The 72,089-nt window shown below is 39.4% G+C and overlaps 1 long non-coding RNA gene across 1 annotated transcript; it reads left to right on the top strand.

Annotated features, from left to right (window-relative positions):
* The first annotated feature begins 4,002 nt into the window (after window positions 1–4,002).
* Window positions 4,003–35,367, top strand: LOC130679817 (uncharacterized). The gene is made up of 3 exons (XR_008992770.1): window positions 4,003–4,128; window positions 7,516–7,597; window positions 35,159–35,367. It is a non-coding gene; the product is annotated as an uncharacterized LOC130679817 (long non-coding RNA).
* The last annotated feature ends 36,722 nt before the right edge of the window (window positions 35,368–72,089 follow it).

Consider the following 72,089-nt stretch of genomic DNA (forward strand, 5'->3'; position numbering starts at 1 on the left):
TTTAAAAATTTTTGATTCATCCTGGTTAGAGTACTGTATTAGGTTTTTTTTTTTTTCTGAGAGAGGTACTTGTGTAAACTTTTTGGGCTCCTGGGCATTTTCATATCTGAGAATGTCTTCGTGGATATTCTTGCATCATAATACTTCCCTTATAAATTCCACAGACACTGCCCCAGTGCCCTTTGCCAATTGGTGTTGTCAGGGAGACATCTAAAGTCAGTCTGTTTTGTGCATTTGTAAACAATTGGTAATTTCTGTTTGGTTTCTACAGAATTTTTTCCCCTTTATTTTTCAGTCTTGGCTCATTAACTCTATTTTGGATTTTGATACTGACACAAAGAACTGGCTTGTTTAAGTCCCAAAAAGTTCATTAGGGATTTATATACAAGACTATATGTGCAACAAGAATATTACCCAGCGGCACATTAGGCACATGAGCTGTCATGTTCAGGTGTGATGGCCTCACCAATGCTCAGCTGAACAGGTCCAACATGGTGCTTCAGGTAGGCATTGCTTCTGCAGTTGGCCTCTGGCTGGGGTGGTTTTCTGAGTCATGGTGAAACTGAAGTTTAAATTGAATCATTTTTCTAGAAAATGTTAACAGTCTTGGATTGGTCTTTTTGACTGCAATATTTCATTGAGTGATTGATAGAATTAATGCCAAGATTGAGAAGAGTAGTTTGCAGTGAAGTCTTGACTAATCAGAGAAGGAGGAACATCTGGCTTGGAATCCCTCCCTGTTCAAAATGAATACTTGAACGTTACAAGCAAAGAAACAGTTGAATATATGTGGCCAATATTGACAGTCGCAAAGTTTGGTCTAATTGCATGGCAGTAACTGAAAATTTTACTTTGAATATAACACTATTGTTTAATTGGTTTAGCTTGTATCTCAGGAAACTCCTTTAAAATCTTCATTCTAAAGTATTTCGTCAATTTCAAAAGAAATTTTTTAATTGTGCCTTTATTGTTTTTAATAGTTATCTCCTTGTTTCCCTCTCAGAAACACAAATATAATCCTTAAGAAATATCTTATTTGTATATTTCAAGTAATTACTGTCCTCTAATTAAAAAAAAAATCTCTCTTTCTCTTTCCCTTGCAATCTGGAGAATTCAAGTTTCTAATCCATATCACGGATTCCTTTTGTTGCTGTGTGTATTTTGCTTTTTATTGCCGAAAAGGCACATTTTAGTTCTGTCTTAGCCCTTTTGCGTTGCTATAACAAAATACACAGACCAGGTGGCTTATCAACAACAGAAATTTATTCTGAAGGATTGAAGTCCGAGATGAGCGTGCCAGCATCATTGAGTGATGACGGTCCTCCTCTGGATCAAAGACTTCCTATTGAATCCTCATTTGGCAAAAGAGGCACAGGAACTCTGTGGCATCTTCTAAGTGCTCATCCCATTCATGAGGGCTCCATCCTCAGGACCAAATCACCTCCCAAAGGTCCCATCTCCAAATACTATCATCTTTGGGGGTCAGGAATTCAACATGAATTTTGGGGGCAAACACAAGCATTCAAACCATAGCAGTTCTAATTTAATTTTGTTTCCCTATAGTTCCTGACTATCCCAAGCAATCTCTTTTTTTCACTTTTAATTTTCTTTTAATCTCAATTGGTTTTCATTGATTTTGGCTCCTTTTCCACAGAGGCAATGTATTTTGGCAATCTGCCAACAAAATAGGTTGGATATTTTGGATACCAAACAAGTCTGGAAATGATTGGTTCATGCATTATATGGTTTTAAAAGTTTAATCTTACTCTGAATCTTGAGGTAAAAGCTCTACGCAGGCTTTTAAATTCATACTTGAAACAAGAGAGAACTCTAGATTCAGGGCCCATCTGAATGGACTAGGATGAGTGGATTTCCTAGGTGTGAATCATAGTTTTCTTGGATGCTGGTGGGACTCCCCTCCGAGATCCACAGCTGGGGATCATGTGTATATCTTCCAACCACATTTCCAAGCTTTGGCATATGCATCTAGTTCCAGGGTGGCTCTGTGGGGCTGAGATGTGATTTTTTTCCCCCGTGGGTCTACTATCTTTCAACTTGATAGTCTGAGCAAATAAAATACATGAAAATGTGAAATATACTAATAACAAAATTTCTGTTTCTGTCTGAACTACAGCAGTTACAGAAAACTACTCCTCTAAGTGTCTCTCCCTTCTTTGTACCCTATTGAATCAAGGAGCAGCAGTTTCTGAATGGATGTAGAAGTAAATCCCGGTGGGCTGCATGTGGCCACCTCCTTTGGAAGAGGCTACTGCCTGGTGCTGTTGCTCATTTCAGAACTAATGGCTTAATAAAGTACTGAATTTTTTTCCCTGTCCATTAAGATATCTGTTCTACTAGTCCTTCAAATACAAGAAGGCTGTATTTACAACATTAAAAGTAGATAAATGCCATAAATGAAATCCAGTTTTTAGTATTCAGGGTGATTTTATTATTCCTGAGCTACCTTTTGGGTGATAATACTGTGTAAAGGCAATTTGTAACAATTACTAAATGATTTGATATAAGATTTGTTACCTGTGGAATGTGTTGTGTTTCCCCAATTCTTGCCTTCTCAAAGGAAAGAATTCAATCAAGAGAGTAGAGATTAAGAAAAGCAGTGAAGAATTTATTGGGTTAAAGAGAAACTACCCTCTTGAGACAGGAGAGGGGCTGTCTAAAGACTGAAGCAGCCCTGCTATTAGGATTAGGTTGGCTTTTATTTTTTCTTAAGGTGGCAGGAAGTGCTGCCCTGTATCTTAGGTCCTTTGATTGACAGGTTGGTTGACAACTCTTGGTTATATAAACTTTTTCTCTGTGCACAGGTACCTTAACCATTAAGTACCTTAAGCAAAGCCCACAGAGTGGTCAAAAAACACAATGCTAATTAGATTTGATGTTATTTTAATGAGGTGGGTTACTTTCAGACAAGGTATTCAGGCCTTGCACATGCCCTGTAATCAGGGAAGCCCCTGTGGCCCTGGGCGTCCTGATAAACTAGGTGTCCTTGACTGTGGAACTGGGAGCTGAGGAGGGCTTGGGGTTGGTCAAAGAGGAGTCTTCCTGGGTGATAGGCTGGCCGCTTTCTCCTGCTTATGTCTGACTACCTACCTGCTCTTAACAGATTCATTACTAGTAAGTTCATATTGCATTTCTAGACATTAAAAAATGGTGTAAGTTTTCATTTTCTAAGGCCCTGCCTTATGCTAAAGATCACAGTGTAAAATACTTTACCATTGTGGAAATTATAGTTTGTAAAGGATGTGAGGCTAAGAAATTCTTACACATAATGCACAGGAATTATAAACCCTGTTGGTAATTCTTATTGTGATCTAGACCCAACATTTGACTCTAGTATTTCAGGGGAGCTTAGAAAGCTGAAGGCAAAAAGATGACACATTAAGTGTATATTGTTTCTGCTTCTGTTGATACTCATATTGAATATCGTGTGATTTCAGTTTAATTGTAGTGATTGTGATGATAGCTATAATAGCTAACAATCAAATACAGTGTTTTTTCAAACCAGTTTTCATTTCTCATCCTAAATTTTCATCTCTGAGTTTAAAGCATCTATGTTGATTTTTGGTTTCAAAAAGAATTTAAAAAATTCCTCTCAGCTGTTTTAAACCATTAAAAATATCCTTTCCATGTTTTTTAAGAAAGACCTAAAACCATTCTGAGCTCAGAATAGGTCACGTGTTTAAGGCAGTAAATGAAGAACACATATCTGCATTAACCCTGCAGTAGTCATTATGTTTTAATAGAATCCATTACAGTTGCATATCTTTTTTTGTGTTTTCAACCATGAATATAATGTTTTACTGTTTGTTTGCAATCCAGTCTTCTTTTTGATATCAATAATCTACAATTACATGAGCAATATTATGTTTACTAGACTCCCCCCATCATCATGCAATCCAGTTTTGCATGTAAAATTATGTGTGCCAATTAATGGCAGGAATGTGGGCAAGAAGAAGTATGATGATAATCTGCGCCTGCCACCATCACTGCCGCCACATACTGAAGACCGTGCGAATCCTTCTTCCCCAGAAGCCTGCCTGCCTTCTCAAGGAACGAAGGAACAACAGATTTGCAGAATGGTCCCAGAGGGATGTACAGCCTGAGAAGCTGGTTTGTGGTTGTGCCTGTAATTGTATGATTGTATGTGGACAGCCACACACATTTGCCCTCCACTCAGACCCCTTTTAGTTCTTTTTAGCTCTGAGCTATTATGGCCATTATGGTCTTTACACACCTCCTTTGGATTCCACAATATTGTTTTGCATTATTATTTAACTGTTGGTGAGACAGGGCAGGGAAATGGGGCAAGAGTCATTTCATTGTATAATCTAGTTAACCTATGAAAAAGGCCGAATTTATTCTTTGACTTCATCTTTATGCTGTTCTTCCTCTTCTTCCAGCCCCTTAATCAAGCAACTTTGTAACCAGGACAGAAGATAGACCTCTGAGTGTAAATGAACTTACATGGATACAGAATGCCAAGATACAGACCCACACAGTCACCTAACCAACCCTATTCTTAAAACTTCAAAGGAATTATGAATCACCTGTAGGCCTCATGCCTTATGCTGACCCCTACCCATATGGTCCTATAAAACCCCAAACCCTAAACCCTTAAGTGCACCTCCTCTCTGAGGTCACCCACACTCCCATCTGAGTGTGTACTCTTACATCAAATAAACTTTCTTGTTTATTTATCAGTTTCACTTATCTTTAAACTCTTCCATTATAAAGACAAGAACTCTCCAACCTCTGCCTCTGGTGGTGGTAAATGTCTTTGTCATTTTGCTATTTTATTTGGCTTTCTAGTTTGTATGGAAAAGGAAAGCTTTTGGCCAGGATTCTCACCTCCCCTGATTCTAATATCACCCATTGTATACACATTGAGCCTATTTCCATGCCCTTTAGCAGTGAGCTGTTTATTGGCCTATAGAGCTGCCCTGAGTGAACTGTCAGTTATGGAAATATCAGCCAGGAAAAAGGCAGAGGGGAGCAGGAAGCAGAGGTGGCAGAGCGCCATGTGGGGAAGAGGGGAGGAAAGCCACAGAGTCCTGAATGGGGAGCAGGAGGCAGCAGAGACGGAGTCATAACTGGAGGCAGCACCTGAGAGCAGAGCTGAGCCTGGAGCCAGGCCAGAGGCTAAGAAGGGTAGATGAGTGTCTATGGCTCAACCTACTGCCAAGAGAATAAAGCTTGGTATGAGCCCCTTTTTACCCCCAACATGCCATTGTCATTACTCAGTCTCACCAAATTCATAGTGAACTTGCCTGGAGAGGGGAGCATAGTCTTAACCCGATCCTTTTCTCTCTACCTGTTTTAGTTTTAGACCAGTAGGGAACTGGAAATTGTCAGAACATAGACTCACTCCATTCAGTGCTCTGTGGCTCCCCCAAATCTTGGGGTGATAGGGTCTTAGTTCCCATGCCATGCAGATTCAAGCAGACACTGGATGCCACGTGACCATGGCTTGAGGAGTTGGCAAGGGGCTTGCCCTATGTCAAGCAGCAATTCAATGAAATTCCCTTTCCTCCCTCTGTTCTTCCTTGCTCTCTACTGTCTGCATAGACATTCACTTATACCCTCACTTTAATAAATTCCTTCCTCTACACTCGTCTGACCCGCTTGAGAATTCTTTCTCTATCAGAGTCAAGAATCCTCTCCCATCCATGTTTGAGGTTTCTCCTAATGCACAGGGAGAGACCTCCCCAGCTGCAGCTGCCGGGCAACATTTGGTGTATTACATTTTTGTCTTTTCAACTAGATTCCAGTTTCTTGAGGTCAGGGGCAGCATCTTATAAACTCTTTGCTTATTTCTCATATATCGGGCATTCAATACACATTTGTTCACTTAAACAGAACTGAATGCAGTTGACTGCATATAAAAGTGTTCATGCTTTCTCTGGGAATTAGAGTATTCAAATTCACTTTATTTTCTGGCTAAATGAGTATAAATCAAGGAATTATTTTGTTTCAAGCCTCATTAACTTTCCTGATTTAGTAACATATATCTAAAGAGTTCTTAATGAACAGAGAAACATTTGCTTTGATGTTAATCAGGATGCACATTTGAATGTACTAGTATAGGGAAAAGATAGAAGCATCTACCTCTGGATAATTATATGAATTTTCCCTTTTTTTCTTTTTTGACTTTTTGAACTTAAATTTTGGGCCTTCAAAACTTGTGCTTTTGTAATCAGAAGGAAAGTTAAAAGAAAAAATCTTTGCATGTCTGTATGTTCATTTGTAGGTAGGTGTGTGTTAGAAAAAGAATCAGACTTTTAAAACTAATATAGGGCAATAACAATGTCTCTGAATAAGGTTGTCATGGTTAATTGCTATTTTACTGAAACATGTACAGTAACTTGATACAATAATAAGTCAGTTTGTTCAACACTTAATTAACCAGAACCTTAATTGTATATTTATCATATGCATAATGCCCTTCTATATTTGTAACATTTTTCTCCAATCTCTATTTTGATATGTAGCAAGCTCCAACTTACATGATAAGTGAAGAGATGTGTTCTAGTGAATCAAATATCAGGGTTCAAAGAGATAATAGTAATTTTCAGTTGGTAAAAATCTAGAAAACAATATATTTTTATTGTTTGTGTACATACTGATGAACAATCAATCATCCAGAAAAATTCAAGTTCTGTACTTAAATACATATTAGTATTTAGCCTTTTCCCCCTTCTTCAAAAGCACAGTAGGATATTTGAGGAGTTATAAAGTGATAATATAGAAAGTCAATGGCAACAAAACTATTTTGATAACTATAATTCCAACTGTGCTGGGTGCCAGGGGAAAAGAGCTAAACAGGAGTCAAGCTCTGCTCTTGAGGACCTTGTCTGATTGGGGGACGGACACACACACACTGGGTTACAAATGTGGTCACTGCCCTGATCCAGAATGTAACCGTTAGCTGAGAAGCACCAGCTAGTCTTCCTCTATGTTTATACAAGGTCACTTTTATTGGACTCCACCTTCAGCCTTCAGAAGTTCTCATGAATGAGTGCTACATATTTAATAAGCATTTAGTATGCTTCCATTCTCTTTCTCATTTTGTTAAGTCCCTGTCCTTGGAGTCGAGGTCAGGTTTGAATCCTGGTTCCGCCTCTTACCAGCTGTATGAATTTGGGTAAGTCACTCAATTCAGGTAACCTCAGAGCCTGGTTAAGCCTGTTGCTTCATCTGGGAGGGACTGCAGTGAAGAGCAGCCGAGGTCATTCCCTCGGAGGAACTAGCGCCACCCCTGGCCAGGACCCAGTACTATGGGAGTGTACTTGTTGGGTCTCAGTTAGGACTCAAGGGTGAAGGAAGTACTTTTACATTTTCTATGACTCAGTCTCTGACTCCAGGCTCCCGTTTTTATGGGCCACCTATCCCCAGCAAAAAATTATTTTTATATGGGGACGAGAGGGGGCAGTCATCAGAGGAGTGTTCTTGGTCACTTTTCACACATGTGACTGCTCTTGTCTGTTTGATCTTTTTCAGGTCTGGAGGCTCTTTCAGCCTTCTCTGCCACACCAGCCCTGTGGGGGGTCTTTTGTGAGGTGACCCACTTCCCATCTTCCAGGTAAACCACATCTCTCTCTGACATCTCAGGGCCTATGAGGTGGGTCAGCAAGCTTGGTGCAGGTTCCAATGTTTCTCAGACCTCCCTAGAGCCTTCCTTTCCTTTTTCTCCCTCTAAATATTTTGTTTGCACCCATGGTAACTCTCTCCTTTTTTATTGTCTATGGATACTTCTTTATTCTAAGGGGTTAAGCTTTTGCAAAGCAAAGGCCAGTTCTGCTTTTCCCAAGCCAGTAAGTCCCTGGAGGTAATGAGGAGTCAACCAGTTACCTACTGAACAGTGGAAAGAGAAACGGAAGACACAAGGGAACAACAAAACCAAATAAATGTCTCAAAGTATTATCTAGCCACAGTAGTTTGGTAAAAGCATCAGAAAAGTAATACAAGTTAACACTTTACATAGCTCTGATGTGGTGGTTTTAAAAATATGTGCACAAATTCATTGATACTTCTACTTTTGAGAGGTAGAACTCAATTTCCCTCTAGAATACTCTCTCTGTTTTTCTCTTTCTGTCTGTTTCTTTCTTCTCTCTCTCTCTCTCTCCTTTGTATCTCATGCTCTGGGGGAAACCAGCTTCCACATTGTGAGCTGTCCTGTGGAGAGGCCCCCTGGAGAGGAACTGAGGGAGTCCTTGGGCCAGTAGTCCACGAGGAACCTGGGGCCTGTCAGTAATGATGGAAGTGAGGTTAGAAGAAGATCCTTCAGCTGCATTGGAGCTGTAAGATGGCTGGAACCCTGTCTGACTACAAACTCATGAGAGATCACCCAATTACATGTCTTTACAAGCAAGTTGGAACCATATGTGACAATTTAACCACAATACAATTTTAATGAATAATTTACAATAATAGTAGAAAGGAAGTTATTTCCATCTCAGTTGTATCAAAGAGGCCATTTTCATGGCAACATACTGAAAAAAAATCCCAGTATGAAAATATGTTTAAGTGGAAGGAAAGAACATTGTGGACAGTTTTAACTTTCTATAAACCTGGTTTAAATGAGACACCTGCATTACTCTGCCTAGGATCAATAGCAGAGTGTGTGGTATGTGAGGAGCCCTATCCATTAAAACCGTATCTTTTTGTAGTTAACATTATTGTAATACTGGTCTAGAGTTACTAAATTTGCTTTTCTCTCTATTCTGATGTTTATAATGTACAACATAATTGCTGTAACTTTGAAGCAATTTAAACAATGCTTTGTTAGAAAAATTACCCTTCTAAGTGTGGTTTACAGAGGAATGTACTGGTAAAAGTAGTCATGGCGATCTCTGTTGTCATAGCAACTTGCAGTTTAAGCATAACCCAGCATGCTGAAGTAATGGGATACTAGAGAAATGTTGGCAATGTTGGAATACAGAAAGAAATATGCTACCATTGACATGCAGTAACCCTGACATAGCATTTATAATAAGCATTTATTTATTTATTTATTTATTCCCTATCTTTTTTTCTTTTTTCATTTTTTATTTAGGTATTATTGATATACACTCTTATGAAGATTTCACATGAAAACACAATGTGGTTACTACACTTACCCATATAATCAAGTCCCCACCAGTACCCCAATGCAGTCACTGTCCATCAGTGTAGTAAGATGCCACAGATTCACTGTTTGCCTTCTCTGGGCTACACTGTTTTCCCTGTGATCCCCCACACCATGTGTACTAAACATAATACCCCTCAATCCCCTTCTCCCTCCCTCCCTCCCCACCCGCCCTCCCACACTCCTCCCCTTTGGTAACCACTAGTTCCTTCTTGGAGTCTCTGAGTCTGCTGCTATTTTGTTCCTTCAGTTTTGCTTCATTGTTATACTTCACAAATAAGGGAAATCATTTGGCACTTGTCTTTCTCTGACTGGCTTATTTCACTGAGCATAATGTCCTCCAGCTCCATCCATGTTGTTGCAAATGGTAGGATTTGTTTCTTATGGCTGAATAGTATTCCATTGTGTATACGTACTACATCTTTATCCATTCATCTACTGGTGGACACTTAGGTTGCTTCTGTATCTTGGCTATTGTAAATAGTGCTGCAATAAACATAGGGGTGCATATGCCTTTTTGAGTCTGAGAAGTTGTGTTCTTTGGGTAAATTCCAAGGAGCGGGATTTCTGGGTCAAATGGTATTTCTATTTTTAGTTTTTTGAGGAACCTCCATATTGCTTTCCACAATGGTTGAAGTAGCTTACATTCCCACCAGCAGTGTAGGAGGGTTCTGCTTTCTTTGCATCCTCACCAGCATTTACTGTTCTTGGTCTTCTCGATGCTGGCCATCCTTACTGGTGTGAGGTGATATCTCATTTTGGTTTTAATTTGCATTTCCCTGATGATTAGTGATGTGGAGCATCTTTTCATGTGTCTGTTGACCATCTGAATTTCTTCTTCAGAGAACTGTCTCTTCTTATTTTCTGCCTATTTTTTAATTGGGTTATTTTCTTTTTAGGTGTTGAGGTGTGTGAGTTCTTTATATATTTTGGGTGTTAACTCCTTGTCTGATATGTCATTTACAAATATATTCTCCCATACTGTAGGATGCCTTTTTGTTCTGTTGATGATGTCCTTTGCCGTACAGAAACTTTTTAGTTTGATGTAGTCCCATGTGTTCATTTTTGCTTTTGTTTCCCTTTCTTGAGGAGATGGACTCAAGAAGAAGTTGCTTATGCTTATATTCAGGAGATTTTTGCCTATGTCGTCTTCTAAGACTTTTATGGTTTCATGACTTACATTCATGTCTTTGATCCATTTTGAGTTTACTTTTGTGTATGGGGTTAAACAATAATCCAGTTTCATTCTCTTGTATGTAGCTGTCCAGTTTTGCCAACACCAGCTGTTGAAGAGGCTATTATTTCCCCATTGTATGTCCATGGCTCCTTTATCGTATATTAATTGACCATATATGGTTGGGTTTATATCAGGGCTCTCTAGTCTGCTCCATTGGTCTGTGGTTCTGTTCTTGTGCCAGTACCATATTGTCTTGATTACTGTAGCTTTGTAGTAGAGTTTGAAGTTGGGGAGCATAATTCCCCCAACTTTATTCTTCCTTCTCAGGATTGTTTTGGCTATTTGGGGTCTTTTGTGGTTCCATATGAATTTTAGAATGATTTTCTCTAGTTCATTGAAGAATGCTGTTGATATTTTGATAGGAATTGCATTGAATCTGTAGATTGCTTTAAGCAGGATGGCCACTTGGACAATATTAATTCTTCCTATCCATGAGCATGGATGTGTTTCCATTTATTGGTATCTTCTTTAATTTCTCTCATGAGTGTCTTGTAGTTTTCAGAGTATAGGTCTTTCACTTCCTTGGTTAGGTTTATTCCTAGGTATTTTACTCTTTTTGATGCAACTGTGAATGGAATTGTTTTCCTGATTTCTCTTTCTGCTAGTTCATCTTTAGTGTATAGGAATGCAACAGATTTCTGTGTATCAATTTTGTATCCTGCAACTTTGCTGAATTCAGATATTAGATCTAGTAGTTTTGGAATGGATTCTTTCAGGTTTTTATGTACAATATTGTGTCATCTGCAAAAAGGGACAGTTTAATTTCTTCCTTGCCAATCTGGATGCCTTTTATTTCTTTGTGTTGTCTGATTGCCATGGCTAGGGCCTCCTGTACTATGTTGAATAGAAGTGAGGAGAGTGGACATCCTTGTTCCCAATCTTAAAGGAAAAGCTTTCAACTTCTCTCTGTTAAGCATAATGTTGGCTGTGGTTTTGTCATATATGGCCCTTATTATTTTGAAGTACTTGCCCTCTATAGTCATTTTGTTGAGAGTTTTTATCATGAATGGATGTTGAATTTTTTCAAATGCTTTTTCAGCATCTCTGGAGAAGATCCTGTGGTTTTTGTCCTTCTTTTTGTTGATGTGGTGGATGATGTTGATGGATTTTTGAATGTCATACCTCCTTGCATCCCTGTAATAAATCCTACTTGATCATGATGGCTGATCTTTTTGATGTATTTTTGAATTCAGTTTGCTAATATTTTGTTGAGTGTTTTTGCATCTATGTTCATCAGGGATATTGGTCTGTAATTTTCTTTTTTTGTGATGTCTTTTCCTGATTTTGGTATTAGGGTGATGCTGGCCTCATAGAATGAGTTTGGAAGTATCCCCTCTTCTTCTTCTACTCTTTGGAAAACTTTAAGGAGAATAGGTATTAGGTCTTCCCTAAATGTTTGATAAAATTCAGCAGTGAAGCCATCTGCTCCAGGGGTTTTGTTCTTAGGTAGGTTTTTGATTACCAGTTCAATTCATTGCTGGTAATTGGTCTGTTCAGACTTGCTGTTTCTTTCAGAGTCAGCATTGGAAGGTTGTATTTTTCTAGAAAGTTGTCCATTTCTTCTAGGTTTTCCAGCTTGTTGGCATATAATTTTTCATAGTATTCTCTAATAATTCTTTGTATTTCTATGGTGTCCTTAGTGATGTTTCCTTTCTCATTTCTGATTCTGTTTATGTGTGTAGACTCTCTTTTTTTCTTGATAAGTCTGGCTAGGAGTTTATCTATTTTGTTTATTTTCTCAAAGAACCAGCACAGGCTTTCATTGATTCTTTCTATTGTTTTATTCTTCTTGACTTTATTTATTTCTGCTCTAATCTTTGTTATGTCCCTCTTTCTACTGACTTTGGGCCTCATTTGTTCTTTTTCTAGTTCCATTAATTGGGAGTTTAGAGTATTCATATGGGATTGTTCTTCTTTCCTGAGGTAGGCCTGTATTGCAATATACTTTCCTCTCAGCATTGCCTTCACTGCATCTCACAGATTTTGTGGTGTTGAATTATTGTTGTCATTTGTCTCCATATATTGCTTGATCTCTGTTTTTATTTAGTCATTGATCCATTGGTTATTTAGGAGAATGTTGTGAAGCCTCCATGTGTTTGTGGGATTTTTCATTTTCTTTGCATAATTTATTTCTAGTTTCATACCTTTGTGGTCTGAGAAACTGGTTGGTACAATTTCAATCTTTTTGAATTTACTGAGGCTCTTTTTGTGGTCTAGTATGTGATCTATTCTTGAAAATGTTCCATGTGCACTTGAGAAGAATATGTATTCTGCTGCTTTTGGGTGTAGAATTCTGTAGATGTCTGTTAGGTCCATCTGTTCTAATGTGTTGTTCAGTGCCTCTGTGTCTTTTCTTATTTTCTGTCTGGTGGATCTGTCCTTCACAGTAGGTGGAGTGTTGAAGTCTCCTAGAATGAATGCATTGCATTCTATTTCCCCTTTTAATTCAGTTAGTATTTGTTTCACATATGTAGGTGCTCCTGTGTTGGGAGCATAGATATTTATAATGGTTATATCTTCTTTTGGACTGAGCCCTTTATCATTATATAATGTTCTTCTTTGTCTCTTGTGACTTTCTTAGTTTTGAAGTCTATTTTGTCTGATACAAGTACTGCAACTCCTTCTTTTTTCTCCATATTAGTTGCATGAAATATCTTTTCCATTCCTTCACTTTTAGTCTGTGTATGTCTTTGAGTTTAAAGTGAGTCTCTTGTAGGTAGTATATAGATGGGTCTTGTTTTTTTTATTCATTCATTTACTCTATGTCTTTTGATTGGTGTGTTCAGTCCACTTACATTTAGTGTGATTATCAATAGGTATGTACTTATTGCCATTGCAGGCTTTAGATTCGTGGTTACCAAAATTTCAAGGTTAACTTCCTTTCTATCCAAGAGTCTAACTTAACTCACTTAATACACTATTTCAAACATAATCTAAAGGTTCTTTTTTTCTCTTCCTCCATTCTTTATATATATATCATATTCTGTGCTCTTTGTCTATCCCTTGATTGATTTTGGGGATAGTTGATTTAATATTTCATTTGCCTAGTAATTAACTGTTCTGCTTTCTTTACTGTGGTTTTATTACCTCTGATGACAGCTATTAAACCTTAGGAACACTTGCATCTATAGCAGTCCCTCCAAAATACACTGTAGAGATGGTTTGTGGAAGGTAAATTCTCTCAGCTTTTGCTTATCTGGAAATTGTTTAATCCCTCCTTTAAATTTAAATGATAATCTTGTCAGATAAAGTAATCTTGGTTCAATGTCATTCTGATTTATTACATTAAATACATCATGCCACTCCCTTCTGGCCTGTAAGGTTTCTGCTGAGAAGTCTGATGATAGCCTGATGTATGTGATCTTATTTCTCTCTTTGGCTGCTTTTAATAGTGTGTCCTTATCCTTGATCTTTGTCATTTTTATTACTATATGTCTTGGTATTGTCATCCTTGGGTCCCTTGTGTTGGGAGATCTGTGCACCTCCATGGCCTGAGAGACTATCTCCTCCCCAGATTGGGGAAGTTTTCAACAATTACTTCCTCAAAGACACTTTCTATCCCTTTTCTCTCTTCTTCTTCTTCTTCTGGCACCCCTATAATGCAAATATTTTTCCGTTTGGATTGGTCACCCAGTTCTCTCAATATTCTTTCATTCTTAGAGATCCTTTTTTCTCTCTGTGCATCAGCTTCTTTGTATTCCTCTTGTATAAAGTCTATTTCATTTATTGTCTCCTCCACCATATCTAATTTGCTTTTAATAGCCTCCATTGTGCTCTTCAATGGTTGGATCTCTGACCAGAATTAATTCCTGAGTTCTTGAATATTTTTCTGTACCTCTATTAGAGTGTTAATGATTTTTATTTTGAAATCCCTTTCAGGAAGATTCATGAGGTTGATTTCATTTGAATCTTTCTCAGGTGTTGTATTCATAATTTTACTTTGAACCAGGTTTCTTTGGCATTTCATATTTGTATATGTTGCCCTCTAGTGCCCAGAGGCTCTACTCTCTGGAACTGCTCAGCCCCTGAAGCAATGTTAGGGGTCACAGGGGAGTGGTATTGGTGACTGGGGGGAGGAAAGAGCTGTTTCCTGCTTCCTGGCTGCTCTGCCTGCCTCCCCTGCCAGAACCAGTGGGCCGAGCATACAGGTATAAGCCTCTATGCTTTGCATTTGTCATTGCTGTAGATGGGGCTTCCCTCTGGGTGGCATAATGCCAGGGTAGGGCTTGCCGGTTTGTGAGCCAGGTGGCGCTGGCTGGGAGAAAGCCTCAGTAGGCTGCGTATCACAGACGGGGACCTTCGAGCTGTGTAGCCAGCCAGGGACCTGGAGTGCCTGAAGATCGAGAAAGTTCCCAACCTGCTGGGCAGAGTGCACCTAGACAATTGTGTCTACCTGTCCTTTCTCCTGAGCAGTAAGCTCTGTGCAATCCTTGCCCCTTTAGCAGCCTTCTTGCTGTTAGGAAGTCTCTCAGACTTCCCACCTTTCTTTTGTCCTAGAACAACCATATATAGATCCCTGCTTTCCAGAAACAACTAGAGTCTCAGTCTCTCCAGGTATTCTGCATGTCTTAGCTTTCCAACCCCTTAATCATGAGAGTGCCATGAAAGCACCATGAAATGTAGGTTTGTGCTCCCAGAGCAGATCTCTGAAGTTAGGTATTCAGCAGCCCCAGGCCTCCACTCCCTCCCCACTCCATTTCTCTTCCTCCTGCTGCTGAACTGGGGTGTGGGGAAGGGCTTGGGTCCCGTTGGGCCACAGCTTTGGTACATTACCCTTTTCTCTCTGTGTATGCAGTTTGGCGCAGCCCTCTTTCCTGTTGCTCTTTCAGGATCAGTTGTATTAATTATGTTTTTGTATTATATGTTATTTTAGGAGGAAGCCTCTGTCTCACCTCTCATGCTGCCATCTTTAATCCTCTCTATATTAAGCATTTAAAATAGCAAAAAGCACTTTGTTTTGAAAATATAGCACTGTCACTTGAGCCAAAATTTACTGTGAATTTACATGTGGTGTTTTTATCATAAGATATGTTGGTTTCTCCCTTTCTTGGGGAGAATTTAGGAATGGGGTGATAATTTCCAGAGGTTATATTTGATGCCTATACTGATGATTTGTCTTTCTGCATCAGGAGTATCCTTAAATAAATAAACTTGAGATTATGGATCCATTAAGATCCTCCTGATCCTGAATCCCTGGCCCTGGGTATGTGGTCTTTCCTGAGGGCAGACCTAGGAGGAAGTCACAGGAGGCGCTTCCTAGGTTCTCCCACTCTCCTATTCTCTTTCCAAGAAGGAAACACATTAATGTTTATTTTCATTTATTTAGAATTCAAATATAATCTGTCCTTCAAACCTGATCGTGTATAGAGCAGGAGTTTCCTGGTTGCTGTCTTCAGTGTATTCTCTTTATTAACATCAGCAAGAAAAACAGCAGCAGAGGTAGAGTAACATCAGCCACCAGCCATGATCCTCATTTAATGAATGTCGATTAAGTGCCAAATATTGCCATAGGCATTTTATAGGCATGTATCTGACATAGTTCTCTCAATAAACCCACAGAATAATCATTATTATCCCTATTTGTTGGATAAGATATCCAGGCCTGATGAAACTAAGCAATCATCAACACAGCTTCTCTGTTTTCTGAATTGATTTTGTAAACTAGTTCTCTTATTATCTATCTGGAATTCAAAGCCCCTGGAATGCTTATGCAGCTTTGAATTGAATTTAGTATTGAATTGCTTCATAGCTCAGTATTTTGTTACAGATACTCAATAGCTGTGTGATGATTGATTGTTATCATTTGTACATGGACATAGTTTACTTAGCCTTATTACCTCTGTAGTTGATATGGCCTGTATCTCAAGGAAAATTTCCCCTTGAGCTTTTGTGAATTGTAATAATTAATACTGGTAGGAGGGTTTTGAAGTGGGGGTGAGAAGATCTTTAAAAATGTTTATTTATTTCTTCCTAGTATTTGTACAATTTAGAACTTTAGTCTATTCTCTTTTCAATAATAAACCTTAATATTGCAATTTACAGATTTTTAATCCATCTTTACAAAGCATATTATTAAGAGAGATGAGACACTTTAGAAGGAACATCCACTGCAAAGCAGACACTTGGACTTTGCTGAATTTTATAAGTGATTTGAAAAAATGATCTTCCCATTTCAGTTATTTTAGATGGTGAGTTCATAATCCAGGTTCTGGAGTTCAGAATGTTTGCATTTATCAAGATGCTGCAAAGGAAAAAGAAACTAGAAACCTCATAACCAGGCCCTGACTATTTGGGGGCTCTGTTACAATCACTTGGGTATCTCCATTACTCGTAAGCTTATTGAAGGGTCAGAAATTGCTCCAGACACATAATAGCTGCTCCTCTTGAATATGACAGTCTGTCACTTAGGGTATGCCATGTGATCAAAAGTTTAGACTCAAAATCCATGATCAGAATATTTATTATATTTTAGGAATGCATATCCTCTCCAGCATTACCAAAATAACTCAACATGAGAACTTTTGCTTTGACTAAAGAGATATTTTTTGTTGTCATTTTCAGTTTAAAGGTTTACAAGGTCATCATAAAAGATACAAAAAAGTCAATCTCTAATCTTGCTTTATATGATATGGAATTCTGTATTTTGGCTAATTGAATAGCTAATTGCTACTTTAATGAAAACTGGAAGTTCATGAGTAAATGAAGATACACATAAATGTAATCTAAAATGATATTATCTAAAAACACAAAAGTAGCTATATTTGGCATCATCACAATTGCGCTGAAACTGTTCAAGTTTTTCAGATGAGTCAATTGATGGATGGTGTCAACTGCTAATACAAACATTCAAATGGAAATACCACACTCGTTCTTAAACAGCATACCTTTGTCCTTAAAAATGTAATTTTAAGCCTTCTTAATTAGGCTTAAACCAATATTGTCTTGAAACAGAAAATAGTGATGGGTAACCAATACATTAAGAGACTAGGAACATCGGAAGGGGTTTAGTGTTGTAATCATATACAACTTACAGTGACATGTGTCATGTTCATAGTCATGACTGACTTGCAAGTGACTTCCACATCAGTGAAAATCTGCTTGTGGAAATGACTACAACTACCGTTCTTTTACAGGACCAACACCGGGTGTCTGTAGGGTCTGCTGAATAAGGGAAAAGGTAACCTGGGAAGATGCTGAGCCTGCTCTGGGGCCATAATAAACAGTTTCAGGTGCCATGGTTTGTATACTTTTTGATTAGGTAAGCCATTGGTAGCTGACATAGGGCAGAACAGACCACAGGGCAGTGTCCCTCTGTAATGAAAGTGATCCCCTTTCACTGAGGGGCAGAAGCATTGTACTTGGGGCTATTGTAGGCTGCCCTGTAGGGGTCAGAAAGGACTGTTCCATAGCTGAGTACGCCTATCTAGTTCCTCCAGTAGAGAACCAATTCATCAGTGATCAGTTTACACAATGCACTGTGCTGGGTCCTGCTGGGAATACAAAGATGAGAATGATCCAGTTCCTACTGTAATGAAGTATTCATTTCTTTTAAACCACCTATTTAGGCCTCTTTACTCCATAATGTTGACTCTAGGGCATCCTTTCAGTTAGAGTAGTCAACTGAAGAGTAGTTTAAAGGGAATTTGATGAAACTCTAATCCATCTGATGGGAAGGGAAATTGATTTATGACCATTTTCTCTCAATTCTCTATGGTCTTTATAGACACAAGGAGGGTAGCCTAAAGGGTAGGATTTTAAATATATTTCTCTTTTCCACCATCAGCTCCTCCCTTCCTCTTCCCATTTCCTCCACACATCACAGTTTAAAATTATACCAACTGAGAATCATTTGGGTTGATAACACATTTGGGAGTTGGGTAACTTTATTTATGTATCTCCTTATTTCGTTTGTAAATATCATTTACACTCATCTTTCTATGTCATTTTACCATTCAGTAATGTTACCCTTAAAATTAAAACATTCACCTTCCCAAACCTCTCTGTGCTTCACTTTCCAATAAATTAGACATGATAATTGTACTTACTTTTGTGGGATTATTTGGGAGAATTGCAATCTGGCACATGCAAGCTACAGCAGAACCATAGCCATCCCAGAGGACAAAGGGGAGGAACACTCTTCTTTTAGAGGTAAATGGCTGAGTTAGGAGGGCTGCTTCTAAGCAAAAAAGTCCACTGCAATAAACTGGGAGTTCCACCAATGGTAACTTCTTGTTGGCAGGTTGTGATAGTCTTTCATTGACTGAACCGTTAAGTGGAAATGGAAGGTGGAAATCTTCCTGCTGGGTAGTAAGGTAGCTAAAACAGTATGGCGTCTGTCTCTTCCAGTGGGGTCTGAGATTTACAAGAGTGGTGGGCATGAGAGTGTCCTCTGTTGACTTTCCTACACCATGCCAGGGAGGTTTCCTCTAATTAAATTTCATATTATCTAACATAAATGTAAGAAATGCCAAGTCAAATGATATCTCAGTCATGAGATGTCTGACGAAATTGAATGAATGAATGAAAGTGAATGAACGAACGAATGAATGAATGAATGAATGAATGGTGTGGGTTAATGTAATTTGTTTTCCTTCTGGAGTTTTCAATGGTGGGGAGTGTAGAAAGAGTGGTAATATGATATAGTGTGTAGGAGGGTCAAAGGGCAGCCAGAGGCAGTACACCTCTCACTAGGGTATGTGGAGTTCTTTGATCTGAAAGAGAAAAAAGGAGGGGGCCCAGGTAAGAAATAGGACTGGGAAGAGTTTGCCCAGAGGCAATCTTGCCTCATTCAGGCCAATTATACTACTAATCTCTGCCCATCTCCTCAAAGCCACAGAACTAGTTTTCCTTCTGAATACTGGAGAGGCGGGATCCAGTGGGAGAGCTGGGAGGCTGCTTTATTGAGGAAGCATACTAGATTCTTAAAGCAGGGTGCATCTTTTTGCTAGAAGTCCATGGGGTACTCTTTAACAGACTTATTTGATCACGTGTCCAACTATCAGCAACTTGAGTCTTAAGTAGTATTTAAACAAAATGCACTGTCTGAAGACTCTTATTTGCTTGGATAACTTGCAGAAAAAAATGGGGTTCTTCATTAGTAAGCACCCATGCACCCTTATGTTCAAGGGCTAATCTCCACAGTGGCAACAGAGGAGATCTCAGGAGAGGACATTTTTGTTGCTAGGTCTGGTACTAAGTTTGGAAATTTCCCTCATTTGTTAAACCTAGAGGATGAGGTCTTGTGCGCATTTAAGAATCCAGCAGATTTTATTGCTTAAAAATTGTGTATATGAAAGACGTAATTGATTGATTTAGAGAATGAGGATGAAAATAATAATGTCTTCATTTTATGTTGTTACTTTGGTGTTTTATAATTAAGCGAGTCATTTAACCCCATGGAGCTCAAGTTTCTTCATTAAAGAAAAAAACATGATACTTCTATATACTAAACTCACATGGTAGCATAGCCAGGATTAGAAACTAGGTCTCTGTCTTTCTAACTCCAGTCTCTTCCCCTGACCTATAATTCAAGGCCAAAGGAAAGAGGAAGATAATAATAGCATAGCCATTAAAAAGGATAATAGAGAAAGGGATATTTGAATCATGGTAGTATAAGGGTGAAAGAAAATCACAATCACAAAGCAAAGCCTGTTGTTAAAAATCAGTATTTCCAATATTTAACATTATACAAGGTAAAGAAGAGTGTGAAATTAGTAAGGAAGTTTAGTAAGGACAGTGGATGGTCAATTGGTGGCTTTAATTGCATGTCACAGTACATAGACTAAAAACTATGATTTCAGAAAACCACTGAGAAATCAGGGGCATAAAATCTGAAGTTTTTATTATATCTTAAAATAGAAGGATTTCCTCGTGTTCATTTGAAAGAAGGATGAATTAAGGAATGAATGCATCTAAATGCATTTACTAGAGCCAAAAAGCAAGTGATAAAGGTCAACCGAGTCATCACTAGTCACTTTATCTGCCTTCTAGCTTCTGATAAACATAATTATGGTTTGGAATAAAATTCTAAAGGCTAAAATAGCATACAGAGTTATACAACTGCTTTCTGAATCACTATTTTAATACAGTGGACTTGTCCCTGGGAAACAATTGTGATTTTCTTCTTAAGGTCTTTATTTCCCTGTTAATCTGCATGCAGGAGAATCTGTGAAATTAAACAACACTTCTCTGTGAAAGTTACAGACATAAAATGCAATATTATAGATGCCTTATTCCTTGTCTCACTGATGAGTTCAGCAACCCTACACTGAGGACAGGACTGACTACCTGATTTGCAGGGCCCAGTGCAAAATGAAAATGTGGGAGGTGTCAGGGTTGGAGATGCCCAGTTGAGAGTCACCTGCATTTAGATGGTATTTAAAGCTATAAGTCTGTAGGAGAACAGCCTGGAAGAGGCTGTGGGTAGAGATGAGATGAGAGAGTCTCCAGGTATGCCAACAATTAGAGTTGGAGCCTAGCAAAGAAAAAAGAACTAGCAAAGGATGCCCCGAAGGAGAAGCTAGTGAGGTAGGAGTAACCTGTGCAGCCTGAGCAGTCACAGAGGCCGAGAGAATCAAGTGTGGAAAGGAGGGTGTGGTCCCAGCTGTGGATTCCTGCTGCGAACGTTCGTCAGATGACCACAGACAAGTGACCCCTCAGTTTGGCAGCACTGAGTCTGTCAGTGACCTTGGTAAGAATGGTGTCCATGGAGTAGGGACTGAAGCCTTACGTCAGTAAAGTGAGGAGTGAAAAAGAGCAGGGAAATGAGATGGAACTTGGGGGATTTCCTCAAGGAATGGGTTTCTTTAAAACATGAGGAAACAGAGTGTGCAAAACTTTTCCCAAGAGCTGAGCTTATGGGCCTTTGCTGGAAGACTCCACGAGTTCATGTGGGTATGAGGAGGGAGATGATGGGCACCTTTCTGAGCTGGTAATTATGGGGGCACAGGCCACCCTTCCCCAGATACATCTCTTATTACTATGATTTCAAAATGTAAATCGACTCATGTTGTTGCTGGGTAGCTGCATTTGGGGAGGTTTCTCTCTTCACACAAGGTGAAACCTCAACTTGACTCTGAACAAGAAAGAATTCTTGAGTAGGTTGTAAGAGTGTAGGTAAGGAAGGAATTCATTAAAGTTAGAGTAGCAGGGGATGGCAGCTGCCTCGTAGGCAGCTGAGAGCAAGAAAGTGCAGAGGTCATGAGGGGAAGCTCACTGAACTTCTTGGCATAGGGCAGATCTCCTTGCTGACTCTGAAAGTTAATGTCATGTGGCTTCCCATGTCCACTTGGATCTGCATGGTGCGGGGACCAGCCCCAGCATTCCAGGATTTGGGGGAGCTGTGGAGCATGGGATGGAGTGAGATTATGTTCTGAGAACTTCTCAAAGAAAGGAGATTTTCAAGCAGACTACTAAAGAGGAGATGGCATTACTGAAGTCCCGTCTGGGTCACTCAGATGACAGGAACTTGCAGGCCCAAATCAGAGCTCTCAGCAGCCCCTCCTTACTTATCAGGAGTAAAGCAGAGACAGAATGAAGATTTGGAAATAGAATGAAATAGCAAAGAGACAAAGATGCTTACCACTGGAAGAGCACAGAGACAACACGCAGTTAAGTTGAGCAGTGGGAAAGCATTATTCAAAAGTGTGCACTTAAAGGGGAGTGTGAGCAACCTTAGAGAGGAGGGGCACTAAGGCAGGGGACTCTGCCTTCTAAGGATTTTCAGGAATGTGACAAAGAGCCGGGGGCTCTAGGTTTGCAAAGTGGTCTCAAGACGGCTTATTTTTGGAGAGAGACATATGTCTCCTCTCCTCCAGTATTAGTCCTCTAGGTAATTCTACAAAATTAACTAAACACAAGAAACTGATGGGCTCCTCTCCAGGACAGCTGCTTCCCTCTGGGAACATATCAGTCAAGACGGCCTGTCCTGCCCCAAGATGGGTTGAGTTATTGACTATTTACTAAAGAATATGTTAGGAATCTGACCTCCTACGTTCTTGCTTTTTAAAGAAGAATCTTAGCCTGAAGACAGAATCTCTTCTGTTCTTACTATACTGTTTATATCTCAGCTTTTTTGAAAAATTAATCTTGATGCCTGTCTCCTGTCCCTGCCTTACATAGAATGTGACTTTCTTCCTTAAACTCTAACGATATTCTGTTATTCCCAATATACGTTCCAGCCCTTGGAGCTCATCTCTGCACACATCTCGCCCACACGGGCACTCTGATATTGTAGGGCTTTCCTGAAGGTGTTTCCCTTACTCTTTTGTCTGACACCTGTTCATCTTTCAGATCTCAGTTTAAATGCTGCTTCCTCGGGGAAGTTTTTTCTAACCCCTAGTCTAAATTATATTCTTTACCTTTTATTTTAGTGACTTACTTATTTAGTTACTTCTTTCACTATAGACTGTAAGACCAAAGAAGGCAAATACTTTGTGTGCCTTGTATATGGAGTATTTGCATTAACTTGCATCCAGTGCTTTGCACATAAAAGGCATTACCCTTCTGAATTTTTATTAAGTGTCAGTGAATCAATCTGAATGTGTAAAAAGTATATAGTAGGAGAGAAGTCAGGCAGCCTTTTGTTTTTTTCTGATTCTAGCTCCGTGGTCTAAACAAAAATTCTGGAGGCAGATTTTCTGCTTTTAAATCCTGGATCTACCACTTATTAGCCCTGTTGTTAGGAAGGAAAGGACTCGACACTTTTCATCCCACTGATTTCTGTCTTTCTGCCTAACACTGTGACCTTGGGCATCTTATTAAATCATTCTGTGCCCGTCCCTTTTCTATAAAGTGAGGGTAATCATGGCACCTAACTTATAAACTTGTGAGAAGTAGATGAGTTTAAACACGTGAAGTACTTGTTATCATTATTTTACTTATATTTTCCTATCAGAAAAATCATTCATTTTTTTTGTCTTAAAGAGAGAAAGTAATATAAAGAAATAGACTGTTAGGAACCCTCACAAAATCTCTTGGATTTATGTAGACTTAGCTGGATAAAAAAGTTCTTAGTATAAAAGTAATTAAGAAACCATATCTGCAAGGCTATTCTGTGAGGGAAGTTTAATATTGAGAAATGATTAAGATTGTGATTTCATTGTTGATGCAATTACTATGAATTATGAGTATAAAAACCATATTTACATATTGCACACAGAAGATTTGCAGAGAAGAATTTTAGAAATTGGTATCTTTTCATATTTGTTCACTCAAATCACTCCACAGCCACCAGAATAATGTCAATTTCTCTCTTATCACATATTGAACTTAAGGCACTCAGGGGAAATTGGGAAGAAATAACTCCCAGCAGCTATGGAGAAAGTAGACAACTTGGTCAAAATTGTTTGTTAGCTGAAAAAAGTCCAATCTTAGCACCTTCAATATAGAAATACTGATTTCTTCTAGGATTTAAGGGATCTCTGGTTTTCAATTTCATCCTCTTATCTGTCTCAAATCTTCAAATATTGCATAGTACTAGGATCTTTGAAGACTTCTGTAAAACTTAAGTCTCTTTAAATGTAGAGGGTCTTTACAAACTGGTGGTTCCAATATAAGAAATCTGAAGTAAACATACCCAGATTTAGGAGAAGATTTGGGAGTAGACAAAACCATCACTGAGCATAGAATTTGTGGGTCTTTGTTAGAAGACTCTCTACAAGGTAATGTGGGCTGGAAGAGAGAGGTGATGGGCAGCTGGCAGGCACCCTGGCTCGTTGTCTTGGCATTACCAGGCTCTTGATAGACTATGAGCTCTTGGACAGAGCTCTCCATCAATTCTATATACCTAAGACCTAGTTCATAGTTATGTTGGTAGTTTCATCAATGTTTCTTGCATTGAACTAATTTAGAGACTTGATAAATATTATATGATAGTGTTGATTCTTAAAGTAAGTGTTCTATGTTTATAGTTACACAATGGAAATGTTGGCTGATTTTGAAAATTACTTGTGTATCGGTCAGGAAATCCTTTGTGTTAGTAAAACTCTTAGCTTTTGAACAAGAGAAGGAATAATATTCTGTATGTATGGTTTAGCTAACTTGTGTAGCCAACCATCTTTAAAACTCAGGGGCCCATAATACATATATTGTTGTAGCTTACATGCTTGTGAGTTGACATGCTTGTGATCTTGGCTGAACCTGTGCATGTGTCTGTGGGTTTGCTGATGGCTCTGTTCTGAGCTGCGCTTGGCTGGGAAATCTTTTCTGGGGAGCTTCTACTTCGTGTGTTCTTTATGTTCCTACTGGGAATAGGGGCCAGCCTAGACATTCCCTTTCGTGGTGATGAGAGAAGCACAAGAGAGCAAGTGGAAGTATGCAAGATCTTTTGTATACTTATTGGTAAGTCACATGGTTGAACTTTGGGTCAAGGAGTCAGGAAACGGCAGAACGGCAGTCTCACAGCTGCATAGCTTTGGAGGAATGGAGAATTGAGGCAATTAATGCAACCTATACTACCTTATATTTTGTAGGCTATAGAGGAGAAATAAAATTGAATTTAGATATTACTAAACCTCTTCTCTTTAAGACACCTCCATTTTCATCCCTATCCTATAAAGAAGTGTTCTTTAAAGAATTTTATTAAAGATTAACCGTGTTTACTCTTGGTCACAAAATATGTTTCATTAGTCCAGTAGTTCCTTTAGTCTTTGTTCCCCTGCATAACCTGTTTGAAATTTGACCACAAAATTTTCAGAGTAAATGGTTACTGCAGCCACTTTTCAGTGTCTATGAGTCTATTGCTGTTTTATTCATTTTGTGCTGTTTTGTAGTTTCTATTCATGAATAGAACACAACTGTAGTTTCTATTCATGAATATTTGGGAATTAAAACCAACTTGACTCAATATCATTAGAGCTGCCACATTCTCTCCCTCTCCTGAAGAGATTCAATGACATATGAATGATGGTTTTCCATTTTTAATGCCCTCATTGAAATTAGGTCCATGGGAAAGGTCTTACTTCCCACAGCAATGTGAGCCATGAGCTCCAGAGATGTATTATGTGTCTGGAGAACAGTGAAGACCCACTAGGGTACCTGAACTCAGGTGAAGGTGACAGAGAGGTGGACAGGTGTCCCAATTTGTATTTTGACAGTGGAAAGATTTCTTTTTCTTTTTTTTAAAGTAAAAGAAAAATAAAGTTGAAAATAGTATATGAGTCTGTAGCAATGGAAAATTTTATAATGACATTTAATAAGTCTCTAGTTTCCATGGATTTGAGAAAATACCTCTTTTCTGTTTGCTCTTTTCTCTGTGTCCAGGCCTTTGTGCTTCCTGACAACCTAATGCTTAGGAAGTGGGCTGTTAACCTGCTTCTATAATGAGCAGAGGATAAGGGTTAGTGTGGGTTGGGCTGAAGTTTTTTCTGTACTGATTTCATCTTAAGAGACACCAGAAATTAGATGCATGAGTATATCTGTCTTATAAAAACAATGACAGCATAATTTACTGAGCTGCTATCCTGTGCTAGGGATTGTGTTAGGTTCTTTGAATGCATTACCTTATTTCATTAATCTTATTAGGAGGTGACAAGGGGGGAAGAAATATACATCCTTCAAAAGAGCATCTACTATGTTTTTCTTTTGGTAAAAGCAATCAGTAATTTTGAATGTGACAGAGAATTCTGAGATGCAATGAAGACAGCATCCATCAACCCTGTACATTCAGAAACTCATGTAGTATATTTTCCTATTGTTTTCTGAATGCTTGTTATATCATTTTCTGCTGATGATGGAGAGGGGTGAGCTCTGAATCAGCCTCTATTGCAAACCTCTGAGATGTATCAGGACTACAGAGGCAGGATATTTGTCTGAAAGGCTTATGGAACAAGGGCCTGACAAGCTTGTTCTGATTCAAAAGGAACTAAGAAAACAGGATTAGGAGCTCGCTGCTATGCTCACTAATTGTTAGGCAGGGTGTGTCTCCATGAACCACCATCCAACTGAGATATGCATGGGAAAGCCATTTCTTAATCTTCATTTAGTACATCCACTTCAGAGACCCCATCCCTCCCCCTTCATCAGTACTGGGGCTGCTTGTCCTCCCAAGGTCAAATCCGAATTCATGAGGCTTGATGAACTGGAAGAATTCTACCATTCAGTTACACAAGATTTCTGCTGATGTCCTCATGTCAGATCTTTGCTGCTTTCCACTTTTGGCTCTGGGCTTCTACACAAGGGATGTGGGAATCTTTGGTGCTGGGACCATGTCCACCTAGGGCTCACCATTCCTGGGAGCACCCTCTAGCATCCACCCTAAATTCTTGCCTCTTCCAGGGGGGTGGGGGGAGAAAGAGTGGGCATGAGTCTCTGCTGGTCATCAGATCTTTTGACTTCTGACCCTTTTCTCCCTCTTTCACCCCCTTTCTCTTCTTCTCCCTTCCTTCCTTCTTTTCTTCCTTTTGCCCTAGTATCTCATATCCTTTTTTCCTTCTAGGGCCCCTGCAAGGCATAATATTTTTATTGACTGAGGCTTTAGGAAAACAATAGTTGTCTATACAAGCAACATTTGCTTTGGAGTCTTTGACATAGTATAAACCTGCCCATCTTCCATGCAAAGGGACCTAAGGTGAAATACAGGGAGAAAACCATACAACATTATCAAAAAATTATCCTGCTGAGTTATTTATCTTAGTACGCTACTCACCATGATTGTAGATTCCTTTCTTCCCTTAAAAGAACAGAAAGAAAGAAAAAGACTCTTTCATACATCACATGGAGCACCGCCCTGTGTTCTCCTGCTCACACAAACACTGGGTCTCCAGGAGATATCGGTCCTCATTGGTTAGGAAGGTGAGGATCTCTGTCCAGCCTTGGGAGCCTGACTCCCCACAGCTCTCATCCGTGATGGATAGGCTGGGCGCCACACTGTCTAGGAGAATCCCACCAGGCAATCCCCAAGTTCGCCTCTTACCGTTGGTACGATGGTGCTGATGAAGAGGGGGCATGACAGGACAAAGGGAAGAGGCTGGGGGCAGAGGCAGGTGCCCCCTTCCAGGTATGAATGGGCCTCCTTCCCAGCTTCTCATCTTTCCCCAGCATAGTAGGTGTAGGAGAGAGAGAAGAGGGAAAGAAAAATGTGGTATTTTTCCCAGTGTCTATCCTTTTCTCCTCTTTAGACACAGTTGTGAAAGAAACAAGAAAAATGGGGATACACAAGCTATATCATTGTTATTCACTCCTCACTAGCCCAACTTCCACCCCATTTCGCCTCCAGTTTTGAGGATTGAGATTCCTCACTGTACTCTATCCCCAGGCCCAATTTTGGCTCTAACTCCAGCACCCTGTGCCTGTTGCTTACTGCTTTTTGCTCCATTCATAGCTCCTTGTACCTTTTTCTAGAATCCTTGGCGCCCAGCTGACTCCTCTGTCCCAGGTCCAAGAGTCAGTGCCAGGGTGAGCGGTATGGTCTGGAGAAAGTGAGAGTCCCAAGTGGGTGCTGGGCCTGTGCTCAGGGGAGCTGTGTTCCTGCCATCCTAGTGAGGGATGATGAAGCTTCCTTAGAAACCCCATCCCACCCTGCTCGGTGATATTCTGCATTGAAGAGTCAAGTAGAAGCTGGCGGGCAAACCTGGAAAACCCAACCTCCAGCTATAAATTCTCTCAGAGAAGATGCTATCAGAATCTAAGGCTTCCAGATATTTATGGAAAGCAGCATCTTCTCTGATTTGGGATTTCCAGGGTAGACTGGCTTTTTGTCCTTCAGCTATCACTTTATAATAAGTGATATTATATCCAAACTCAATGGACTAGAGCGAAACTGGGAATGCCACTCGTGGATTAGAGCAGTAAGCATTTGTTTACTCATGAGTATGTTCAGCTTGGCCTGGATTATATCATGGATCTGTAAATACCTGTCAGGTCATCTGGGGGCTGGCTGGTCTCAGGCGGCCTCACTTACATGTCTGCTGGTCAGCTACAGCTAAGAGGGCAGGGCGGGGAGCACTGAGTCACTTGTCTCAATTTCCAGCAGGGTGGGATGGGCTTGTTTTCATGGAAATGGCAGGTTTCCAAGAAATAGTGGGAGCTTCTTAAGGCCTGTGCACTACGTTACTATGCTATTTCTACTACATTCTTTTGGTGAAACCAAGATTCAAGCAGTGGAGAAAGAGATCCAACCTCTTAATGGGAAGAGTTGTATCAACAATTATAAAAACAAGGTCCAGAAAGGCCATGTATTGGGCCATCAATGAAATTAATTTTCCATGGATATAAAATGTATAATTCTCTAGGAGTACAAGACTAGCTCCAAGCTAGAAGTAGTTGAAATTCACCTTTGCTTTCCTGCCATTTCCCATATCTCTGATCCCTCCCTTTGTCTTTCAATAAGGTGATTAGTTTATACATCATTTAGGAAAGACTAGCTTTCTAAGATCTGTTAAAATAGTTGCTGGCTTAAGTTATTCTTTCTCCAGGAATTTTTATATTTGAAAGGAGTGTTTCTAAAATCTGTAGTGGTAGAATTTCAGGCGCTCAAGTTGGTGGTAAGAAGATAAATTCAAAAGGTAATGAATAATTGTAAAATCTTTGTATGGTGTTAGATGGTGACTACACATATCATGGTGGGCATTCAATAATGTATATAATTGATGAATCACTAAGTTGTTCATCTGAAACCGATATAATACTGTATATAAACTATATTTCTATAAAATGTTTAAAAAAAGGTAATGAATACATCCTACACATTTCAAATTACCTTAATTACTTGTAAGACTAACCCTGTTAAGAATCAAAGTGAATTACTTAACATACATTTATTCATTCAGTTTTTCATTTTGTTACTTGCTCCTCTGAGATACTGGAGCTCTTACTAAGTGCCATGGTGTATTAATTAAGTCTCCTTTTGACTTCTTGTGTAGATACAAGAAACCTAAACAAACTAGCTTAACTTTAGAAGACCACATTGCATCAGTGTGCCCCAGAAGCCAAGCACAGAAATATGGCCAGCCCTTAGGAAGGACTGAAACAGAAAACGGGGATTCTGACAGGCAACTTGCGTCCTTCCCCTCTCAACTTGATTTCTTTCTTCAGGTTGGCTTCCTCTGTCTCACTGCAGGGCTGGGGCGTACGAGGCTGAATCCTTGGGCTAGAAGTGCAGCAGTCAACCAAGCCGCCTGTGTCCCTACCCTCATGGAGGCTACACTCTTGTGAAGGAAGTCGGAGGAATAAAAGGAAGAAAGAAGTACATAAGTAATACAGTGTAGGTAGAAATATGGCTGCAAAGAATAATAACACAAGGGATCTAGAGTCATGAGAAGAGGAATTCTAGATAGGATATTGGGAAAGGTGTCAATGAGGTTATGACCTTGAATGAAATTGAAGAATTTTTCCAATTTTATTTTTCTCTTATTATCCCCCAAACTCCCAGGGAAGGAATGTTATAGGCCCAGTTTAAGTGTGTGTTCAGCACCGTGGGGAGCCTGGGAGGTGAAGTGAGGGAACAGAGACTTGTGGTCCCAGCACAGCTGCCCAGAATCTAAAACCGCGGAGGTTGGCGGGAGGCCAGTTTCCAGAGAAAGGAAGTGTATTTGTCTCCTCAGGCTGCTGTAACAAATTGGCACAACCTTGTTGGCTAAAAATGACAGAAATTTATTCTCAGGTCTGGAGACCAGAAGTCCAAAATCAAGGTGTATGCAGGGGCACATTCCCTCTGAAAACTCGGGGTTGGGGGGGGATCTCTTTTTTGCCTCTGCCCTCTTCTGGTGGTTCCTGGTGTCCCTTGGTTTGTGGCCTTTTCACTCCAATCACTGCCTCTGTATTTACATGGCCTTCGTCCCTGTGTGTCTCTCTAGTCATCCTTTTCTGTCTCTTCTGTGGAGCTGTCATGTCTTTAGGGCCCTTGGTAACCTGGTAAGATCCCATCTCAATCCTTAAGTATATCTGCAAAGACCCAATTTCCAATTTAGGTAACATTCTGAGGTTCAGGGCTACACTAATTTTTGGAGAGAGACTACTCAGTGTGCAGCAAGGAGAGGCGAGTGGTGGTTGGTCTCAAGGCTTAGAGAATGCCTGAGAAGGTGTCCACTCCCTATACACTGTTTGGGTATTGAGACAGCTGTCTGCCCTACGGAGCTTGCAGTCTGGAAGTGAAGATGAACCGTAAGTGCTGGCACAGCAGTGAGAGAACTTATGGAAGGTTAGATAATGCTACAGGAACCTAGATGAAACTATGGTGCACTTCTGCCTCTGGCGTCAGGAAAAGTCACCCAAGGAGGGGATATTGATTGTCCTAAATGAAGAGAAGAAGTGCATTTGGTGGATGCTGAGATTAGGACTGGAAACAGTCATTTGGGAAGGAAAAAGACCCCTGTATTTCACAAAATTACTATTCATGTTTTTCAAAGGGGAGAAAGGTCTGGAAACTCAAGTTCATATTCTGGGATCAGCAGAGATTTGAAGTCCTGAGTATTGTGAGGTGAGTTTTTGGCAGAGGTATATGACTTGCTCCACAGACTCATGACTATTTTTACAATGTTCCTATTGCTCCTTCCTCCTTCCCCATTAGCTACTTCATTTAGTGCAGCTGCCATTAAACAGCAAGGGCTTTAGTGACCGATCAGAAATGTCTTAGTATTCTTAAGTGTCATGCTGAGATGCCTTTAACACCGTGGCCAATAGTCATATTTTAGATATAGCAGCATCGTATCTCCTAATGGAAGGATGCAAAAGGCTTCAGCTTTCTGCTAGATCTGTTTCCCATAGAGAGTAATTAGCTTCAAGAATTGCCAAACAGATGTTTTCTGCGATTTTGCATAGCTCCATCCCTTTGCCTACAGCATGCCAAGGTGTGAGATTTTAAGAGAAATTGGAGACCTGCTCTGCATCAGAGGGCCTGGGCTGCTTGTTTAGAATATTCCCTGTTCCTTGGTTTCATTTGCTTTTAGAAAGAAGAGCCTCTGTAAGAGTATTGTTAATATGAGTGTCTGCAGACTTCAGGCTTTTAGTTGCAGCCTCAGGATAATGTTCCTTAATTCTTTAGCTTTGTTAATAATATTTGTGTGAGGAAATCTATTTATTTGAAATATACAGTCATTTTGATTCCACTTCAAAATGAGAGCATCAAAAAAGAAATTTGTTACAAGAAAATCTGTGAGATTGGCTGGCTTATTTAAGAAAATAAGGAAATGGAATAGGTATATTTAAGAGAATTCATGTAACTACAAAGTACTTTTAGTATGGAATTTAAACATAAACTTTGTTTACATCTTGATGTAAACAGGGCCAATGAAGAGATAATGTCAGTTAAGCGCTCTTAAAATATAATCGATTAAGCATTATTTTATTCATATTTAAAAGCAAACTAACACATTCTATCTTTGTGATTCTGAGTAAATTACTGTACATCTTTATATGAAACATTAAGGTTTGGAGAGAGAGATTTCTGCCCTCAGTGCCAGCCACCCTACCTCAGGGAGGGCCCGCTTGCAGAAGGTGAACCTCTAGGGAGAGACCATTGTATGGGTTTTCAAAGATCAGCACATCCCTCAAACTATCCCCCCAAAATCGGTCTGAAGTTAGCATATTAGCGATAACACTCCATGCAGGGGTAACTCTTCAAGCAGTTACTAGTGGTTTATCTTTCAAGTGACGCAAGGATCAGGGAACAGTTTGCAGACTCGTGGAGTATCTGAGGAAGCCTTGGGAAACACATGGAAGGACAATTTTGCAGTGGGGCAGTGCTTGCAGTGTGAGCTGTGAAGTGCCAGCTCTGGGCTCTCATCCCGGCTCCAGGGCTCCCTGCGTCTATCATGCTGTGAGCTGTGTGTCTTTTCTGCTTCCTCCACTCTGGGCAGGAGATACATGACCCTGTTCCAGCTTCCCTCTGATTGAATACTGAAGGCAGTTTTAGAGCACCTGGCATGTAGCAGGTACCAAATGAATGGATATTCTCTCTTCCCCAATTTCCTCTACTGCCACCCTCCTTTCACTAGGCCAATTTTTCACCTTGCCATTGTCCAGTAGTGTCCTCTCTTTCTTTATAATTCATAAATGAGGATTGCTTCATTCTCCCCATCAGTGTGAGAGAGACGTCCTGCTCTCTCCAGCACTTCCCCCACCATCAACTCTGTGCTCTGACTCCAGCTCCCTCCTGGGTTCTGGCCCTACACTTTCAGAGCTTTCTGGTGTTTCCATTTGGATGCTTTGCCATCCCATCAAATTCATCTGTTTATCTCAAATTGAATTTATCACCTTCTCCAAGAGCCAATTTTCCCTTCTATTTTTTGTGTGTCAATGCCATCATTCTTCCAGCCATCCTAAGAACTATTAGAATCATCTTTGACATCTCCTCCTTCAACTCATATATAGTAAACTCTGCATGGCACTGATTTTCTCCTTCTCCCACCAAATGCTCTTTGAACCTGTTATTTCCTTTTTCTTCTTTTCTTTCATTCATCATTCACTCATCAAATGTATTCATGGAGCACCTTATGTGTTATTGCAACAAGTTTAATTGAATTCTTATCACCCCTCTTTTATACTCTTGTAGCAATCTTGTAATTGATTATAAAAGTTGGACTCTGTAGCCAGATTAGGTGACTTCAAATGCTGGCTCTGCAAATTTCTATCTGTAGGACTTTGAGCAAGTTACTAAATGTCTTGGCCACAGATTTCTCATCTATGAAGTGGCAATCATGATAATAAATATCTCCTAGGGTTGTTAGGTGGAGTAAGTGAGTTAATATGTGTGAAGTGTTTAGAGCAGTCCCTGGCGCATAATAAGCATGGCATAGATGACAGATTAATATTCATGTTCCCTTTCTCTCTGCTTCATCTCTTTGTAGTTCATCCTTCATCCGATTTTCCAAAATTGCTTTTAACGAAGCTTTCATCAGCTCAGTGTCTAGTGTAGTAGGTTCTCATTCCCTACAGAATAAAATGGTGTTCTCTGCTTGACTTTGAAGGGCCTTATCTCTCTGGCCCCAGACTCACCTCCTGCTGTTCACAAGCTCACTCCTTTCATGGTGAATGTCAGCTCACTGCGAGAGCAGCCCTCACGTGTGCACCGTCCTTCCCAGTGCTGATGGGTTTCTCGTGGGTCAGAATTCTGGGTAGCATTTCCGTTATCATCCTTTGCTTGCTTTCCACGCCTTACCTAGAATGCCTCTTCTCCCTCACCCCACATGTATATATCCCACGGCTTCCTGCCTTTCCAGTCTCACTTTTTCTAGATTCTTCTCAAGCCACTCTGGTCTTCAGTAGTACATGGGAATTCTAACAAGCATTCATTTCATTCTCTTTATTTGCTCTAGCACATGGCGCCTCCTGCTATACTTTTCAGTCTTCCTTACCAGACTTTGGCTCCCATTATCTAAGACAGGAACTGATAAACTTTTCCTGTGAAGAGCCAACTAGGAGCTGTTTTTCAGGTTTCTGGACTGTGCTGTCTCTGTCACTCTTGTCAACTACTTAGCTCTGCTGGCGGAACGTGAAAGCAGCCGTAGACAAAACACTAAGGAATGTGACTGACTTCCAGTAAAACTTTACTGACAAACACACGTGCCAGGCTGGATTTGACCTTTGGGCTATAGTGGCCAACTCCTGATCTATGGAAGTGTCTATTCATATACTGAGATGTTAAACAAAATGTTACTGTTGAAGGGACTCCAAATGCGAGAAGATTTTGGTTGGATTCTAGTGGGTCTGTGACCATCTCTATATGTAGGCAGAGGAGAATTACTCACTGCTTATAGACATCCAACAGCACTTGGGAAAACCACAAAATGTTTGCTGTATAACCACCCCTGCTCTTTGCAGAAATCCCATCTAAACTCCTCACAGTGGAAAAAGGTGGGGGTGGGGGGAGGGGCGTCACCAGGAGGAAAGGCTCATTGCCATGGAAACAGCTTTCCACATTCCTGCCTTGGTCTACCAACACCAGGAGCATCGGAACTCACACTTTGAAGAGAAAATGGTTTTTGACAATACTCAGAAAAATGCGTTTGTCTTGGTCGCTGGTTTATGGGCTCCTGAACGATTTTTCATGGTACCTGAATATCACCATTTTCTGAACAGCCTTGAGGGATTTTTTTTTAACTGATTAAACGCAGGAAACAACAGTGTCTGAAGTTTTGGATATTCTTTCTTTCCTTTCAGTCTGCAGATTAATGCTTGACAAGCGTGGCTAATCAGATTTACCATTTCATCACACTTTATTACTTCGACAAATGGGACAGGAAGGCCTTCCTAATATTTAAAGCTCCCCAAGATTCCACGAAACCATTTAAAAGATTTATTTTTTTTTCTCCCCAGAGTTTCTTGCTTAATTTTAAATAGTAACCATTCTAATTATGGTCTTCCACATGGAAATTACTCTTCTTAAAATTCACATCCACTCTTTTTCCCATGTAATCAATTGCAGATCAAACTCTTTGAGGCAGAACATGTAATAATTACTTTAAGTTTCAGATTATGAGTTCTTTGCTTCCCTGTGAGGAGGAACACCTGAGGACTAAAGAAATCAGAGGGCTAATGCTGGGTATTAGGAAATAGTGCCGCATTAATGGAAGTCCGGTCAAAATGTAAGAATGATCAGTTTTAGCTAGAGATAATGGAGTTAGGTTCCAATTGAAGACATCAATGATAAGAATAGGGCTGAATGCTCAGAGAAATAATGTTAAAAATGTGTGGCATCTATATGACAACCTAACCCCGGGTAATTGGGAATGTAACCTTATTTGGAAATATGGTCATTTCAGATACAATTAAGTGAAGATAAGATGATACTGGATTAGTAAACTCTCATCCAGTGGCTGATGTCCTGTAATAAATTGCAACAGGGACGCAAACACGGAGAAAGGAGATGCTTGCAGGAAGATGGAGATGGAGACTGGAGCGATGCATCTATGAGCCGAGGAACGCCGAGGATTCCGACAACTATCGAAAGCTGGAAGAGTTGAGGAAGAATCCTCTTCTGGAGCCTCCAGAGGGAGCATGGCCCTCTGACACCTGGATTTGGGGCTCTGGCCCTCAGAACTGTGAAAGAATAAATGTTGTTTTGAGCAACCCAGTTTGTGGTACTTTGTTATGACATTTCTAGGAAACTAATACAACTTGCTTTATTATTTAGGTAATATTTTCTTTAAATTGATTTATTTTTATATAGAAAAGTTCATTTTAGAAAGTAAACTTAACAGCAGTACTGTGCGTAGAGAAGCAATACCGTGTTCCACATGTGAAGGAACTATAGGCGAAATATAAAATTATTGTCCGAAAACCTAATGAACTTGTCAGTGAGTTGCCTACTGGATTGCTTCAGCCGTCCCCTGGATAATCTGCTGCTTTAGCAGCTAGGTGCCCTTTGTATTGGTCTAACCTTCCCTCGTCCCAGGCTTTGAGGCAGAGAAATTCCAGCTGAAAACTTAAATTTTCTACTTAGTTGGTGTATTAGGACACTTTTGGCTGAACCTAACAGAAACCCCTTTTTGAACTGTCTTAGACAATAAGGAAGTTTATTACCTCAAGTAATAGGAAGTGTAGAGATAATGGAGGACTGGGTATAGTACAATCACGGCTCTGGTCCAGTTTCTCTGATCTTTTCTTCCCTCTGCCTTTCACCATGTGTTTAAGTGGGCTTCTCTCAAGGTTATAAGATAGTTCCTAACTGAAGGGATATGGCAGAAGGAAGGAGGATGTGTGGGGATGGGTGGGAGGAGAAAGAAACTCCTCCAAACTGTGGGTTATAAAGAAAATCCCTTCAATTGGTTGAGTCTACTTAGGACATATGTCCATCCCACAACCAACACTAACACTTGCCAGGTGAGTGCTTTGTTCTGGACTCCCGAACCAACCACTGGCAAGCTTAATATGGGTTGGCAAAGACCTATTCACAACTGTCTGAAGGAGCACTAAATGTCTGGACTAACTTGAGGCTCTTTTAGGAAATGTCTTGGGGAATTTGATGCCAAGCTGGCTTACAACAGTGTTCCCCATGCTCCCTTGGCTACTTAATACCTAGAAACCCCCTTCTCCACATGAGTATGCATTCAAAAGTGTGAATATCTGTATGAAATACACTCACCCCTTCTGAAAGGGAGCAAATTCAAAGCCTTATTCAAATTTTGCATCTGGCTCCAATTTCTCTCAGTATCTTCCAGAAATCTCTAGTTTAATCACTCATCACCCTCTCCAACATTATCTCATACACAATGGTAGACAAGAAAACAACAGTAAACACTCATTTGTAAAGAGGGGAGAAAGGAAATCGTACCATGGTCATTGGTTCAAAGCACATGTCCTACTCTGCTGGGCAGGTGCCTGCTGCATGCTCTGGCAGCCATTCCAAACCCTGGGTCTGCACTACAAAAAGTGTCCTATTGTCCTCTGTGGCACATCTGAGACAGCCATCAAGAGAGGGATGTCCTTGGTAGGAGATGCAAATTTTCTTTATATACAAATTCAGACAGCTTGTGATTGCTTTAAGGGTTGAACTATCAAAGGATGTTGTTGGCTGGAATCAAGGCATTTTTGATAACACAAAGGTGTTGGACTCTTAATAGTCATTTTGTTTACTTTTGGTTAGTTTCATGGAGTAGAAACCACAGTCAGAGATCACCTGTGTGTCTTGGCCTTTCTATCTGCTTGCTATCTGCTCTGTACTTTAACTGATTGCCCTAGAGTCCAGTGCTAAGGATATTTCAAAGCAATAACCTGATCTGTAACCCAGGCTGCTTTTATTCCAGCTGCTCCTTCACATTGAGTACTAAACTCTTAGTCCCATAGTAAGGCTTAATGGAGGCTCACAGGCAGTGAGTGTGATTAAGGCAGTGTGATCCTTAATGGAGGATCACACCCTCCTTGGTGATAGGGCTGTCTTTTGCTCCAATCTTTTTTCCTGCCTAGTCTCTTCAGGAGAACTTAAGTTTGGAGAAGAGAATCTTAAATTTTCAATCATGCAAGACAGTAAATTATCAGATTCCCAGTTGTTTTAGCTCTCAGGCCATAGATGGAAAGAACTTTTAATGGCAAAGCCATACTTTTTTTTTGTTTCTTTGCTTTAAAACAACTACTTTCAACTTAAGCTTCTCTAGTTTTTAATATATCTTCCTGAACATAGTAAGAAGTAACTAACAGTCTAACATCCTGAATTTTTCCTAACACTAGAGTCTTTATACAGAGTCCACAGCTCAAGATGCAATATGCAACAGCTAATAGATTGTTTTATAACTGCTTAACATTTCCTAATATTCCATAACATTTCCATAGCACCCATAACTCACCATTGTCCACTTGAGAATCATTCTTCAAACATAATTCCAGGGGGCACCATTCAGTTTTAATCAATCATAATCTGCATGGCTGTGCACTGTGGCCTCAGAGTAAGAGTCCTCACTACCTTACCCCCATCCCTCCACTCAGCAAATGCACATTTGGGACTCTACTATCTTCAACACTCAGGCCCTTTCACCAGTTTCTTTTTTTTTTTTTTTTCAGTGATTATTTATTTATTTATTTATTTTTGAAGAACATTATGTTTACTAGGCTCTCCCCTAACCCAAGTCCCCCACACACACCCCATTACAGTCACTGTCCATCAGCATAGTAAGATGTTGTAGAATCACTACTTGTCTTCTCTGTGTTGTACAGCCCTCCCCTTTCCCCCACCCCCCACATTATACATGCTAATCATTATACCCCCTTTCTTCTTCCCCGCCCTTATCCCTCCCTACCCTCCCATTCTCCCCAGTCTCTTTCCCTTTGGTAACTCTTAGTCCATTCTTGGATTCTGTGATTCTGCTACTGTTTTGTTCCTTCAGTTTTTCTTTTGTTCTTATATTCCACAGATGAGTGAAATCATTTGGTATTTGTCTTTCTCCGCTTGGCTTATTTCACTGAGCATAATACCCTCTAGCTCCATCCATGTTGTTGCAAATGGTAGGATTTGTTTTCTTCTTATGGCTGAATAATATTCCATTGTGTATATGTACCACCTCTTCTTTATCCATTCATCTACTGATGGACACTTAGGTTGCTTCCATTTCTTGGCTATTGTAAATAGTGCTGCGATAAACATAGGGGTGCATCTGTCTTTTTCAAACTGGAGTGTTGCATCCTTAGGGTAAATTCCTAGAAGTGGAATTCCTGGGTCAATGGTAAGTCTATTTTGAGCATTTTGAGGAACCTCCATACTGCTTTCCACAATGGTTGAACTAATTTACATTCCCACCAACAGTGTAGGAGGGTTCGCCTTTCTCTGCAACCTCGCCAACATTTGTTGTTGTTTGTCTTTTGGATGGTGGCCATCCTTACTGGTGTGAGGTGATATCTCATTGTGGTTTTAATTTGCATTTCTCTGATAACTAGCGATGTGGAGCATCTTTTCATGTGTCTGTTGGCCACCTGAGTTTCTTTGGAAAACTGTTCAGCTCCTCTGCCCATTTTTTAATTGGATTATTTGCTTTTTGTTTGTTGAGGTGCGTGAGCTCTTCATATATTTTGGATGTCAATCCTTTATCGGATCTGTCATTTATGAAAATATTCTCCCATATGTAGGGTTCCTTTTTGTTCTATTGATGGTGTCCTTTGCTGTACAGAAGTTTTCAGCTCGATATAGTCCCACTTGTTCATTTTTGCTTTTGTTTTCCTTGCCCGGGGAGATACATTCATGAAGAAGTCACTAATGTTCAGGTCCAAAAGATTTTTGCCTATGTTTTTTTCTAAGAGTTTTATGGTTTCATGACTCACATTCAGGTCTTTAATCCATTTTGAATTTACTTTTATGTATGGGGTTAGACAGTGATCCAGTTTCATTCTCTTACATGTAGCTGTCCAGTGTTGCCAGCACCATCTGTTGAAGAGACTGTCATTTCCCCATTGTATGTCCATGGCTCCTTTATCGAATATTAATTGACCATATATGTTTGGGTTAATGTCTGGAGTCTCTAATCTGTTCCACTGGTCTGTGGCTCTGTTCTTGTGCCAGTACCAAATTGTCTTGATTACTATGGCTTTGTAGTAGAGCTTGATGTTGGGGAGTGCAATCCCCGCCACTTTATTCTTCTTTCTCAGGATTGCTTTGGCTATTCGGGGTCTTTGGTGTTTCCATATGAATTTTTGAACTATTTGTTCCAGTTTGTTGAAGAATGTTGTTGGTAATTTGATAGGGATTGCATCAAATCTGTATATTGCTTTGGGCAAGATGGCCATTTTGACAATATTAATTCTTCCTAGCCACAAGCATGGGATGAGTTTCCATTTGTTAGTGTCCTCTTTAATTTCTCTTAAGAGTGTCTTATAGTTTTCAGGGTATAGGTCTTTCACTTCTTTGGTTAGGTTTATCCCTAGGTATTTTATTCTTTTTGATGCAATTGTGAATGGAATTGTTTTCCTGATTTCTCTTTCTATTGGCTCATTGTTAGTGTATAGGAAAGCCACAGATTTCTGTGTGTTAATTTTGTATCCTGCAACTTTGCTGTATTCCAATATTAGTCCTAGTAGTTTTGGAGTGGAGTCTTTAGGGTTTTTTATGTACAATATCATGTAATCTGCAAATAGTGACAGTTTAACTTCTTCTTTACCAATCTGGATTCCTTGTATTTCTTTGTTTTGTCTAATTGCTGTGGCTGGGACCTCCAGTACTAAGTTAAATAACAGTGGGGAGAGTGGGCATCCCTGTCTTGTTCCCGATCGCAGAGGAAAAGCTTTCAGCTTCTCGCTGTTCAGTATGATGTTGGCTGTGGGTTTATCGTATATGGCCTTTATTATGTGGAGGTACTTGCCCTCTATACCCATTTTGCTGAGAGTTTTTATCATGAATGGATGTTGAATTGTGTTGAATGCTTTTTCAGCATCTATGGAGATGATCATGTGGTTTTTGTCTTTCTTTTTGTTTATGTGGTAAATGATGTTGATGGATTTTTGAATGTTGTACCATCCTTGCATCCCTGGGATGAATCCCACTTGGTCATGGTGTATGATCCTTTTGATGTATTTTTGAATTTAGTTTGCTAATATATTGTTGAGTATTTTTGCATCTACATTCATCAGGGATATTGGTTAATTTTCTTTTTTGGTGGGGTCTTTGCCTGATTTTGGTATTAGGGTGATGTTGGCTTCATAGAATGAGTTTGGGAGTATTCCCTTCTCTTCTATTTTTTGGATAACTTTAAGGAAAATGGGTATTATGTCTTCCCTGTATGTCTGATAAAATTCTGAGGTAAATCCATCTGGCTCAGGGGTTTTTTTCTTGGGTAGTTTTTCAATTACCGCTTCAATTTCTTTGCTGGTATTTGGTTTGTTTAGATTTTGTGTTTCTTCCTTGGTCAGTCTTGGAAGGTTGTATTTTTCTAGGAAGTTGTCCATTTCTTCTAGGTTTTCCAGCTTCTTAGTATATAGGTTTTCATAGTATTCTCTAATAATTCTTTGTATTTCTGTTGGGTCCATCGTGATGTTTCCTTTCTCATTTCTGATTCTGCTGATGTGTGTTGATTCTCTTTTTCTCTTAATAAGTCTGGCTAGAGGCTTATCTATTTTGTTTATTTTCTCAAAGAACCAGCTCTTGGTTTCATTGATTTTTTCTATTGTTTTATTCTTCTCAATTTTGTTTATTTCTTCTCTGATCTTTATTATGTCCCTCCTTCTGCTGACTTTAGGCCTCATTTGTTCTTGTTTTTCCAATTTTGATAATTGTGACATTAGACTATTCATTTGGGATTGTTATTCCTTCTCCAAATTTGCCTGGATTGTTATATACTTTCCTCTTAAGACTGCTTTTGCTGTATCCCACAGTAGTTGGGGCTTTGTGTTGTTGTTGTTGTCATTTGTTTCCATATATTGCTGGATCTCCATTTTAATTTGGTCGTTGATCCATTGAGTATTTAGAAGTGTGTTGCTAAGCCTCTGTGTGTTTGTGAGCCTTTTTGCTTTCTTGGTACAGTTTATTTCTAGTTTTATACCTTTGTGGTCTGAAAAGTTGGTTGGTAGGATTTCAATCTTTTTGAATTTCCTGAGACTCTTTTTGTGGCCTAGTATGTGGTCTATTCTGGAGAATGTTCCATGTGCACTTGAGAAGAATGTGTATTCTGTTGCTTTTGGGTGTAGAGTTCTATAGATGTCCATTAGGTCCATCTGTTCGAGTGTGTTGTTCAGTGCCTCTGTGTCCTTACTTATTTTCTGTCTGGTGGATCTGTCCTTTGGAGTGAATGGTGTGTTGAAGTGTCCTAAAATGAATGCATTGCAGTCTATTTCCTCCTTTAGTTCTGTTAGTATTTGTTTCACATATGCTGGTGCTCCTGTGTTGGGTGCATATATATTTATAATCATTATATCCTCTTGTTGGACTGAGCCCTTTATCATTATGTAATGTCCTTCTTTATCTCTTGTTACTTTCTGTGTTTTGAAGTCTATTTTGTCTGATACTAGTACTGCAACTCCTGCTTTTTTCTCCCTATTGTTTGCATGAAATATCTTTTTCCATCCCTTCACTTTTAGTCTGTGCATGTCTTTGGGTTTGGGGTGAGTCTCTTGTAAGCAGTATATAGATGGGTCTTGTTTTTTTATCCATTCAGTAACTCTATGTCTTTTGATTGGTGCATTCAGTCCATTTACATTTAGGGTGATTATCAATAGGTATGTACTTATTGCCATTTCAGGCTTTAGATTCTTGGTTACCAAAAGGTTCCAGATTACTTTCCTTACTATCTAAGAGTCTGACTTAACTCACTTAATATGCTGTTACAAACACAATCTAAAGGTTCTTTCCTATTTCTCCTCCTTTTTCTTCCTCCTTCATTCTTTATATATTAGGTATCAGATTCTATACTTTTCCTCTATCCCTTGATTGGCTTTGGGGATAGTCAATTTAATTTTGCATTTGCCTCACAATCAGCTGCTCCACCCTCCCTACCATGATTTTACTACCTCTGGTGACAGCTATCCAACCCTCTGAACACTTCCATCTATAGCAGTCCCTCCAAAATAGACTGCAGAGATGGTTTGTGGGAGGTAAACTCTCTCAGCTTTTGCTTATCTGGAAATTGTTTAATCCCTCCTTCAAATTTAAATGATAATCTTGTCAGATAAAGTAATCTTGTTTTCAGGCCCTTTTGCTTCATGGCATTAAGTACATCATGCCACTCCCTTCTGGCCTGTAAGGTTTCTCCTGAGAAGTCTGATGTTAGCCTGATGGGCTTTCCTTTGTATGTGATCTTATTTCTGCCTCTGGCTGCTTTTAACAGTCTGTCCTTATCCTTGATCTTTCCCATTTTAATTACTATGTTTCTTGGTGTTGTCTTCCTTGGGTCCCTTGTGTAGGGGGATCTGTGGATCTCCATGGCCTGAAAGACTATCTCCTTCCCCAGATTGGGGAAGTTTTCAGCAACTACCTCCTCAAAGACACTTTCTATCCCTTTTTCTCTCTCTTCTTCTTCTGGTATCCCTATAATGCGAATATTGTTCCGCTTGGATTGGTCACACAATTCTCTCAATATTCTTTCATTTTTAGAGATCCTCTTTTCTCTCTGTGCCTCAACTTCTTTGTATTCCTCTTCTTTAGTTTCTATTTCATTTATTGTCTCCTCCACTGTATCCAACCTGCTTTTAGTACCCTCCATCGTGTTCTTTAACGATTGAATCTGACCTGAATTCATTCCTGAGTTCTTGGATGTCTTTCCTTACCTCCATTAGGATGTTGATGATTTTTATTTTGAACTCCCTTTTGACAAGAGTCACGAGTTCCATATCATTTAAATCTTTCTCAGGAGTTGTATTAACAATTTTACTCTGGACAAGGTTCCTTTGGCGTTTCATGTTTGTATATGGCGCCCTCTAGTGTCCAGAAGCTCTATTCTGGAGCTGCTGAGCCCCTGAAGCAATGTTGGGGGTTGCAGGTGAGCGGTACTTGGGGTAGGAAAGAGCTGTTCCCTGCCTCCCATCTGCTGTGCCTGTCCCCACTGTCTGAGCCAGTGGGCCGGTTACACAGGTATAAGTTTTTGTCCCAGAGCAGCCAGATATGGATTCCTGCTTTCCACAAGCAGCCGGAATCCCAGTCTCCCCAGGAACTCTGTCTGTATTAACTTTCCAACCCGGTAGTCATGCAAGTCTCAAGAAAGCACCATGAAATGTAGGTTTGTGCTCCCAGTGCAGATCTCCGGAGCTAGATATTCAGCAGTCCCAAGCGTTCCACTCCCTCCCTGCTCCGTTTGTCTTCCTCCTGCAGGTCAGCTGGGGTGGGAGAGGGGCTCAGGTCCTGCCAGAGCCACAGCTCTGGTACGTTACCCCGTTCACTGAGGTCTGCTCTTTTCTCCAGGTGTGTGCAGTCTGATGCTGTCCTCTTTCCTGTTGCTCTCTCGGGATTAGTTGCACCAATTAAATTTTCTAATTGTATCCAGTTTTAGGAGGAAGCCTCTGTCTCTCCTGTCATGCTGCCATCTTTCTTGCTACTCTCTTTCACCAGTTTCTGTATCAGTCTTAGTTCCTATCAACAAAAATTGACTCTGGCTAACCTAAACAGAACAATTGTTTGAAAGGGTGCTGGATAGCTCACAGAACTGTTGGAAAGGTTGGAATAATAGGTTCAGAAAAACAGGATAATGGAGACTGCACACCAGAGCCACAGCAAATTCTTGTCACAGCCTTCCACTGGTGTGGCCACTGGACACTGAACACCACAGCTTGCAGCTGTACCACTGCTGTACCTGGAAAGTGGGTGTCAATGGGTTTTCCATGTCCCTCGGCTTGATCGTCTGTTCCTGTTCCATTACATCACTATCTCTAGATGCAGATATCCCAGGTGGGTGCATTTGGCTGAGCTTATTAAGCTTAGATTCTAGGGGAACTGTGAAGGCTGCTTTCTAGTGTTTTCAGCTCCTATAGTAAAAGGCTCTGCCTTTTGCGGGAATTTTTGATGCAGAATTTTCTGTACATGGAGAGGAGGTGAAGCCCACTGGCTCATTAAAAAGAAATGACATGTCTGTTTCAGCTGAGTTTATACCTGTTAGCTGCATTTTCTCTGAATTCACAATTAAGGTTTTAATTTTAACATTTTTCAAAGTTCTGCAGATGCTTAGGTAATATCAGCTACCATCTATAAAATGAGCACAAAATGTTTCAAGTGCTATTCATAAATGGTCTCTAATTCTCAAAACTCTGAAAGTAGTTGTTGACCCTGATAGTAATGATGATGATATTAATATTAATGATGATAGCTACAATAATTAGAGTAGCTGGGAGTTACACATACTATAGGACAGGTCTTATGTGAAGTGCTTCACTTGCATAGCCTCAGTCTTCCAGGTTGTTTTGACCTACAATATCATATTAGTTTCAGGAGTACAACATAGTGATTTGACATTATATACATTGTGAAATACTCACCACAATAACTGCAGTTACCCTATCAAGTTATTACAATATTATTGACTATATTCTCTGTGCTGTACTTTTGCCCCTGTGACTAATTTATTTTATAATTTGAAGTTTGTACCTTTTTATCCCCTTCACATATTTTACCCATTCCCTGCCCCCACCACATGGTGACCCCCAGTCTGTTTTCTGTATTGGTGAGTCTATTTCTGTTTTGTTTACTTGTTCAGTTTTTTGATTCCATACATAAATGAAATCATATATTTCTCTCTTTCTGACTGACATATTTTACTTAGCCTAATCCCTTCTAGGTCTATTCATGTTGTAACAAATGGCAAGATTTCATTCTCTTGCATGGCTGAGTAATATTCTATTGTTTACATGTACCACATCTTTGCCCATTCATGTATCAGTAGATGCTTATGTTGCTTCTATATTTTGGCTATTGTAAATAATACTGCAATAAATTGTCTGGTTTTATTATTTCTGTTTTACTAATGAGGAAACTGAGGCCTAAAAGCTTGATTAACCTACCTAAGGTCAAACAGGTAGGAAGAATTATACACAAAGACTGGAACTGGTCTAAATGACTCCATTTCCTGGGCACTTTCCCCTATAGCACACTCCAAGACTACAAATAATAAGGTTGCACCAAAGTTGAGTTTTGGCCCAAATTTGTAATTCAAGCTTGCTTTGGCTTTGACCTTTGGAAGACCAAGTACTTAAATGCTCCTTTCAGTGTCATTTGTGGCATCTTTAAACTTCTGATCAATAAATTGTCATCACACAGTTTTCATTGTATCTAGTCAATATATGCCAATGTCTGTAGTATGACAAAGGTTTGTCATCTGTATTTGTCAATATCTGAATATTCATTTCAAACACAGTAAACATTTCAAATGTAACAAAGTAAAAATTTCCTAACCAGCCATGTGTTTTATTCTATCAGTTGGTTGAAATATTTATTATTGCAAGACTAAAATGCTTTAAATCAGTGGTGATTGTTAGAGTTGTTAGCTTTATGTATCAGTTTCATGAACTTTAAAATGGCCAAATAATAGGGAAATATATTGATAGTTAATATGAATTAACTAAATTCATTAGCTAAATAACTTTAAAAAGATCATTACTTACTTTTTGAGTCAAAACTGTAAAATTTTCAATCAACAAGATAGAATAAAAAATTAGATTCTATCATAGTTCTAATCTTCATTAATTTGTTTGGTGTGCTACCATACAAATTTTAAAAGTATAATGTTTAGGAACTATAGGTGACCTTTAAACAATATGGGGGTTAAGGGTGCTAATCCTGTATGTAGTCAAAAATCCATGTATAACTACTGACTGTACCAAAATTCAACTCCTAATAGTCTGCTGTTGACTAGAAACCTTACTGTAATATAAACAGCCACTTAACACATATTTGTATGTTATATGTGTTATGTACTGTATTTTTACACTTAGGATGAAGAAAATATTTTTTTCAAATTGTTCACAAATATCCACAAATTTTTCCAACATACTTTTTTGAAAAAAATCTGTGTATAAGTGAACCTGCACTGTTCAAACCTATGTGGTTCAAGCGTCAATCATATATATATATATATGGAATTTGGTCATTTAATCTCTTAAGGAAAAAAACTTTTGAATTTATTTTGAGAGAAAGAATTTTGAAAAGCAGAATATCAATATGGTAATCTCAAACTTGTAGAAGGAGGAACATAAACTCCAACATCATGTATAACATCTAGAATAAATCATCCTTAATCCAGACAAAATAATGAATTTAAAGAATGTGAAAAAAGAAAGCATTAGGGAAGAAATAGCACCTCAAACACATACTATTCTCACTTATCAAATGTTAATACAATGGACTTTTACCAAAAAATGCTTTAAGAAGACAATTTCTTATAATTTTCATTCTATAGAGGGTAACCATTTAAACAGAAGACAGGTGAATTGATTGCTCTAGAGTTTAGACTGCCAATCATTTTTGTAGTTGAAGTTAAAGAATTTTTTCCCCCAAATCTATGAATCTAAAGGTACATTTTTAACAGGAAATATTTTTCTGAAAATAGTTTACATGAAGTATATTCCGCTGTGCATAAAAAGGTTAAAAATATCAGATGGGCCAAAGGAAAGTGACTATTCACTACAGTAATGTAATTGCATAGCACAGATAATGTGACAAATGATAACACTGTAAAATTATGCTCCTACTCTTTTAAAATTTGACTACTGAAAATATTAGTAATCAAATTGCAATTTTTTGGTTAAAATATCATATTTCTACTTTCCTTTTAGAGGTTCTTCGAAAGCTGTATTCACCTTTGGTCTTACTTTCCACCAAACACCATTATGAATGCTTGAGCATTCAGCATTCACTCAAAATGTAAATTATGTTCTCCTGCTGGCTCAGAAGACCAGGCATGCATTTCTTAAAACTTAGAAATAAACAAGATGCTGCCCAGGCTCCAAAGGCGGCCAACACAATCCTTGTCCCACCCCATTCTCACTAGTGTTTTTTTCTTTCTGTCTGTCTTTTTTTTTTTTTAATCTTTGCTCAACCCAGAGTTCTATCCATTAATTTGATGAGTACTGAAAAGATTTTGAAGGCTAAATAAAACAGATCTTTTGCCGATACTAAATCAGGGTATGTGGGTGTGAAAAATCACTGCTCCATTAAACTCAGCAGCTTGGTGGCACCAAAAAGTAAGAGCCAGCGCTCCACGGAACTCCACTCAGGAAGCAACCAGTTCTTAATGGGCTACAAAGAGAAAGCAAAACACAATCATTACTTGAAAAAAAAAAGAGCTTGATTTAACCTACTTATTTTCTTCCTTTGTAAAATTAGGGGAGTCAGGGGTAGAGAAAGCAGGTATTGGACCAGAGAGAAGATTCCTTGTACCCTTTCAGCCTTGGCATTCTATGATACTCACGTGCCACAAGTTTTCAGCAGGCTCTTTGTTAATTAGACTAAAAATGATGGTCATGGCCAACATTTATTGTGTGCTTACTATGTGTCAGGGCACTGAACTATGAGCACTGCATGGATCAGCTTAGGAGTTTTTCTTCCTTCTTTTATATGATAATTTAAAAAATTCTCATAATACTATAATATTTATTATTATAATTTAACACATAAGGAAATTGGTCTTGTAGAAGGTGAATGACTTGTACAAAGCCATATAGCAAGTAAATGGTGCCTCTGGGATTTGAACCTTGCAGACTACCTCCACAGCCTGGGTTTTATTGCAACATCACATACTACTTTTGCTTGCCTCTTCCTATCTATGGGAAGTAGGTTTACTTCCATGATTTGGGAGCTGTGTTAAGGAAAAGCCTTCTATACGTGAAATGTACAATCCATTTAAGAAATCATCCTTATTAGTATACTGTTATCATTGGGGAATAAAAGATAAAGCTCACTTGCTATACTTATTACCAAGTTTTAAGTTGAAACCATGTCTTGAAAGGTTCAGAAGAACAAGAGTTTTGGCCAGGGACTTCCACTGGAGTCCAACTGTGCCAGTAATTCCTTTTTTATCCTAAGCTCCCTCAATAGCAATATGCTCTGTTTCATGTGGCTATTGTATTCTTCCTTTTATTGTCAGACCCGGAAATGGGCCCTTGGTTTGACCTTCCCTCTCCTCTATGTAAGCATTAGTGACTAACCTCTCAGTCAGCAAGGAGGCCCCTCACAGACTGCATGTTCTCACTTAATATCCCTTTCTTCACATCTTTCTTATTTCAGATCAGCACTTTGCAGTTGATATGTTTTCCTCCTTTTATTCCCTTTGTTACTATTATTTTACTTGCTTCCGTCCTACTTTCTGCCTATGCCCAGAACCCACACTCTCTCCAGTTTCTTAAACTTTTGATTCATTTATTTGTTAATCAGCCACACTTACTCCTACCATATCCTTCTGGTGTCTCTGGTTGAATCATCCCTGTGGCTCATCTAAGGGCTAGTTAGCTTGACTCTTGGAGCAACTGACGGCTCGGAGGCTCCGTAACGATGTCAGACAGTGCGGGGATAACCTGTGAAGGCCTGGAGTGGTTGGGAGATGTTCCTATTTTCTACTCTAGTATAGTAGTTGTGCTGGCCTTGAATAACTCCAAGAGGGAGGATCTAGTCCAGGTGTGGGAGTGTCTGTGTGTTTCCAGGCTGGCCTGGAGTGGGAATGGAGGGCCATAGTAATGCTTCCAAAAGACCTGCCATGGCCCTTAGCCACCTGGGCACATGCACTGAGGTCAGCTGGTGTGCTCTTGCAGAACGCTGCTGATCCTGGGACGCGTGCTCACTGTCCTGGGTTTCTCCTGCGAGCTTTTATGAGGATAAAACTGTGGCTGGCCCTTCAGTTCCTATCTGCTGCTGGCAGTGGTCAGGTCATGGCTTTCCAAGGTTCCCACGTCTGTGGCATGGCCTCAGGACTGTCAGCATTTGAGTTGCCATGCAGGTTTCTTTGGGGTATTTCCTTCTGGGGAGGACATCTCAGCTAGATGATCAGTTCCTGGGATGCTGGGCATTTCGTTTCCAGAGGCAGCCCTCTCTGAAGTGATTCTAGAGATGCGCAAAACTTACAGTGAGGGAAAAAATGAAGTTTCAGCCTGGATTTTAGGAACGTTTAAATGTTAGACTAAGGTTGTTGTCTGTAGTGGCTTAAAAATAATGTCTGTTATTTATTCTGATTATATAATTCATGTGTGATCTTTGTTGAATGTTCAGTGAGAATAATAAGAAAAATGTTGATATTACCATGGTGGCTTGGCTGAGGGTAGGGTAAAGTGGCAGGAGGTCGCAGATTCCAGGTAGATTTTGAAGATAGAGACTTCACAACTCACTCTGGCCTTTTTCAATTAACATCATGCGAGAAGCAAGTTTTCAAAATTTATAAAGCTATTTCCATAATTTCAGTGCTACAGTTTTAGAGTATCAGGGAGGAAGAAATTTCCTCTATCCTTCAGGGTTCTTCTAGCTGATTTAAGAATCAAATTGACATGAGACAGATTAACAGGAAAAAAAAACCCTCAAAGTTTAATCACATACGTACGGGGAATCCATAAACACGAGATTTCAAAGACAGTCAAGGAAAATGATGCATATATATTATCCTGAAGTAGGGAGAAGGGGTCAGGAGTCCTCAAAGAAAGAGGGAAGCAATTCAAAAGGAGAGGGAAGCAATTCACAGAAATATGAAAGAGTAAATGTTTGGCAAACAAATGTTTGTAGGGTCGCACAGAAACAATGGGACGCATGGAGGAACTTATCAGATTTTGCTGCAGTTCTCCCTGTCTACCACCCCTGGTTCATATTCTAATATAGTTATCTGTGGAGATAGCTCTCCTCCTGCAGCAGGTCCTCTATCTACACCCCTTTTATGCAGTTGGAGGGGGCCAGGGTCAAAGTTTCTCCTTGAGTCCTTTGGGCTCTGGTTGCCCTCCGCTCTGAAATGACGGGCCTGCTGAGGTGCACACGAAGGGCGGGCTTCCCCTGGCCTCTACAGACCAATGGCGTGACATGATTTTAGAGAACTCGATATGGAGATGAAGAGGGGAAATGGAAGATGAGAATTAGTTAGAAAGCTGTGGGAATCAGCAGAGAGGGGGAACAAGGGCTCAGACTGAATTGGCAGCTGTGAATTTGGAGGCAAGGATGAGACAGCACAAAAGAATAGGGAGATCTGGTGACAGACACGGACACCAGGGCAGAGGGAGAAGGCCACCGCCCACTGGTGACAGAATGCAAGTGATTTGGTCTGTGTTACCAGACCAAATGTTCAGGGCAAATAATGACTTTAAAGATGATTAAGTAGAACATATCATTAATGATAATTATCCTCTGGAGGTAAAACCAAAACAGAATAAAAACTGCCACGGCCTACTTTCTCTTAAAGAAATGGCCCATTTCCAGCCATTCAAAGCACAGATTGCTCAATGGTCCCTTCAAGTTTTGTCATTGTTGTTTGCAGGTTATAAGGGGTGTATCAGAGGGAGTTGTTGGGGCCATCTTGGAAGATGTCACCCACAAGTGGGTTCCTACCTATTTAGTGGGTTAATCAATTGTACTACTACCAGTGAAACAAATGAAAGAAGCCCTATAGAGATCATAGGAAGCCCAAGGCTGTAGTTTCCTAAAAGACCAAGACAATATTCCATTTTTAAGATGACAGTTTTAAAGGTTTTGTTCTCCTCTTTCCTCTAGACAAACAAATTCTACTGTTAGGCCTTACAAATGGCTATGCTGGAAACCCGATTTGTGGTGGGTTGAATGGCAGTGGAAACAGAAGGCTGGCGCATGTGTTGGGAGAGTAAAAATAAGCTGACATCGAAGTGGTACAGCTCTGCCACTTGGCTTCTTGCTGGGCTGCTCTGAACAAGGATTTGGAGGCAATGAAATAATAACTACTGGCTAAAATTGGATATGGGATTATCTGTGAATTCTTATTATCCATTTGCTTCCTGTCCCCCATGACCAAAAATAATGGAGATCTGACTGTGGAATCAGAAGATGTGGATGCCACAAAACCTGCTGTAGTCAGCTTCCAGGCCTACAGAGTAGGACAATGACCTTTGGATATTAGGACATAAATTTCCCATTATCTCTTTCCAGGTTCTTGGCATTAATTGCAGATTCTGGAATTGGCAACCTATTGCTGTTTGTGGTATTTTTGCATCTCTAAGAGGCATGCAGGCAAGTGATGGAGGGAGAAGCATAGATCGTATAGCTAGGGATGCTGTGTGTTGGCAGGGAGAGAGGACAGGTCCTTGGGCAAGACCCTCCCCTGCAAGGAAGGGCTTCCGGTCCTGGTCTAGGTGTGGGATGGGTAGTGGAGCTGGAGTAAGAGAGTCAGGTTGTTAGTATAAGCGTGGTTCCTGATCAAGGCACTTGGATGGAATCTGTAAACTTCAGATATATTGGTAATCATAGACACTAAGTAGTTCCTAATTACTATTGAGCTTAGGTAACTGCAACATTGCATTGTCAGGAGAATAATTAATAATCACATTATCAATACTTGTGATTTGGTATTTTGTTTGTTAGTATTAGAGTTTAAAAAAATACTTTAATCCTTGTGACATCCCTTACCAATCACCATATTGCCAGAGGTACCAAAACTTGGGGTAAATTCAGTGTAAGTCAATCAAATACATCATTCAGTGTCATTTATTAATTCTTTCACCCAACAAATATTTTTTTGAGGTCTACTATGTTAGGAACTCATTGCAGGTAGAGACTGACAACTAGACAGAACCTCTGACTTCAAAATACTTTCTGGGGAAGATTAATTACATATGCATGTAATGTAAAGGAGCCATGGAGTTGCTCTAATATTTCATGTTCTCCCAGGTACTTGAGAATTAACATTTTTTGGAGGCTTCATTTTTATGTTTCTTCACTTTTTTCTATCCTTCCTACTTATTCTTCTCTGTGTTTCTCCTCAGCTGGGTCTCCTTTCTCTTTCTCTGGTTTATTGAGTCATAGATGAGTGACTTTTAGCTCTGGAAAATTCTGTCATTGTAATGAGACATGAATAGTATATTGATGTTCTACCTTCCGTACTGAAATTACAGGCTGGTTAAATTGTTCTAACCTGAAGTACTTTAAGTGTAATAGAAGAGCTCATGTTTTAAAGGAATCTTCTTGCAATGAAGTCTTTCATAAATGAAAGGTTCCTTTTGTAATGTAGATAATGATCCTTTATTTTATCTGTTGACAAGATGTAAATTTCAAGTGGGATGAGCCTGCATTATACTACTAGAATAAGATCGAAAAACTCATCACTCTAAAAATGAATTGGTTGTAATAAGAATGATAGATTAAACACAATTGCCATCTGACTTTAAGGGGAAATGATAAGTGTGGAGAGTAGGTGGTAAACACTGGGCTACATTGTATGTTACTTTAGAGCCCTGGGAATAATTGTTTTTATCTTTTCGAAAAGCAATAATGAAACATGAACATGAATTTTGTTTTGGAAATGAGGATGAGCCCTAATCTTAGCACATATTTCTAATGGATCAATATCTATCTTTCTAATATGGTTGTTACAGTCTTCAGTTTTCCTAGTCGTGAATGTAATTACCAACACTCACTAGTGAGCTGCTCAGTCAGAGCACTGAGGAAGTGTTAGTGAAGTAATGTGTGTAGAGGCCCCAGAGCGATTCAGACGCAGACAGCTGCATTTTTTTTTTCTCGCAATTTCTAGTTCCCAACAAATGCTTTTTTTTCCTAGCTCTTCTTTGAAATTATTGTATGAAGTAAGAGTTATCTTTGTATGGTCTAAGCAAAGCTAAGAAAAGTTTTAGCATACTCTCTTGCAAGTCATTTGAAAGAATGTGCATTAACTAGGTGTTGAATTGTCTATTTTTCTGTTTCAAATTCTTTCCTCAGCAAAGAACCATAGTCATATCTAACCTCCAACTAGTATTAATCTATGTTTGTGGTCATATGTACATATGGCCTCGACTGTAGTTTATCTTTGCCCTCAGTATGAAAAAAGACTTTGGTTAAGGATATAAATAGAGTTAGCAAGTTTAAAAACTGTTTAAAATGATCTCTAAAACTACTTTAATCACACCTATATATAATTGAACAATGGTAATTAGAGGTACTACTTAGATAACTAATAAAGTTTGAGTTGCAGCACCAACCATTTTTATTTTATTGGACAGAATCTAGAAAATCATTTGACATGTCATCCAGAGAAAATTGTTGTTTGTATGTTGATTGCTTTCAGTCTTTTTTCTGTTTATATATGTATATAATTATTGAAATGCAGTTGAGATATAACCAATATGATTCTGCCTTTTTCATTGAATGCTGTATTGTGGGTATTTTCGTATTATTATATCAGAAAAAAGTTTTAGGGAATCAAGGAATACTTTCCATGTATTAGTTATATTGTCTCATTTAATAATTTTTCTAAAGTCAGATGTTTAGATTTTTATACTTTCTATCACAATAAATGATCTGACAAACAACATGTACATAATATATTGAATATAATCCTAAGAATGTAACTAATATGCATAAGTTATGATATGACCTTTCAGAAAAGTTATACATTTCACGTTCTATGAGAAGAGGACAAGAACATTTCCTAGTCTCTGCACATCAATATAAAGCATAGTATTTTGAAAAATTGTTGCGAATTTAATTAAAGAACAATAGCATCAACAAAATTGCTAACTTGAAAATATATATACACAACTATGGTTATTACAGCATTATATGCAATAGCCAAGATATGGAAGCAACCCAAGTCCTATTGACAAGGAATGGATAAAGAAAATGTGGCACATATTCACAATGGAATATTACTCAGCCATAAACAAGGAGGAAATCTTGCCACTTGTGACAGCATTGATGGACCTAGAGGGTATCATGCTAGGTGAAATAAATCAGAGAAAGACAAATGCCATATGACTTCACTTACATGCGGAATCTAAAAAACAAAACAAAGAAAAAAGAAATAAACCCATAAATACAGACAACAGACTGTTGGTTACCATAGCAGTGGAGGATGGGGAGATCAGTGAAGTAATGGAAGGGATAAAGTAGAAACTTCAAATTATAAAATGAATTAGTCTCAGGAATGGAAGTACAAAATAGAAAATACAACCAGTAATATTGTATATCTTGGTATGGTAACATGGAATAACTACACTTACCGTGGTGAGCATTTAGTAATGTATATGATTATTGAATCACTATGTGGTATATCTGAAACAAATATAATGTTGTATATCAACTATATTCCAATTGAGAAAAAGATTGCTTTTGGTCATTTATCACATTTTTCTGAAATAAAACATGAAAGAAAATAGAACAATGGCAACTGACTCTTTAGGTTGCATTTATTAAATATTAGTAAGATTGAAGGTTTTTTCACATTTATTGGCCATTTATATTTCTTGTTTTGTGAATTTTGGTTGATGCTCTTTTTTTCATTTTTTTTTTGTATATGTGCCTTATCGATTTTTAATGTTCTCTCTATATTAAGGATACTGATTCTTTGTCAGATTTTACCAATACTGATGAGTAGTTGATCATTTGCTTTTGTTTACAAAATTTTATGATGTATGGAAATGTTATTTTTTATGCAGTCAAAATATACACAATCATTCCCTTTGTGTTTTTTGTTTTTTCTACCAGATATCCTACATAAAAGTACCCAACAATGATTTTACCTATGTTTTTCTAGTTCTTATGATTATTTTTCAATTAACACTTTGATTTAACCTTTCTCCAATTATGTTTGTAGTGATACTAGTTCTGCAGAATGACAATAGGTAAGAGACAGAAGTTTCCCATTGTCAAAAAGTTTGGAAACACAAGTTTATACATTAAACTGATTCAAAAAAACACCCACTTCAGGACTTCTCAGAGCATTTAACATGTGAATGTATATTATTTCCTTTATAGAGGGCAGGCAGAGGAAGGTTATCATCAGATTTGCTTAATCAACAAATCCTTTTTATATTTCTCAATGCTTACTAAGATGAGAATTCCTCAGAGCTCACTTTGGGAAACATAGTTCTGATCCATCTGAAATGTTGTTATAATTATGGGACAAAGGGAGCCTGTAATTGAATTTTCCCAAACTCATTAATCAATTGTTTGAGTATCAGAGCTTCATTTATTCAATAATCACTGTTTTCCCTGTTGGCTTGTGAATTTGAACTTTATTCCTTTCTGATCTAAGTTGAAACTGATAGGCAAAATATAAAAAGAAGACAGTGCAGAGAAACAGCAGGCATACACCCCAACAAACAAAACCTCAAGGCAATTACATTTCCAAGTATTATGTTAATAACACAAACTGTTTAATAGCCAGAAACAGCTAAATAGCAGATGGACTTTAATTAAACCTTCATATTGCTCTCCTAAATAGCCTCTTTGTCACATGAACAGCTGTTTCATGACACCCACAGGAAAAAAAAATGCTTCCATTTGAAAACTTTATTGCATAAAATGTAAAATTTCATCCAATAGTAGCAGTGGTAAAAATTTGGGCTTTTCTGAGTGATTTGTAACTCCTTGATGGAGTATTACATTTTGCTTATTTTGGATGTTTTTAGGTATTTTATTGGTGTCTATTTCTGATTGAGTGCTTTATATTTATCAGACCTAAAAGATATTATGTGTGAAATGCTTCGATTAAAGGAAAAATAAGAAAATTAATTTAAATACAAAGGCAGTCACTTTAGAATGAATGAACTTAAAATGAAAAAAGGCATTCAGTGGTGAGGAAAATATTAGGGAGTTCAATAGTTTGCTTGCTATCCACTTATTCTATGCAGTTAACATCAGTCTGAAGCAGCCCTGTGCTTAAACAGCCTGCCATCAAGAAGTTTTAGTTGAAAATGTATATTCAGTTCCTTTGCCTAATCATTTCTCCAAAGAAGATATTCAAATGTCCAACAGATGCATGAAAAGGTGCTCTACATTACTAATCCTCAGGGAAATACAAATCAAAACCACAGTGAGGTTATCACCTCATGCCTGTTAGAATGGCTGTTATCAAGAAGACAAGAGCTAGCAAGTGCTGGTGAGAATGTGGAGAAAAAGAACCCCTCATGCACTGTTGGTGGGAATGTAAATTGGTGCAGCCACTATGGAAAACAATGTGGCGATTCCTCAAAAAATTAAGTAAAAGACTGCCATATGATTCAGAAATTTCATTTCTGGGTATATATCTGCAGGAAATGAAATCATTATCTGGAGGAAATGTCTTCAGCCTCTGTACACTGCAGCTTTATTTTCAATTACCATGGTATGGAAACAACTTAAGTGGCCATCAATGAATGAATGGATAAAAGATGTGTTGTATACATAGAATGGAATATTATTCAGCCACAAGAAAGAAAGATATCCTGCCATTTATGACAACACAGGTGGATCCTGAGGGCACTATGTTGAAAGAAATAAATCAGACAAAAGGACAAATACTGTATGAGATCACTTAGATGTAGAATCTAGAAAAGCGAGATTCAGAAGGATCATATTGTTGGTTGCCAGAGGCAGTGGGTAGGGGCTGGGGGAGTTTGATGAAGGTGACTAAAGGTACAAACTTCCAGGTATAAGATAAATAAACTCCTGGGTATGCAATGTGCGGCATGATAACTATGGTTAATAATATTGTATTGTATATTTGAAAGTTGGTAAGAGAGTAGATCTTAAAAGTTCTCATCACAAGAAAACAAAATTTGTAACCGTGTGAGGTGATAGATGTTAACTAAACATGTGTGGTAATCACTTTACCGTATGTATATATCTCAAACCATTAGATGTACATCTAAAATTTGTACAATGTTATATGTCAATTATATCTCAATAAAAATGAAAAAAATCTTTAGAAGAAACTGCCAAATGTTTAAGAGGACATATCAGATGTATGAGATAAACTTCTGGCAAATTTTATGATATTTTATGTCTCAAAGAATTTTTTTTATTAAGGTATTATTGATATACACTCTTACAAAGGCAAAGGTTTCACATGAAAAACATTGTAGCTACTACATTCACCCATATTATCAAGTTCCCCCACACCCCACTGAAGTCACTGTCCATCAGTGTAGTAAGATGCCACAGAGTCACTGCCTGTCTTCTCTGTGCTACACTGTCTTCCCCATGACCATCCCACACCATGTGTGCAAATCATAATGCCCTTCAATCCCCTTCTCCCTCCCTCCCCACCCACTTGCCCACCCTCCCCAAGGTAACTGCTAGTGCCTTCTAGGAGTCTGAGTCTGCTGCTGTTTTGTTCCTTCAGTTTTGCTTCATTGTTATACTCCACAAATGAGGAAAATCATTTGGTACTTATCTTCCTCTGCATGGCTTATTTCACTGAGCATAATACCCTCTAGCTCCATCCATGTTGTTGCAAATGGTAGGATTTGTTTTATTCTTATGGCTGAAAAATATTCCATTGTGTATACGTACCACCTCTTCTTTATCCATTCATCTACTGATGGACACTTAGGTTGCTTCTATATTTTGACTGTTGTAAATAGTGCTGTGATAAAAATAGGGGTGCGTATGTCTTTTTGAATCTGGGATCTGGTTTTTTTTTTTGGTAAATTCCTAGAAATGGAATTCCCAGGTCAAATGATATTTCTATTTTTAGTTTTTTGAGGAACCTCCATATTGCTTTCCACAATGGTTGAACTAGCTTACATTCCCACCAGCAGTGTAGGAGCATTCCCCTTTCTCCACATCCTTGCCAGCATTTGTTGTTCTTAGTCTTTTTGATATGATACTGGCCATCCTAACTGGTGTGAGGTGATATCTCATTGTGGTTTTAATTTGCATTTCCCTGATAATTAGCTATGTGGAGCATCTTTTCATGTGCCTGTTGGCCATCTGAATTTCTTCTTTGGCGAATTGTCTGTTCATATTCTCTGCCCATTTTTTAATCAGGTTATTTGATTTTTGGGTGTTGAGGCATGTGAATTCTTATCCATTCATCTACTGATGGACACTTAGGTTGCTTCCATATTTTGAGTATTGTAAATAATGCTGCGATAAAAATATTTTGAGTAAAATTTGTATATTTTGGATGTTAACACCCTGTTGGATATGTTATTTACAAATATATTCTCCCATACTGTAGGATGCCTTTTTGTTTTGTTGATGGTGTCCTTTGCAGTACAGAAGCTTTTTAGTTTGACGTAGTCCCATGAGTTCATTTTTGCTTTTTGTTTCCCTTCCTTGAGGAAATGTATTCAGAAAAAAGGTGCTCATGTTTATATTGAGGAGATTTTTGCCTATGTTGTCTTCTAAGACTTTTATGGTTTCATGACTTACATTCAAGTCTTAGTTCCATTTTGAGTTTACTTTTGTGTATGGGGTAGACAGTAATCCAGTTTCATTCTCTTGCATGTAGCTGTCCAGTTTTGCCACACCAGTTGTTAAAGAGGCTATCATTTCCCCATTGTATGCCCATAGCTCCTTTATCGTATATTATTTGATCATTTATGCTTGGGTTTATATCAGGGCTCTATAGTCAGTTCCATTGGTCTGTGGTTCTGTTCTTGTGCCAGTACCAAATTGTCTTGATTACTGTGGCTTTGTAGTAGAGCTTGAAGTCAGGAAGTGTAATTCCCCCTCCTTTATTCTTTCATCTCAGGATTGCTTTGGCTAGTTGGGGTCTTCTGTGGTTCCATATGAATTTTAGAATGATTTGCTCTAGTTCATTGAAGAATGCTGTAGGTATTTTGATAGGGATTGCACTGAATCTGTAGATTGCTTTAGGCAAGATGGCCATTTTGACAATATTAATTCTTCCTATCCATGAGCACAGAATGTATTTCCATTTATTGGTATCTTCTTTAATTTCTCTCACGAGTGTCTTGTAGTTTTCAGAGTATAGGTCTTTCACTTTCTTTGTTAAGTTTATTCCTAGGTATTTTATTCTTTTTGATGCAATTGTGAATGGAATTGCTTTCCTGATTTCTCCTTCTGGTAGTTCATCATTAGTATATAGGAATGCAACAGATTTCTGTGTATTAATTTTGTATCCTGCAAATTTGCTGAATTCAGATGTTAGATCTAGTAGTTTTGGAGTGGATTCTTTTGGGTTTTTTATGTACCATATCATGTCTTCTGCCAACAGTGACAGTTTAACTTCTTCTTTACCAATCTGGATGCCTTTTATTTCTTTGTGTTGTCTGATTGCCATGGCTAAGATCTCCAGAACTATGCTGAATAAAAGTGGAGAGAGTGGGCATCCTTGTCTTGTTTCCGATCTTAAAGTAAAGGCTTTCAGCTTCTTGCTGTTAAGTATGTTGTTGGCTGTGGGTTTGTCATATACAGCCTTTATTATGTTGAGGTACTTGTCCTCTATGCCCATTTTGTTAAGAGTTTTTATCATGAATGGATGTTGAATTTTGTCAAATGATTTTTCAGCATCTATGGAGATTATCATGTAATTTTTGTCCTTTTTGTTGATGTGGTGAATGATGTTGATGGATTTTTGAATATTGTACCATCCTTGCATCCCTGGAATAAATTCTACTTGATCATGATAAATGATCTTTTTGATGTATTTTTGAATTCAATTTGCTAATATTTTGTTGAGTGTTTTTGCATCGATGTTCATCAGGGATATTGGTCTGTAATTTTCTTTTTTGGTGGTGTCTTTTCCTGGTTTTGGTATTAGAGTGATGCTGGCCTCATAGAATGAATTTGAAGTACTCCCTCTTTTTCTACTCTTGGGAAAATTTTAAGGAGGACAGATATTAGGTCTTCACTAAATGTTTGATAAAATTCAGTGGTGAAGCCATCTGGTCCAGGGATTTTGTTCTTAGGTAGGTTTTTGATCATCAGTTCAATTTCATTGCTGGTAATTTGTCTGTTCAGACTTTCTGTTTCTTTCTGGGTCAACATTGGAAGGTTGTATTTTTCTAGAAAGTTATCCACTTCTTCTAGGTTATCCAGTTTGTTGGCATATAATTTTTCATAGTATTCTCTAATAATTCTTTGTATTTCTATGGTGTCCTTAGTGATTTCTCCTTTCTCATTTCTGATTCTGTTTATGTGTGCAGACTCTCTTTTTTTCTTGATAAGTCTGGCTAGGGGTTTATCTATTTTGTTTATTTTCTCAAAGAACCAGCACAGGCTTTCATTGATTCTTTCTATTGTTTTATTCTTCTCGATTTTGTTTATTTCTGCTCTAATTGTTATTATGTCCTTCTTTCTACTGTCTTTGGCCCTCATTTATTCTTCTTTTTCTAGTTTCATTAATTGTGAGTTTAGAATGTTCATATGGGATTGTTCTTCTTTCCTGAGGTAGTCCTGTACTGCAATATACTTTCCTCTTAGCATTGCCTTCACTGCATCTCACAGATTTTGTGGTGTTGAATTATTGTTGTCATTTGTCTCCATATATTGCTTGATCTCTGTTTTTATTTGGTCATTGATCCATTGGTTATTTAGGAGCATGTTGTGAAACCCCCATGTGTTTGTGGGAATTTTTCATTTTCTTTGCATAATTTATTTCTAGTTTCATACCTTTGTGGTCTGAGAAACTGGTTGGTACAATTTTGATCGTTTTGAATTTACTGAGGTTCTTTTTGTATATGATCTATTCTTGAAAATGTTCCATGTGCACTTGAGAAGAATATGTATTCTGCTGCTTTTGGGTGTAGAATTCTGTAGATGTCTGTTAGGTCCATCTGTTCTAATATGTTGTTCAGTGCCTCTGTGACCTTACTTATCTTCTGTCTGGTTGATCTCTCCTTCAGAGTGAGTGGAGTGTTGAAGTCTCCTAGAATGAATGCATTGCATTCTATTTCCCCTTTTAATTCTGTTAGTATTTGTTTCACATATGTAGGTGCTCCTGTGTTGGGAGCATAGATATTTATAATGGTTATATCTTCTTGTTGGATTGACCCCTTTATCATTATGTAATGTCCTTCTTTGTCTCTTGTTACTTTATTTGTTTTGAAGTCTATTTTATCTGATACAAGTACTGCAACTCCTGCTTTTTTTTCTCCCTATTAGTTGCATGATATATCTTTTTCCATCCCTTCACTTTTAGTCTGTGCATGTCTTTGGGTTTGGGGTGAGTCTCTTGTAAGCGGTATATAGATGAGTCATTTTTTTTTATCCATTCAGTGACTCTGTGTCTTTTAATTGCTGCATTCAGACCATTTATATTTAGGGTGATTGTCGATAGATATGTACTTATTGGTATTGCAGGCTTTATATTTGTGGTTACCAATGGTTCAAGGGTAGCTTCTTTACTATCTAACCATCTAACTTAACTCACTGAGTAAGCTATTTCAAATACAATGTAAAGGTTCTTTTTTTCCCTGCCCTTCTTTTTCTTCTTCCTCCATTCTTTACATATATTAGGTGTTATATTCTATACTCTTTGTGTATTCTTGATTGACTTTTTGGGTGCTGATATAACTTTGCTTTTGCTTAGTAATTTATTGGTCTACTTCCTTTACTGTGGTTTTATTTTCTCTGGTGATAGCTCTTTAGCCTTAGGATCACTTCCATCTATAGCAGTCTTTTCAAAATACACTGTAGTGTTGGTTAGTGAAAGGTAAATTCTCTCAACTTTTGCTTGTCTGGAAATTAATTCCTCCTTCAATTTAAATGATAATCTTGTTGGGTACCATATTCTTGCTTCGAGGCCCTTCTGTTTCATTGCATTAAATGTATCATACCATTCAGTTCTGGCCTGTAAGGTTTCTGCTGAGAAGTCTGATGATAGCCTGATGGATTTTCCTTTGTAGGTGATCTTTTTTCTCTCTCTGGCTGCTTTTAATAGTCTGTCCCTATCCTTGATCTTTGCCATTTTAATTATTATATGTCTTGGTGTTGTCTTCTTTGGGTCCCTAATGTTGGGAGATCTGTGAACCTCCATGGCCTGAGAGACTATCTCCTTCCCCAGGTTTGGAAAGTTTTCAGCAATTGCCTCCTCAAAGACATTTTCTATCCCTTTTCCTCTCTCTTCTTCTTGTGATACCCTATAATGTGAATATTATTCTGTTTGGATTGACCACACAGTTCTTTTAACATTTTTTCATTCCTAGAGATCCTTTTCTCTCTGTGCCTCAGCTTCTTTGTATTCCTCTTCTCTAATTTCTATTTCATTTACTGTCTCTACTTTATTTAACCGGCTTTTAAATCCCTCCATTGTGTGTTTCATTTCAGATACTGTATTTTCCAATGTTTCTCTCTCTTAAATTCCTCCCTGAAGTCTGAATATTTTTCTGTAGCTCCTTGAGCATGTTTATGATATTTATTTTGAAATTTTTTTCAGGAAGATTGGTGAGTTAAGTTTCAGTTGGCCCTCTTCCTGGTATTTGTGGGATTTTGGTTTGTACTAGGTAGGTTCTTTTGACATTTCAAATTTGTGGCAATACTTTTGTGTAGGTGGTATCCTCTAGTGCCCAGAAGCTTGACTCTCTGGAGCTCTCAGCCCCTGGAGTGATGGTGGGGGTTACAGGTGAGTGGTGCTGATGCCTGCTGGGAGGAGAGAGCTCTTTACTGCTTCCCAGCTGTAGTGCCTGCCTCCACTGTCAGGGCCAGTGAGCCCCTGCCACAGGGAGCAGCCTCGTGGACATACCCTTATAGCCGCCATAGATAGGGCTGCCCACCAGTTGGCCTGGACCGATGGTGGGGATCACAGGTGAGCTGGCCAATGCCTGCCTGGAGGAAAGAGCTATTTTCTACTTCTTGGCTGCAGTGCCTGTCTCCACTGCCAGGGCCAGTGGGATGAGCACACAGGGAGGAGCCTTTATGTTATGCCCTTGTAGCTGCCATAGGCAGGGCCACCCTCTGGCTTTCCTGGTGCAATGGTGCAGGCAGCAGGATCACAAGCTGGTGCTGGCCAGGAGGAAGCAGCAGCAGGCTGTGTATCACAGTGGGGGGCCTTGAAGCTGCATTGCCAGCCAGGGGGATGGAGTGCCTGAGGCTCCTGAATGTTTCCAACCTGCTGGGCTGAGTGCACCAGGACAATTTTGTCAACCTGTCCTTTCTCCTGAGCGGAAGCTCTGTGTACTTCTTGCCCTTTTAGCAGTTCTCTCGCTGTTGGGAAGTCTCTCAGAGTGCCTGCCTTTCTTTTGTCCCAGAGTGGCCAATTGTGGGCACCTGTTTTCCACAAGCAGCTAGAATGTCAGTCTCTCTGAGGATTCCCCCTGTCTTCGCTTTCCATCCCCACTAATCTCCAGAGCACCATGTAACGTAGGTTTGTGCTCCCAAAGCAGATCTCCAGGGTTGGGTGTTCAGCAGTCCTAGGCCTCCACCCCTTTCCCACTCTGTTTCTCTTTCTCCAGCAGGTGAGCTGGCGTGGGGGAAGGGCTTAGGTGTTGCTGGATCATGGCTTTGGTACATTACCCTTTTCCATGAGGTCTGCTCTTTTCCCCAGGAGACAGTCTGTCACAGCTTTCTTTCTTGTTGCTCTTTCAGGATTAATTGTATTTGCTATATTTTCATATTATATGTATTTTTGGGAGGAGGTTTCTGTCTCACCTCTCAGGCTGCCATCTTTAAGCCTTCCCCCCTCAATGAATTTTTGGGAAATCAAACTGTAATAGGATAAGTAACTCACCCTTTGCTACTTAGCAAATGAAGTCACTTTTTCACTAATGTTCACACCTTGGTGGCATATAACACCTTGACAGGATACAGAACCAAAGTGATTTATAAACTTGATGTGTCCTCCACATTTGAATGTGAACATTAAAACAAAACACCATACATTACATTACATTAACAAGTGTAAGAATCAAAATGAATTTAAATTACGTTGTTCAAATGTAAGAATCAGATTTTTCAAATTCAACTGGAATTTCAGAAGTTATCTAGACCAGAGTAACTTAAAGCAGGATCATCCTTAGGAAACTGAGTTGATTTTTCAATGTTGATCAACTGTCAATCAGGGACAATATTAGCCAGTAAAATAATTGAAACACAGGCTCCTCTTCATCACTGCCCCAGTGAGCAGGGCTTGTAGGCTTTCTCTGCCCTGACCAGTAACTTCGCACAGTTTCAGATGTGCATGGGCAGGTGCTGTCACATAGTGTGACTTTTAGTGATAGGAGTTGAAGTCAGGGAAGGCTGCTGAGCTTTGCTCTAGACCAGAAACACAGCCACAGGTGTGAAAGGATATTCAAGAGATTGTGCCTATATCCCTAGAATGCCATTTGACAAATTGTGATTCTGGACTCTCTGCCTATGTACAGATTAGCTGAATGGTGACTTTTTCTTTTTCTTTTTTTTTTTTTTACCCTGTGGTCTGTCCAATGTATTCATCTCTATATGTAGTATTTTAAGGGCTATAATTCACATGCTCTATACTTCCAAAATATGTTTGAAATTGCTCCCCTGATAGAACACAGCATAGGATCTAGTATTTTGGTAAAAAAAATCCCATCCAAGTATTAAATATATTTGCATTATTTATTCAGACATTCATGCATCAAAAAGTTATTAGGCACCTACTACATTTTTGGGTACTTTCTTTGGTGTTGGGAATACAGAGCTATATGGGATATTGTATTTTCATCAAGGAACTCAGAGGTAAGTGGGAGGGACAGACTTATCAATGGGGAAGTCGATGCTGGGAAAGTCTACCCAGAGGAGGAGACTTTGGAGATGGGTCGGAAGAGATGGGTAGGATTTGGCCAGGCTGAGATGTGGAAGATACTGATTCCAGGGTACAACAAGCAGGAGCACGTGCAGAAGTCTTGAAAGACTCAGTGTGAGGGGGCCAAATAGCCTTCAGTGTGGTGTGCCTGTGAGAAGCCCAAGAGCTCAAGATAAATAGGGTGACCACCTGTTTAGAAAGGGCTTTTATTGTGTGCCAAGATGAGGACTACTGGAGACTTACAACATAAGGATCAGGATCATGGACATTAAAGCACCTCTTCAAATCACTAGCTGTGTGATCTTGGGCAAGTTACTTAACTTAAAAGTAACTTTAAACTTTAAGCTCACTTTGTCTCTTTAAAATGGAAATAACCATGGAATTTAGAAGTTACTATATACAATTATGGATATATGAATGTGTGTGTGTGTGTGTGTGTGTGTGTGTGTGTGAATACCCACAAATGCACCTTAAATTAGATGGATAAGATCATCTGACTCTATTAAATTATTATAAAGTCCAGGGTCTGGCACACAGTAAGCATCATATAAATGTTTATTCTGATTATGGGGGATGAACTTTTTCTGTCTGGTAATCTAAGTGCTCCTTCCCTACTCACCCACATAGTTTACATACAATTAAAAAATGTGCACTGTCTGCTGACTGCAGCCAGCCTCCCTCCCTGTCTCTGCCTCCTCAGACAATCCCTCCTACATCTTATCTCCTTCTTAAATCCAAGCAACTTTCCAATCTTTCCAAGTATAAAAAGGCATGTTTTGCAACTTCTTCCCACCTCCATGCATTTTGATCATTTCTCTGGTGATATTTGTTGGTTTGGACCTCTTTATTGGTATGGGTAAACAGCTTCTGGTGATATAAACAAAATAACATGCACAGACTGAGGGCACAATCTAGTCTTAATTTTTTTGAAAATCCATGAAGTGTTTTAATGTTTAACAAGACAGACTAGCCACTTGTTTTCTATTTGCATCCACCAGAGCTTTTGATATTTTCTGCTGATAGATAAAGTAAGACTCCTTGTAGTGCTCCATCAAAGGCTTTCTGGCTATTTTTTGAAGGCCATGTTTTGTAGCCAATAGCGGAACACCAATTAGGGGTTCCCAGGAGAGCAATAAACCTGACCAAAAGGTGCAGAGTAAGTGCTGGAAAGAAGCTGGGCTCAGGAGGCCATGGGGTACAGAGGAGAACTGGCCTGCGGGTCAGTGACCAAGCTCTGTCCTGACCTTAAATTTCCCTGCACTCTGAACCCCTCACTTAACTTCCCTGGGTCATTTTCTTGCTCTAAGCTCAATGATTCTAGGTCTGCATCACAGATTTGTATCTTATGGGATTATCATTTGTGCAGGATGACCACAGAACACAGACCCTGGTGTCCTTCCCTTCAGAAACCCAGGGGAAGTGGAAGCAAGCCCATCTCTTCCTGTGACTCTCTTGGGAATCAGGAGGTTTCTCTTAGGAGCAGCCTGGTGAACCTCTCATTTTTCACTGATGGAAAGTCACACTTCCGTTCTGGAGGCAAAGGAGAGTGAGATGGTTCTTAGGTCAGCCAGGACCAACCTGGTATTTGCCTGTGGGAGGAAGCAGTGGACACCTGAGTTTAATCAATATTCAGTTAGGGAGAGGATTGGATGTATACTTTCACAGTTTCATTTAAAGCGGTGATTTAAAATGTTGATAGGATGGGATCAGGGGCCCGCCTTAAGGTTTTCCATGGATTATCCCCTTCCACAGAATGGTGTGACAATAAGATTTGTTGTGGTTTTGAGTCCAGTAATGTCACTAGTAAAATCAGCTTCATAACAGCCTCTTAAAAGTGGGAGGCTGACAAATGTCTTGCTGAAATCCAAATATACCACATCCGCAGAGGAGGCTTGTCCTCATGTCCAGGTGGAGTAACTCAGGGCTTAGTCCTTAGACCTCTTCTCTCCAGCTAATTTAGTCCATGGAGATGCCATCCAGATTCATGGCTTTAAATACCACTCATATGCTGACGGAGCCAAAATTTATGTTTCCAGCACAGATGTGTCCCTGAACTCTATTCCAACCACCTGTTCAACATTTCAACTTGGATTTTCATAAGTAACTGAAAGACATGTCTGAAACTGGGTTCTTAATTCGTCTCTCTGCTGGAACTTGTCCCTTCCCTTGACTTCTCTTCTTCCCATCCCAGTAAAGGCACTTTCATTTGTGCAAGTGGCTCTGAGTTAAGATCTCGAAGATACAACTGCCTTCTTTCTTTTCCTCACACCCTTACATTCAGATCACCAAATCCTTTGGCTCTGCCTTAAAAATATATCCAAATTCTGACCATGTTCTATCACTTCCATGACTTCCATCTCTAGTTCAAGCCACTATGGCCTGGATTATGTCAACAGATTCCCAAGGGTCTCCTTGCTCCTCCTTTAACTTTTATCCAGTCTATTTTCAGCACAGCAGCCAGAGTGATACTGCCTGGATACTGGCTACAGATCAGATTATTCCTCTGCTCAAACCTTCCAAGAGTATAAGCTAAAGCTGTACATTGGCCTACAAGACCCTCACTGTTTTTCTGCCTTCGTCTTCTACTATTCTCTCCTGCCCTCATTCAATTCAGCGCACACTGCTTCCAGACTCAGGCTCTCCACAATCTTAACCCAGGACCTTTGCACAATCTGTTTCTTCTACCTGTAATGCTTTCTCCTCAGATTTCTGCTTGGCTTACTTTCTAACCTATTTTACTTCTTTGTTAAAATGTCACTTACTGGCTACCCTAATTTAGAATCATACTCTCTCTCAAACTGTTCTCTTCTATTTAATTTTTTGCCTTAGCACTTAAATTGCTTCCTTACATTTTACCTATTATTTATTTTGTGTCTCCTTCAACAGATGTAACTTCCAGAAAGGTTGAGATTACTGTTTGGTTTGATTCATTTCTATAGTTTGACAACCTGGGCTTATAGTAAGCTTTCAATAAATATCTATTGAATGAGTGAACTTAACAGATAGAATAAATATGACTGTCTTTGTCCTGGACTGGTGAATTGATCAGGACATCTGGGGGTGGAGAATAGACATACGTATTTTTAAAAAGCTGTCTAGGTGACCTGATGCCCAGGTAGTTTAGGACCCAGTGACCTAAAGTATTCTCTGACCAACAGTATCTTTCTTTGTTCTGTCTGTTTTACATAGGTGCTGAGTATAGATACAGCACAGGCTGTTTGCCTCCTTATTATATTGACCATCAATGGCAAAATCTTGGGATTTAACAAAGGTAGGAAGAATATTGACCACAGTCAACTAAAGAAAGTGGGAAACTGGCTTCAGTTTTCACTGATAGCAGTTCTTACCATATCAGCTGGTCATCAAGGGGAAGGCATTGTCAGTGACACAATGTAATTAGCTGTGTAACTACGTTAGCCAACACAAACCTACATCTTGGGGCTATGAGTTTTAATAATGATTTTCAGAACACATTTGTTTATGTGGGTGGTGGAGGAGACCAAAACATTGATATCTTTCAGCAGGTTTAAATGTTATCTGGCCATTGTTGTGCAGTTCACAACACAACACACAACACATAAACACACTCACACATGCACACACACTCACAAAACACACTCACATACATTGACATACACTCACACACAAAACACACACAGACACACACATACACTAACGTACACAAACTCATGCACACACACCCAAACACACACAATCACACTCATACACACACACAATCACAGACACACTCATACTTTTGCACACACACACACTCACGCATACACACATGCACACACACACTAACACAGACACAAAAACTAAAACACACACACGCACACACACTCAGATGCACACAAACTCACACTCAAACACACACATAAACACCCATACACATACACCCACACTGAAACACATAACTAAGCACTTAACATAAACATGCACACATACTCACACAAACACTTGCACACAATCACACACTGACACATTCACACAAACACGCACACACACTCACTGACACAAACACACCTTTACATACACTAAAACATGCACACACACACAAACACACTCACACAAATACCATACACTGAAACATACACATACACACACATGTGTACACACACACGCAACACAATCACAATCACAAACACACTCACACTCACACATAAACACACACACACTCACGCACACACACACTCACACACTAAAATATGCACACAGATGTCCACACACATGCTCACACAACCACACACATACACCCACACACTGAAACACACAAACACACATTCACACACACTAACACTGACACATACACACAAAAGCACACACTCTCACCCACACATATACACATGCACACACACAACACACACTCAATAATACATAGTAACATACATACACACACATGCACACACATACATGCTCACACACAGAAATACACATGTACAGTCACACACACCCTAACACACATTCACACACACTCACATGCTCACACATCACACATGCACACTAACACACACACTTGCACACACACATACACCAGACGCATGAACACTCAGTCACACAGTCACATTCATGCACACACGCACACTCACACATTCACATTACACACACTGACACATACAGATATTGCCACACAAAACATACACACTCTCATACACACTAACACTCACGCACACAGAGTAACACACACTCATTCACACACACACTCACCCAATACTCACAGTCACATAACACTGAAACATACTCGTACACACATCACAAACTCACTTCATATACACCCTAAAACAACACCCACACTCACACACACCTACTCACTCACACAGTAACACACACATACACTCACATACACTCACATATCTGCACAAGCACAACTCACACTGAAACACACACACAAACTTACACTCAGACACTCACACCCAGTTACACACACTCACACACCTTCACAGACACTAACACAGAGACACTCTCGTAAACACACACTAACACACACACACTCGCACACACATTCACACTCAAATACACGTGCACACACAAACTCACAGACATATAACTCACATACACCCATGCACACACTCACACAATACACTCTCATTCACACTCACACACACACACACTCACCAACACTCCCTGATACCCTCACACATGCTAACACATGAAAACACTCACACACACTCACACCCTGATGCACATTCACACAGATACACGCACACAAATTCACTCACATGCACACATACTCACAAAACCCCCCCACACTCACACACTCACACAACTTGCACACACATACACACAAATACACATGCACACAAACTCGCACAAACACTCTCACACACCCACACTGAAAAACAGACTCATACATACACAAACAGAAACACACACACACACACACACAACCTTTCGCAGACATGCACACAAAACATTCATGCACACTAACAAATACACACACATTCATACAGCAATACACACCCTCACACAGACACGCACACATGCACACTCAGTCACACACACACACTCCCTCACAACTCAGATTTAAACACTCAAACTCACTAGCACACACACAATCATGCAAACACACACACAAAAACACACTCAAACACACTAACACACACTCTTATAAACACGCACACACTCACACACTCATAAGCACACAATCACACACACCAATACTCACACTCACTCACACATACACACAAAATACACTCCCACTCCCACTCACATACACTTGCACACACACACAACTCACACACATTCTCACACACACACCCTTACACATACTCATAACCTCAACATACACACACCCTCACATAGAGTCATACAAATCATGCACACATTCACATACACAAACTCATTTTACACACACACATTAATACATTAACATATGCACACACACACTCACACCCTCATGCACAATCACAACCCCAAACACACACACACTGTCACGCATACACGACCACAGTCACACATTCATACACACACCTTCACCTACACACATGCACACTCACACACACACTAACAGGCTCATTCACACACACATTCACACAACACACACACTGGCACACACAGGAATGCACACCCTCACATCCTCACAGCCACATACCCACACAGTCACACTAACACCCCCACACATATGCACACACATGCTTGCACACTCACACAATCTCACAACACTCACAAAACACTCACATTCACACATACTAATACACACGCATACACACTAACACATTCACACACTTGTGCACGCACACGCTCACTGACACACATGTATGCTCACACAAACACACATACACTCACAGTCACACACACACTAACACATTCACACACACTAACAAACACACATGAACACTTACACACATGTCTACACATCCACATGCAAACACATTCTCCCACACTTACACACATTCACATGCACAATTACACTCACACAGACACACATTACACTTATACACACTCATGCACACACTCACACTCACATACAGTCACACACACAAACACAGTCATGCACAGTCACACACAGGCACACTCACAAACACACACTCACACTCCGTGACTCAGACACACACACTCTCACATGTAGTCACACACACTTGCACACAGTCACACTGACAAACCCTCACACAACACACACTCACACACACAAACACTCAAACTCCAACAGTCACACACACACATGTGCACACACCCACTTGCACACAAACCCAGTCACACATTCATACACATTGACACCCATAGAACTCATATACACACTCAAACACACACGTGCACACACTCACACACACTAAAAGCCATGCACTCACACACCCAAATTCACTCACATGCCGACTCAAAAACCCAGTCACACTCACTCACACACTCACACAACTCACACTCACAAACACACACCCTCACACACACACAAAACACAGTCACACACAGAAACACCCTCGCCACACCCTTACACACACAAACTTGGACACACACATCCATACTCAAAAACACTCACACCTCATACACACCCATACACACAAAATCTCACACACACATACTCTCATATGCACATGCACACTCATGCACACACACTTACACACTAACACACACTCATATACACTCACACACATTCACATGCACACAATCACACTCACCCTCACACACCCACACTCACAGACACAGTCACACATGCAGACTCACCCACACTCACACACTAGTTAGTGCCCAGAGACTAACACAAACACACTCATACACTAATGCACTAACACACACATACTCTCCCACACATTCATACACATGCTCACACACGCACTGACACAACACACACACACACACTCACACA

This window comes from Manis pentadactyla, chromosome 12 (assembly GCF_030020395.1).
Source record: "Manis pentadactyla isolate mManPen7 chromosome 12, mManPen7.hap1, whole genome shotgun sequence".
Lineage (NCBI taxonomy): Eukaryota > Metazoa > Chordata > Mammalia > Pholidota > Manidae > Manis > Manis pentadactyla.